Below are 72,089 nucleotides of genomic sequence, written 5' to 3'. Positions count from 1 at the left end.
TTTGGCCATTCCACTACTTGTGAAGGTGAATTATCCAAAGAAAGGATAATTTTGTGAACCTTGGCTTGAAGGTCTTTCTTCTCTTCTTCGGGTATAATTCCACTTGGGTTGTCAAAAGCAAACTCCTCAGGGTTTCATGCCGGTGGGACTTGTTGAAACATCCCAAATTGTCTGACAACTCTCAAGGGACAATAGGCGGCTCCCCCATTCAGCCCGAGTAATGGTATCGCGTTCCCTACTTGGCTTGTAATCCTTGCTTTGTCAATCTTTGGCCATTTAATCCGCCATTAGATTTGATTAGGAGTTAAGGCTCTAATGAAATTGGCCCAATCTAAGAAAGATTATTTGGGTAATTTATGTTGAATACGAAGGTATCGTTCTATGGGATTTATCGTTGGGCAAATCTCACGAATACTCATGGAATGACACCATGGTCGAATATATGAGATGAACCATAGAGATGGGAGACCCATAGAAGCTTGAAAGATTCCTCTCCCATGATTTTGGTATATGTTTAAGGAGATGACGGTTTAGGCAAGAAGCATATTAGAAAAATCCTATTTAAGACATGCTTGTCTTTCGATCACAGCCACTAAAGGGTCTAATCCCGTTCTAGACACGGGGAATAGAATAAAGCCGAAGAAAGCTAGAATGAAAACCAGAGCCGAAGTGTTTCCCATTTCCCTAGGAAGTTTGGAAAAATTGGCTATTAGAAAGGATAATGGAAATCTATCCGTGTTTGACTTGATTAACTTTTCGATTTTGAAAGTTTTGAGGTTAAGGAATTCTGCAAGAATGCTTATGGGATTAAGTCCAACGGGTGGCTCTATGACCCTAGGCTTGGAATCAATTCCAATGGCGGCTTGATATTCTTCCAAAGTCGGTGTCAATTCATACTCTCCAAATTGGAAAGTGGCGGTGGAAACTTCCCAAAAATGCGTCAATGGTTGGATCAAACTGACTTGATGTTCCACATGGATCAAGTCTAGAAGGTATCCCAACCTATCTTGGACATAAACTTGGTTATCTTTTGTCATGTCCTTCCACCAAGCCGCAAGCTCTTTTCGTGGAATGGGAACCACTTGGATGTCTAGTTTTCCTATCGAGCCTAATCATGCAAAAAAGTTCATTATTAATCACCATGGATTTCACATCAATTTTAAATACCCCCATTTTAATTATATGTCCTTTTATGGAAAAAAATGGAGGTAAAGTACATTTGCATACTTATGACGTAATACAAATGCCACTTCTAATCCATTTATGCCTTAAAAGAGCATATACTTGAAAATGTGAATGAAACCAATGTTTAATGCAAATGCCTTTTGTCATGCTCCATTTTGACCATAAAATCCTATCCTATGGTTTACAACTTCGAATACATCAAAAATAGACTTTTGGCAAATGAGATTGTACGTGTCACATCTTGAGCATTCAATCTACTTAAATTACATTGAAAATCGCCATGGACCTATACATTCCATCTAGAAATGAAAAATATGACCAAATGGAGCATGTCACTCTATTCATTCATTCTAGTATAAAAAGGTATTTTGATCAAACATTGATTGTCATTTGGGCATTTTTTTAACAAAATTGTGTCAACTAACTTTGCATAATTAAAAAGATGAGAGAAGTGGAACGACACTTACTTACCGACACATTTTGCTTGGTTTTAGGTATACCAACCACAAAGACAAGCATATGCAACAAGTGAGGTTTTGACACCTAAAAGGGTGGGATATACTAAAGGCTCAAGGTCACCACCTTAATGGACAAGGAATTCCATTCAAATAGGCAATCGACCTAAAGTAATGGAATATTATTCTATCTCGGTGATCGGTATTGTATTTAAACGATCCCATGAGTAATCGGCTTACAGTTTTGCCTAAACACATACCTCCTAAGGGTGATCCTAAATGTAGCCGGGGTTGGGCCACGGGTGGTGTGTGCAAAAAGTGTAGTGCTAAAGCAATTTAAAGGCAAGCACAACAATTTATAACCAAACAGCACTTCTAAAATTTGATGGAATCACATTCAATCTCAACACCATCCTGCAAAACAAAGGTAAGCACAGACTACACCCCTCATACCTCCCACCTGCATCACCATTTAACACGATATTAGTGGAACGTACCTGGGATCCTTGCGAGTACAAACACATACATATCATTCTATCTAGGCCTAAGTCCACTTAGAAACCCAAGTATCCCCAACGGAGTCATCAAGCCTGTCGCGCCACGCTCTCGCGTGCTAGATGGAGGTATTTTTCTACACGGGCCTCTCCCAGACCATACCTCACGTGATAGCAGGGTTTATTTGATCTAAATTTGAACTTGGAGTCGCCACTAGTCATTTACGGTAGGTTGACTAGAAACCTAATTGAGGTACGAGAGAAGTACCACAATCCTACGAACTAGAGATTCTGAATAAGGAACCTGGTTACGTTAACGGCCTCAAATTGAGATCATTAATGCCCTTTCGGTACCTAAGAACGATATAGCATGTCTAACGCGTCACGCGGATTCCTAAGGTCAATTCACTAATCTAATCATGAACAAACAATTAAGCACCCAAGAATTAAACGCACATCCAATGTCAAATCAATCATAGCAACTCTAATTTGGCCACTAAAAATGAAAGTCAAGCAAAACACCTAAACCCTAATGAAGCTCTAATAGCTTGTTCATTTCATGATTTACTTTTTTAGGGTTTAGGGTTTTTTAGGTGTTTTAACCTTTAAATTTGGAATTTTCCAAAAATGCCACTTAGGCACTTCCAAAAATTCAAATTTCACTTTTTATGATTGGCCACGATGATTTTGGACCTTTCTGTGAATTTTCAATTTTTTTTCAATTTTTGATTTTTTTTTGGAAAATTTTTTTTAAAACCGAGAACTGATTTTTTTATGATTTTCTGGAAATTTTATGAATTTTCCAATTTTTCAATTTTTTTTTATTGATTTTCCAAAAAAATTTAAATTTTTTATTTGTATTTTCCGAATTTTTGGATTTTTATGAATTTTCTGAAAATTTTTGGATTTTTCTGAATTTTCTGTAAATTTTTGAATTTTTATGAATTTTCTGCAAATTTTGTAATTTTCTAAAAAAAATCTAATTTTTTTTTATGATTTTTGTGATTTTATTATTATTTTTTTTTAGAATTTTCTGATATTTTTTATTATTATTTTAATTTTTTATTATTTTTTTTACCGGGGAATTGAACCGGACCGGACCGGCTCAGCCCGATTCGGTCTAACCGAACCGGGAGTCGCCGGCGCCGGTCGCCTGTCACTCCTTCCGGCGAGACCAGGGCCAAAACGGCGCCGTTTGGTCTTTTTTCATTTAAGCATTTTCTCGAACAGTTGGTGTGCATGATTCATGTTTTTTTGTTCTCAAGACCGCCGGTTTGAGCTCGTCGGCGACGAGCCTCCGGCGACCTTTTAGCCATTCTGATTGCACCATGGTGATGTCCATACATTCTATTTTCAGTTTAGTCCTATTAGGTCGCCGTCGGATGTTCATCGGCCGGCTAAAACTCAGTCCAAAAACCCTAACTTCCACCGGCTAAACTTTCATTTTTCAGAATTTAAATGGCTATCCTACTCGCCCTGGCCGTCTAAATCGATTCCTATCACTAACAAACATCAAACAAAGGTCAAGGAACACTAACCTGAATGGCCTAAGGCCGTGGCAATGCTCCCGCGGGGTCACCGGAGCTCCGGCGAGGAGGTTTCACTACATGACCGACTCGGTTTATGCCATTTTTTATCCACAAATGCAATCAAATAACATAAAGCAGGATCAAAAACATGTTTTGAACATCAAAATACCGAGATTCGTCAATGAAATCACTCAAACATGCACATTGAGATCAAAATCGAATTCTGGAAAATTTTTTAGAAAACTTAATATGAACGATTTTTACCTGTGTTGTTCGATGGTCAAACGAAATTTTCGAACTGATCTACGCCCCTAGGATTGTTCCCTGACACTTATATTTCCTCCCGGTGGTCTTCGATTCGCTGGAACAGGTATGGGTTGGCCGGACGGAGCTTGTTTTCAGGCCTTCACGGTCAGATTTTCCGACTGGAACAGTGAGGGGAGATCTCGATCAATCGCACGATTCGCCGACGCTCCGCCGTCTAGGGCGGCGCCGGACACTCGTGGGAGGATCTACCACCCTCTCTTTCTCTTTCTTTCGCATTGTTTCTCTCTCTTTCTCTCTCCTCTTCTCTTCGGAATTTCCTCGAATAGTTTCTGTTCATGTTCTTTAGTTTTTCTCGTTTTTTGGTTAATCGATTTCGCGCTCAAAATCGATTAAAACCGACTCATAATCTGTTGGGGATGATTATCTTGTGCCAGCTGGACATTTTCCAGCTGGCACAATCGATTAAAACGTGCTCAAATAACTGGAAATCATCAATGAAGTCGCAGGTTTGAGTCGGTTTTTTCCTGGTTTTATCGCGTGTTGGGCAATCAGGCGAAGAAGATGTACTGTTCGGGTCGGGTCAGGTTGACCCGCCCGACCCGGTAGTTCCAGTTTTGACCAAATACCCAAATTGGACTCAATTTCGATCGATTTTTTTAAATTAAATCCCAAAATTGGATTCCCCATCATATTCTGAACCCAAATATATAATTTTCCCTAATTTTTATTTGAGCCTAAGATTTTCTCATTTTTGTACTCGGGTTAATAGGGTTTTGTTCAATTTAATGTCCTAATGACCTGATTAGGCAAAATTGATACCAAAATTGAATTACCCACACCTGATTAACCCTAGAAATGATGGTCTCATATTTCGAAAATTTCATTTTGGGCACGATTCCCAATTTGGATTCAAAATTCTTAATTTTCAATCAAATTTTGCGGATTTTTTATTTTTATGTCAAATTGTGCAATTGGACCGACCATTATGCAATTCAAGGTCCCAGAATCAATTGTTGTGAAGACACTATGTTTTAAAAATGACTAGAAAAACTTTAATTTCATTTTTGGTTCAATTCGGGTTTAATTTTGCCCAATTTTGGGAAAAACATATACCCGATTGAGATTTTCTAAAATTGACAATGTATTTACGAAATTGGATTTCAAATAAGACTAATGACTATTTTTATGGAATTTTCTGATTCCATTTACTATTTTTCTTGATTTTCTTGCTTATTTTGACTAAAAGAAATTAAGAAAAAATGCTAAAAAAATATTTTTTGGTTTAGAAATAGGTTTCTAGGCTTGGCCAAGATCCCTAGACCTAATTTTGAAATTTTTGAAAATATGACAAAAACGAGCTAAAAATTAGGTGTCAACAGGGGCAATTTGGTAATTTCATCCCATTGACACTATTCACGAGCACTATTCACATAGGCTTAGGCTAAGGCCAACAAACTTGGGCTTGGGCTAAGGCCAACAAACTTGGGCTTGGGCTTGAATGGACCCAAATTTAAGAGAAATGGGCTTGAAAAGGTTAATGGGTTTTCCTTTGGCCCATTGGGCTTTGGCCTTGGGCGTGAGGCCCATCTCAACCCACTTGGGTGGCCCACTTGTGGGCTTCCATTCTTGGCCCAATAATTTTTTTTGTCCAAAGTTTCGGGGCCCAAAACTATTCCCAAGGGTCTATGTTGACTAAACCAAAAAGGAAAACCTCTGAACTATCCTTAATTGTAAACCTATAACCGGACTAAGGCTCATGGCTAAACTTCAATGGAAAGTGCTCCTAATACGGCCTATTCAAGTTAGGCAGCCTCCTAGGTGTCGCTAGTGTGACTTATGGTTGATTTGTCAATCAATCCATATTCGAGTCTCGTCAATCCATAAATCATTCTCGGTTATTATGTAATCGTGCGGAATTGACTTATTTACCCGAGGCACGTGGTCTTGTGAAATTAGCTTAGGATCATTCGAGTTTAGTATAATGATCGAGCGAAATCACTCGCAATCCGACTATGTATACTCTTGTTAAAATAGGGTCCGAATCGAGAATGTCACATTGAACAAAGATCAACTAAGGACCGAAATCAAGTAAGATAGAAAGAACCCGGTGGCTATTTTAGATTGGGCTGACCACCACAGCCTCGGGACAGAGCTGAGGAGAGTAGTCACAAGACTCAAAATGCCATGAAACGGGGCCACCGATTGCCGGAACAATGGCTGGACCGCTGGACCAACAGACTAGCGTGATCGCCGGAACAATGGCTGGACTGCTGGACCAGCAGATCGGTGTGAACGCCGGTAGGAATGCCGAGGGAGAGAAATGGTTGGACCAACGATCTTCGACCTTGGATAGCACCGGCCAAGGCTGTGATTGGCTGGGGGAAGGCTTGAAGGAGGTCGGCGTACCGGTGGCTCGCCAGAAGAAGGTCGGCATGGCGGTGGCTCACCGGAAGAAGGCCGGCGAGTAGCCGGTTTGGGTGGTGGGAGAGAGAGAGAGAGAGAGAGAGAGAGAGAGAGAGAGAGAGAGAGAGAGAGAGAGAGAGAGAGAGAGAGAGAGAATTCAAATCAGAAAATGGCCAACCCCTTTGAAATTTGGAGAGAAAAGTTTATATACCTCTCTCTAGTTTGAATTTTAGCCTTTGGATTGATCTAAGGCTGAAATTGCTTCCTTAATTATTAAGGCTATCCCTTATTGGTTGGTTTTGAATCCCTTGGATAGATGACATGGTATAATAGATGGCTAGGATTTGCTCTTGATGAATGGCCAAGATAATTTGCTTAATTATTAAAGAAATGCTCATATTGGCTTAATTTTGGATGACAAAGGCATTTCAGTATTTTCCAAAGGGGTATTTGTGTAATTTTATAAACAAGAGAAATGGTTAGCCGGCCAAGCCTTGAGGTGGCCAAACCATGGCCGGAAATGGCCATTTTCCGACCACCCTCGCCAGGATAGCAATAAGGGCTGGTTGAACCGGTTGGATCGGTCGGGCTAGATCAAACCGGCTTGGACCGGTTTGGCCAATTCAATTGCGAATCATTTATGCAATTTAGTCCAATTTTTTTCTATTGTGGACCTAATTGCAAATATTTTCTATCCAATTGTCAAAAGTACGGATCAAATTGAAGTGAAACAACTCAAATCCAATCAATTAAAACCAATTGGTTCATTTCCGACATCTCAATTGGATGAATTTGTTCTAATTACATCATGGGTGATGCCAATTTCATCTTAATTGAGTTGTCTCACAAAAATTGGGTTTTTTCAATCAATTGATGCAATTTTTCGCAATTTTTGTCCTCGATTGATAAAATTGATTTCAATTAAACCCAATTAATTTGAAAAGTAATCAATTGATTCAATTAAATGGGTTTAAAACATTCTAATGAGCCTTAATTGACTTCCACATATTGGCTTGAACTAAACCCCAAAAGGAAATTGGAGTTTAATCGTCAAATTGAAGCTCAATTTATCAAATTGAGCCCTAGATAAGAGTGGGTCAAGTTGAATTACCTCAATTGGATCAATCTGGCTTGGTTTTACAAGTCATTGGCTAGCTTAATTAATCAAATTGACTCAAATTCATGTGAATTTTTCAAAATTGATTTTGGATTTGAGTTTCGTATAAGAACTTACACTCATCCGTGGCTTAATTGCGCAAATCATAAAGAACCGATCGGAACCCTGAATAGGGGTCAAATTGGGGATTTTTACCCTTGACTTGGAATTCTTAAATTGATTTGAAAATTGAACGTAATACGACCTTTAGATCAAATGTTATGAAGGAAACTATCCTAAAAAATAACTAGAAATGAAGTAATTTCATTTTTGACCGATTTTAACCAAATTACGAGAATTGGGGAAAAGTTGATTCTAAACCGATTTTTGTAAAATTGTTGATGCCAAAGTGAAATTAAGCTAAAATAGAATTGATTTAGGGGTTTTCAATTTTTTCGATTTTTTTGGACAGAGTGTTGACCAAAAGTCAACATTTTAGTAATTAGTCATTAAAATGTCAATTAATGGGTCAAACTTTGAATTTTTTGAAAATTGATAGTGCAAAAGTGAAATTGACACTATTTTTAGGTGTTCCATGCAAAAAACAAAATTTTGACTTTGGGTTAACTTTTTTGTTAAAGTTTGACCCAAAGTCAACTTAAAAGTCAATGTTTTGACTTTTTGAAATTAAAATGCAAAAAACTAGAAAGTGAATAGCTAATGCTAATTCAAATGCTAAATAACTCTTTTTGATTGAGAATCGGGTTCTATAATGATTAGAAATCCTAATTTCAAGATTTGTCCCTGTATGACGCTTCGGTTAAAAATCAAGTGTCAACAGCTATCCCTATTTGAGGAGGGGTTTAAAGAGGTTCCTCTCAAAGATTAAATGATACCTACAATTTTTAGTTGACTCCACTGGAGATGAAAGAAAAATAACAAAATGAATGACATTTGATCAGAAAACGTATCTTTAAAACTTACCTCAAGCCTTGACATTGGTTGTTATGAATTCTTCCTATTTGATATTCTCATCTCTCTTTCTCTCGTGATGGCTTGAAAAAGCAGGGAATGATGGGAAAGAAAGGAAGAAAAGGAAGTGGAAAAGGATGTTGGGGCTAACAAAACAACCTAGAAGAGGTGTGAATAGATTATTTTAAAGGTTTTTCTTTCTTTTGCGGAAATCAGCATATGCCGAGTAAATGTTGGGTTTAACTAGATATGTGATAGATAGAGACCTGATTGTGTGCTTAAGAAAATTAATAGGAAGATAAACAGTAGCACACAAAGATATATAGTGGTTCGGCTTTGTTTCCAAGCCTACGTCCACTCTCACCACTAACAGCCATAAGTCGAGCTGGAATACACTAGTAATCTGCTGAACAAGTTACACTCAGCATACACCAATCCTATTATATGATAGATCACACTATCAGGAATTAAGTGCTGCTATCACTTGATCTTTCAACACAATTACAATGCAGTAAGTATTACAGACAAACAAGAGCTTTTTGCTAAGTATACAGCAAGTAGCAGATTTTTGGACTTTGTGAGCGTGTGTATATAATTCTCCTTGTTCCCTAACTCTTTGGCTTCAAAGATCTTCTCTTTTATAGGCATCTTCAATATAGTCATTGAGGATGTCTTGGAGAAGCAAGATAGCCGTTAGAGGCCGTTGGTTCTGCTGTTCGCGGAACTAGCTACCCATATAGCCTTTTCCCGAACATTTGTAAACTTCCCAAAATAGCTTCTGCTGCTATTCTGTGGCTGCGGCTCTGACATACTGTCAGATAGCCTGTTCTCTTATCTACAGCAAACATTGTCTTGTAGCCGATCTTTAGAGATTCATTGGTGCTGTTATTACAGATAGATCATATACATGATCTTATGACTTCAGTTCTATAAACATTATCACGAGCATATGTAATCATTAATGTAAAACATTATACAAATGATAGTTTTGGGATCATCAAAATTTCCTTGGGATGTTTCTCCAATACATTTTCAATGACTTCCCACATTTGTAGATCAGTTGCCTGGAAATAAGTTTGCTTGCGCTGCTTCCAATAGCTGTAGTTAGTTCCATCAAAGTACGGAGGCTTTTTTGGTGCATGAAAATCAAGAGCAAAGAAGTTGTCAAGGTTAGCCATTTAAATATATCTTTATGCTCAAAAGTATAGCACTTCAATACTAGGCTTGTTTGCTACACTATCCTTAAGTAGAAAAACTATCGGCACTTTTCTGATTTCTTTCCCAGTTTTCAAGCAACGTAGTCCAGTCCTGTAACGGCTATTTTCTGTACTATCAACGATCATCTCCCAGTGGAGATCTTACCATCATCAGAGCTAGTACATCACCATCACGATCAACACACTATTACTGATGCAGATTATGAGTAATCTGGTTGATGATCTTAAGTGATGATACCGATTGAATGACACGTGACAATAAGATTAATGATCTTTCTATGTTCATCAGTACCAAGAACCTCCAAGGACACTAGCTTGGCCGGTTCTTCCAAGTTAGCATGAGATACCACTCACTCGGATCTTGTTCTCCTAAATGTCATAATCTAGTTTCTCGTCCTTGCTGATGTAAGAGGATCGTTGATGGTATTCTCAAACTTAACCATCTGCACTCATCATACAAAATGTTAGTACCAAAGATAGTTTTGAGACCATAAAAATCTGTAGGGATGTTTTCCCAATAACGTGTAGACAGAACTTTCGCCTAAAATTAAAGCTTAGAAAAACATAATAGGAGAGGCAAATAGGCGTTTGAAAAGATTTGAATTTGAGACTTTTTGCTCTAGCATGGTTTAGTATTTAAATACTTTAACATCCTGATTTTAATGGATATAATAAAGGTAGATTATAGAATTTATGTATTTATACATCAATTGAGTACTTACATAATAGATATATTTTCAAGCGAGTAGATGTATAGTTCTGCTAGAATATATGAGGTAAACTAGAATAGAAACATCACTAATGAATAGGCTTTTTTCCCTTAAATTTATTACTTAATGATTGTAGAAATCAAGGATTAAGAAATGGTTGTTACGATGCGAAAGAGATCACACACTGAAATTATCATTCTATTTTATCAAATCGCAAAATTAAAAAATTCAATCCAAAAACTTAAGATAATTAGTAGAGAGAGATCACATGTATATAATGAGCATATAAGCTCCATAGTCAAGCGATGTGTGATATTTGAACACCCCTTGTAGGTGCAAATCGGATGAGAATGACGCATGAGAGGTGGAAACACGTGCAAAATAAATTGAGGCTGGCTTATGACATTAATAATAATCAATTAAGAATATACACAATCAAGGGAAATATATATTCACAATCCTGAAAAATGAAGCATCAAGGTAAAATCTTAATTATCTTTAACAACCTCTCAAACTCAAGGTGACGCAAAGGAAGTCAGATGGAGTTGGGAGAAAAGAACCAAAGAGGTGATTTCATTTGTTGAAGATAGAATCGACTGACATGTTTAGGTTACGTAACAATATGCTGACATTTATGCATACGTGACGAAAATGCTAAGAATCGACATTGAGAAAGGGATATTAATAATTATAAAAATATAAATAACACAACATGAGATGTGAGGTGTGCTCTGCGAGTGCACTCGGTGTGTCGCACTCAACCAACTCAAAATTTGCTCAAGATCATCTAGCTCTAATACTAAGATAAGAAATATGCAGAAGAGAGAATGTTTTAATATCTGTATATTTATGTACATATAAAGAAGAGGATAAAAACTGGCTTTACATGATAACTATACAAGGTAACATGACAAAAATATATTACAATTAATTAATAATATGTACAACAAGGAAGATATATGCCCAGTCCTAAAAAGATATGGAGAATAAAGAAATATCATAACTATCTCGAGCTGCATTTCCATTATATAAAAGAGAAATCAATTGAAGGCAAGTTGATGATACTTGGTCACCTAGGCAAAACATCTGAAACGCTTACACCATTAATAGTGAAGACTTCTTGACTGGGTTTGATACAATAAAGTTTTTTTACATCTCTCCCAACTGAGAATGCTGGCTGCGATGGTGGGTTGAGTGTGATAGTATCGCCTCCTAGAATATGAACCACAAGTGACATAGCCGGTCGATCTGACGGGTCTTCTTGAACGCATAATAGACCGATGTGTATGCATTTTAGCACTTCAACTTCATCACATGACTCTTTGATTAACGGATCAATAAGTTCCAACCCTCGACCTTCGGACCACAACTCCCATGCCTGTTATTTAGCAAGGAAAATAAGGACAGCCGCACGAAATTTTTGAATTTCATATTAAAATGGGATGGTGACTAGGAACATACAAAAGTGAGAAGGCTTTCACAATGCTCTCGGAGATGAAAACCGTTGTTCTTTTGCCCGCTTATTATCTCTAGCAAGAGAACTCCAAAACTGAAGACATCTGATTTTACAGAAAAGAGTCCTACCATTGCATACTCCGGTGCCATGTATCCACTAACCATAGTTATGTGATGAAGAGCAATTAGTTGGAAGTAAGAAACAAAGAAAAGTAATTTTCTATATGAAACTTTTGAAATATGAATGTGCTCATTCTGGTGTTGTTGAGCTGATCATCAGAGTCCTATATTGGCCTAGTGAATCATTCGAACATATAACAGACATAGAATGATATTAAAGCACTTACTAGGTTCCAACAACCCTATTTGTGTTGGCCTTGTCTTGGTTTACACCGAAGATCCTTGCCATTCCGAAATCCGATATCTTTGGATTCATCTCTCCATCTAGCAAAATATTGCTAGCTTTTAGATCCCTATGGATAATTCTCAGGCGAGAATCCTCATGCAGATATAGAAGTCCCCGAGCTATTCCACAGGCGATGTTCACGCGCATCTTCCAATCTAGAGATTGCCCCTTATTTGAATCTGTCAATGATGAGAAACTCAGATGAAACTCAACTTTATGAAACTAAAATTAACTATGCCCCATATTCGAATCTGTTGACAACGAGAGACTCAGTTGAAATTCAACTTCATAAAACTAAAATTAACTAGCTAAAAAATTCATAGCATCGACTAAAGCTCAAACCAAAAAGGAAGACATCCAGGCTTTTGTTGGGCATGTATTCATATATCAAGAGTTTTTCTTGTTCTTCCAAGCAGCATCCCAATAATCGAACGAGGTTCCTGTGTTGTAGTCTGGCAATCAAGATGACTTCGTTCTTCAACTCGATAAGTCCTTGGCCAGAGGTTCTTGAAAGCCTCTTAACTGCAATTTCTTTTCCATCTGCCAATGTGCCCTAAAACGGCGTAAAGTCGGTTGTCAAATCCCTAAGTGAGAATTACTAATGATAACCAAATTCGATTCAGTTCATGTTATGGATAACGATTCTGCCAGTTTGCTACCATTAGAAGATTTTCCCAATTTCCCCATAAATTGGTGTTGAGTCACTAGAATGCTTACCTTGTACACTGGGCCAAACCCGCCTTCCCCAAGTTTACATTCATTGGAGAAGTTTCCTGTGGCCGCCCGTATGATGTCTAATCGTATCAAAGATAGTTCTTGAGAAGCCACCGGCTTTCCTCCTTGAGAGTTTTCCTTTGAAAATTCTTCTCCAATCTCTTGTCTCAGATGAAGTAACTGAACCTCTTGGCTTTTTTGCTTCTCTGAGATCCAAGAGCTTACTCTCGTAAGGTAAAGGTTAGAAGATGGTCATTCCAATGGCAAGCAAGATGAATTTACTTATACCTTTCTTCAATCTCTTTCTCCTCTTCAAAAAAATGCACAAACCCACCATACTTATTAGTAAACACGATCCAATTACTGAGCTAACAATTGCAACCCATGGAGCTCGTTTGACCCCTGTCAAGACAGAGAAATTCCTTACATCTAAACATACCACAAATCTGCAGATTTATTTTCACCAATTGTAAATAGTACCAAGAACTCGGTGAAAGCAAGAGAGTATGATCATAGTTCAGATCGTAAAAGCAAGTCAAGTGCAATATCATACACAAAACGGCTTATATTGAGAATGAGAAGCAATGGAATGATACCATTTACACTTACCATGACAAATTGAGTGCACATTTTTTAGTATTATATAACTCATACCTTTAGTGCCAGACTCGGTGCTGGTTTTGTTAGTTTGAGGTTCCCCATGAAAACGATGCAGTTCGTACCGCATATTACAACTTGGCTGAAGAATTCTCGCACCTCCCCTTTTATAATTAAGAACGGTAGGATACTGTTCAATAGCAGTAAGCAAGCAACTCTTGCAATCTGACTTTGATATGTCGGGGGTGCACTGTGCAAGCTCATGCAGGGTCACTGAACTTGAGACATTAATGTTTATGGTCGCGTATAAGCTTTCTGTGGAGATCGCCAGGTCCGTGACATTCCTCGCGATATCCGTCACTTTTGTCTCAAAGTCCTCATTATCAAAAGTTTGCTCCACGTCCGCAGGGTTGACAATGAAAATAATTGGCAATGTCTCCATGATAGAGAAGAAAGATCTGTTAGCGTAGCGCACAAAACACTCATCGTACCATATGGTGGCCTCTTTCTGTCCTGGACATCTTTCTACGATGAGGTTGGTAGCTGAATCGATGCAAGACTGACAGAGATTGGTGGCAACATCCGTTCTAAAGAGGAATAGTAAAGTTGCATTAGTAGTCACTTAAATCTGGATCGCAATTTTTGGGTTGGCATTGGATCACCGTACTTTGTAGAGGATTTCAATTAAGACCAATATATCAGCTCCATTATAAATCCTAGTGCCGAGTGAGCCGACTCCAAAGATTATAATGATTGAATTGAAAGGTAATACTCAAAAGTTGAAATTTCTGGTATCTTTTGCGTGTGATTTACCTGCAGAGAAAGAGACCATAAACTTTGTCCGGATCTTCACCTTCCGTCGTGTTGTAGAAACCGTAAATGGGTCCTTTGTTGTCAAACCCCCCGGAGAGGAGGCGGCCGAGGTTGTCCTGGTACTTGCTATGAGGAGCGTAGTTGCCACTATCTGCGCACCTCTCTTGAAGATATGTCTGTGCACTGACAGGAGTGCCTGGGATGAAGAGGATCAGGCATGAAATCGAGAAAGCGATGGAAACGTTTCTCGGTGCATCGATAACCATCTTTTCTTGAACTTGGAAAGAACTCAAGTACAATAAGAGTAATTCAAAGATGGCCACGGACTTTCTTTCCACTCGAGAGGAGTAAGATTATAAGCAACTTCTGGAGGGCGAGGTAAAGAAATTGATCAAGAGCCGAAGTTTTGCAGCTGCTCTTCCTAATGGCGGGGTTAGCAAAGACGAATTAGTCCAATTTCCACGTTTCGTATTCAACAGAGACGATCCAATTGGCTTCTTTTTCCCAGAAGAAGGACGAACTTTCGTGGCGTGCCCTGCCTAACCCAAAAGGCCCGACAATGACTCGACAATGGTTATAAAATGTGGAAATGGTGGGTGATGGCTATGAAACTTTTGACCGCCATCAAGAAACGCCGTAAAATCATCAGCTCATGAATCGTCTTCATCAAGCACCAGCAAGAAACGCCGTAAAATCTTTCCTTCTCAGATCATTCGTCGTTTCTGTCGTCTCGATCTCATTGAAGGCGACGAGGGGTCCCTGTCAGGGTGTGAATACTGAGAACTAATAGAAGTCAAGGCGATAGCAGCAGCGAACTTGACTCCCAGAAAACCGAGCAGCTCCTTTTAAATTCGCCGTCTGGTTTCGCATCGTGGGATCCAATTGGAATGAATTATCGTGCTATAAAGTCCTCAATTATTTTATCCAATCGTTTCCTTTTTTTTATCTTTTTTTTCTACCTTTGAGTTCTTGACTTACTCTTTCGGTTTTCATGGGCCTAACCCCTTGTAAGTCATGAATTCTCATCATGTCAAATGTGATAAGCCCAAATAAAGTCAAGCCCCATTGAAAGATTTACATACATGTACTTCTATGATGAAGGGACTTTCTCATCGTGTTACACGTGGTAAGCCCAAATAAAGTTCGGAGCCTTCACCATTAGATCGAAAGGGAAAAAGTCACAACCAGATTTGTTAAATGACCGAGATTTATTGCATTTCAATTCAATAGTGAAAGTTTATACAAACACCATACCTCCTAGGAACCATTATATCACCTCATATAAATTATGTTTTGCACAATTGATTTTAATTTTAAAAATTGTAACTATATCTATATCAATGACAAGAGAGATGACTTGTGTAATCAACAAATTACATAGCATGTACAGCAAAAATAAATACTAAAATAATGATCATTTACAAGCTAGACAATCAGTTGATAGCTACATAACCTTTATATTACACGAGTCATGTTTGTCACTATTCATTTGGTTGTTGGTTGATTTCTAAAATGGTAAACTTTTTGACTACTTATAATTTCTATTTAATAGTTCCAACCACGATACACCTACACAAGACATTTATTATTTAATTACTAAGGGTTCGAACTATTGTTGTAATTACTTCGAACGATGCACATTACTTGCACAATGTCACGTAGACATCATTCCTTAAACGAGGAGCATGGCTCCCAATTAAAATTTTTATTGGACCAATTAGCAAGCTTTCGTTTTCAAAATTATTGTGCATATTGCATGGGCAACAAAATCACCATCTACCACCATATAAAGCTTAAGAACACCGTAAATACCACAACTTTTTCAAATTTTTGACCGCCATCTGACGATAGAGTCAACGGAGAATTCAAACTCATCCACTCACGAATCGTCTTCATCACGTGCCGGCAAGAAACGCCGTCAAATCTGTCCTTTTCAGATCATTCGTCGTTTCTATCGTCACGATCTCATTGAAGTAAAGCACTCGTAAGCACGTGACGAGGTGTCCCTGTCACGTGTAACATTGGTTTTGCATTGTGGGAATTGATTCGACAACAGAAATTTTCTTTTGCCCCAGTTTCCTCGAAAATCTCTTTTTGCTGTGCTTCTCTCTTTTCTTTTTGGGAAAAGCTTAGATGACGGCTCTGTCAGTCTTACAATATTGACGGAGCCTCATCCACCTTTTGTTTTATGCTTGAAATTTGGAAACTTCTTCATCCGGTATGCAATGAATTTGTCCTTTTTGCTTGAGTGATTGTATCTGTAAATTACAGCTACCTCTCGAACTGGTGGCCCGCCGTCCACGAAATGAAACGTGCGGCCATGGTTGCACCGTTACCAATAAAAAGTAATGGCACGGTTATCTCAGCAATGTACTTTCTTTTTCCGATCGATGTCATAGTCATGTGGACCGCCATGATGCTGCCATGCTGATGAAGTCCTTGACTTTTATACCTCCTTCTGAATTCCACCTTTTAAATAGTCTAATTAGGTAATTGTTAGCGCATAGCTATTCAATTTAATAATCTGATTGAACTCAATTATTAAAGTAGTGACAATCAGGGATCCAATTAGAATGAATTATGGTGCTATAAGGGCCTCAATTAGTTTGACATGTCGTTTCCTTTTTTCTTTTTTCAAACAACGTGGTCTTGACTTACTCTTTTGATTTTCATGGGCCTAGCTCTTCATGAGTGATGAATTCTCATCATGTTACATGTGATGAGTCCGAATAAAGTCCAACCCTACTTGAAGATTTACATACGCGAACTTTTATGCTGTAGGGACTTTCCCATCACGTTACACGTGATGGGCTCATATAAAGTCCGGAGCCTTCAAAATTAGATCGAAAGGTAAAATGTCACAACCAGATTTGTTGAATGACTGATATTTATTGCATTTCAATACGACGGTGAAAGATTATACGAACTCGATACCTCCTAGAAACCATTATATCACTTCATATAAATTATGTTTTGCACAATTGATTTTGATTTTAAAACTTGTAACTATACCTATATCAAGGCCAAGAGAGATGACTTGTGTAATCAACAAAACGTATAGCAAAAATAGATACTAAAATAATGAACTTTTACAACCTAGACAATGCTAATAGCTACAGATCCTTTTGATTGTAGGTCACATTTGTCACTGCTCATTGGGTTGTTGGTTGATCTCTAAAATGGTAAACCTTTTGACGACTTGTAATTTCTATTCAACAGTTTCAACTACGATACTCCCACACAGGACTTTTTTTATTTATTTTCTAAGGGTTCGAACTATTGTTGTAATTACTTGAAATGATGCACGTTACTTGCACCATGTCACGTAGACATCATTCCTTAAACGAGGAGCTAGGATCCCAATTAAAGTTATTATTGGGCCAATTAGCAAGCTTTCGTTTTCAAAACTCTTGTGAATATTGCATGGACAACAAAATCACCATCTACCACCACATTAAGGCTTTCGATATATGTTTATAGGGATTAGAACACCACAAGTGACATAACTTTTCCACAGTACTCATTTGAGTACTATAACTTTTTTCTTGATCATTTGAGTGCCATGACTTTTAAGAAACGGTCACTTGGTGCCATAACTTTCAATTGATCACTTGAGTGCCATTACTTTTTAAAACGTTTTCCATGAGCAATGGAAATCTAAGGTTGCGTGTCACTTGTGGTGAACATTGTTTAAAAGAGGATGGATTGGTAGTAACTCACTCATTCTACTTTTCCTATTTGTTAAGGAAAACTGAAAAAAGATTAAGGCAACACCAGCATAATTTCACACTCATGGGTTTGATATATTTTGCGTAGAAGGAAAAGCAAAGTTGTTATTAAGATAGTTCAATTTCATCATATTTTTCCTTATTCTTTTCTTTATGCTTTTAATAGATGCTTTGGATGGATGGTTCTTTCATAGATTTTCAAATGCTTGCACTATTATGTTAATTCTTACCCAGACGAATTCGGATTTGTTGCTTTACATTTAATACTACTAGGAACTCATAATCTTGCTTAGTTTTTTTCTTTTTTACTAGGGATCCTTTTGTCACAAATGCCTATTGTAAAGCATGAGGCATTTCAATAAGAAGTATTTTTAGTCCTTTAAGCTATGCATTATGCATAAACGATATCAATGAAGGAAGAATTGGATGACGTAGCCCCTGTACGTTGTGGAAAAGTTGAATAAACGTTTTGGGCTTCTTGATTGCCACAGTTCCCGTTTGAGTTTGACCTCCTATTCAATGCTTGTTAGCATAGCATTCAGCATGGACAATTTGCATTGTTTAGACAAGTATTTCCTAGGAACAAGATTACATTCGTTTGATGTACTGTCTGTCATCGCTCATCAAGAATTTACTGCATGTTAATTTTATCTTTTGATTTAGAGCTGGCTTAATGAGAATCTATTCTATTCATATTTCTATATGCAGATATAAAATGCCGTTGCTGTTGCTAAAATTTTGAATGCTACTCTTATTTTACCAGTATTAAAGCAGGATCAGATCTGGAAAGATCAAACGTAAGGTGTCTGGACTTTAATGCCTAGGACAGGGAGTCCATCATTTAGGGGAACACCTTTGCTGCACAACGAGGTTTGCTTCAGGCTTTTCTGATGCCTAGGACTGGGAGTTCATCATTTAGGGGAACTCATTGAATTATTCTATGCATTTTCTCTTACCAACCCTTGAAATTGTATTTACACGAGAACTTTTCTCCAGTCATCGAGTTAGTCTAAGTTACTGTATGTTAGACATCTCAATGGCTTCGCACCGGGCTTCAGCTCTATTAGGAAAATTTTCCACATAAAACTTCAAATAGTTGATCAGTGGACATGGCTCGACTCCCCCAGCATAGAATTATCTATGTATTTTCTTAGTCATGCATCATTGACCAGTTACGTCACTAACCAATTGCATATTCTTAGATAGGATGACATCTTGTGAAGAAATTTGGATGACAACAAAGAAGATGGAGTTATGGACAACTTTTATCTGCTTTAATGGGTATCATGGAACTTCTTGCGTGCTTTTCAATAGATCATTTCATATCCATATAGGAAATTTGAGGATATTTTTGATGTGGATCATTTTAATGATTATCTGAAAGACGATGTTCGGATTGTGCGCGATATCCCCGAGTGGTTTACTGATAAGTCAGAGCTGTTTACAAGCATCAGGTCTGATGAGGATTGTTTTGCTGCTTCCAAATCATTACTGCCAGTTAAACATGTTGGTCACTAATTCAAAGAAGTATTGCATATAGGGGATAAAAATTGTTTGTGAAGGTGCATGTTGGTCTCTTTTTTGTCTACGTGTATCGGACATGCACGCACAGACGTGCACATTGCTCACATGGAGACTGCTATAATGGTTGCTTCTAAGTTTTGTTGTAAAAGAGGTTGCTTTTGTTGCAAAGTTGGCAGACGACAGATCATGAATACTGGAAACTATGGCTTTGTTTTTTTCAGTTTACTAAGGAAGTCGATAAAAATGTGGCCGCGCAATATTCCTATACTGCTACGAATGCATGTGCTGACTCTTTTTATTTAGTCTTACAGTTGTTAAGTACTTGATTAGCGTGGCTTATGATGTGAATAGGGTGATGGTCCATCAGCATGTCCTTGATTTGGATAAGCAGTTTATGAGGAAAAAGTATCATTTGAATTTCCTCTGTTGAAACCCTCTTAACTGCAATTTCTTTTCCATCCGTCAACATGCCCTGAAACACCATAAAGTTAGTAGTGAAATTCCTGTTTGAGGATTACTAATGATAGCCTAATTCAATTCAGTTCATGTTACGGAAAATGACTCTGCCAGTTTGCTACCATTAGAAGATTTTCCTAATATTCACATAAGTAGGAGTTATAGTCACTAAATTGCTTACCTTGTACTTAGGGCCAAACCCACCTTCCCCAAGTTTGCAATCATTGGAGAAGTTTCCTGTGGCACATACGACATCCAATCGTATCAGAGAGCATTCAAGAAAATCCACCGGTTTTTCTCCTCGGCAGTCTTCCTTTGGTAACTCTTCTCCAATTTCTTGTCTCAAATAAGGTAAAGTTTGAAAAGATGGTAATTCCAGTGGCAAGATGAACTCATTTATACCTTTCTTCAATCTCTTTGTCCTCTTTAAATAAACGCACGAATCCACGATGAATATTAGTAAAGATGACCTAATGACTTTATGGTGATCCGTGGAGCTTTTCTTCGTTGGACCCCTGTTCAAGACAAAGTAATTCCCTGCATCTGATCATACCACATATCTGCAGATCTTTTTTCACAGGGTGTAAATCATACCAGGAACTCGGTGGAAGCAAGGGAGAATTATCATAGTTTAGATCACAAAAGCAAGTCAAGAGCATTAAGATACACAAAACAGCTTCTGATGAGAATGAGAAGCAACGGAATGATACCATTATACAAATACTATGACAAAGTGAGTGCACATTTTGAGTATTATATAAGTTATACCTTCAGTGCCGGAATCAGTGCTGGTTTTGTTAGTTGGAGAAGGTGTTGGTGCTTGTCCTCTAGGTTCCCCATAAAAAGGATACAGTTTGTACATACATTACAACTCGGCTGAAATACTCTCGCACCTTGCCTTCTGTCGCTAATAAAGGTAGGAAAATGATTGATTGCAGAAACCTAGCAACTCTTGCAATCTAACTTTGATAAGATTGGTGCGCTCCGCAAGCTCATGCAGTGTCACTGAACTCGAGACATTGACCTTGATGGTCGCATATAAGCTTTCTGAAGAGTTTGCCAAGTCCATCACGTTCCTGAAGGTTTCCACCACAATCTGGAGGAACTTGTTGGGATCTGGTACATTCATAAGGTTGTACAGTTCGAAGTATGGTGTTGACTCCATGACAGAGAAGAACGATCTGTTGGAGTAGAGCACGAGACAATCCTTGTACCATATGATCGCCTTCTTTCTCTCTTGGACATCTTTCTAAGATGTTGCCGGTGGCAGAATCAATGCAAGATTGACAGCCACTGGCGGCAACATTGCCTCTACAGAGGCATAGGAAAGTTGCATTAGGAGTCACATAAATCTGGATACTAATCCTCCGGTTGGTGTTGGATTGTCGTGCTTTTTAGAGGATTTCAACTAAGGCCAATGTATCAGGTCCATCATAAATCCTAGTATCAAGTGAGCCGATTCCAAAGATCATAACGATTGAATCAAAAGACATTACTCAAAAGTTGAAATTTTGGATATCTTTTCCAAGTGATTTACCTGCAGAGGAAGAGATCGTAAACTCTGTCCAGATATTCACCTTCCGTCGTGTTGTAGAATCCGTAAATGGGTCCTTGGTTGTAAAGCCGCCTCTAGAGGAGGCAGTTGACGTTGTACTGGAACTTACTATAATCATGCAGTTGCTCCTACCTGAGTACCACGGGTAAAAATATGACTCTGCACTGACATGTGTTCGGGATGAAGAGGATCAGACATGAGATGCAGAAAGCTAAGGGAATTTTTTCCGGGGTGTCTGGCGTTGACATTCATTTTGATCTTTCAAATTTGGAGAGAACTCAAGTACAATAAGAGTAGTTCAAAGACGGCCATGGACTTTCAACTCGATAGGAGTAAGATGGTAAGCAATTTCTGGGGTGCGAGGTAAACAATTCTGTTTAATATCAATTTCTGGTATTCTCCAGAACAAGTTTTCCAGATGCTCCCCCTGATGCCGGGGTCAGCAATGACGGATTAGTCCAATTTTCAAGTTCTGTAATCATGAGAGACTACCCAATTGCCTTCTTTTTCCCAGAAGAAATGAGGATGAACCTTGCTGGCTTGCGCTACCCAACAAAAAAGCGGGTTGACTGGAAGGCTGACAAAGACTTGGCGGTGGTTATCAGTTAGAATCTGGAGGGCTTGCGCCCGTTCGTCTCCTTCGTTTAAGGCCATGATTTGAAACAACGTACTTAGGTATTTCTCTTGGGGTCATCCAAGTGCATAGAACGCACGTCTCCGTTAAATTATCCGGTTTGTGTGGGACGGATAACCGCCACATCTGATGTGATTCGCTTGAGCAGAGTAAGAGTGGGCATGTCTTTGTCCCAAAAAAAAAAAAAGGCAAAAAGAAACGATAGTACATGTTGACGAAGATGACAGGACTAAGAAGATTGATCCCATAAGACTCCGCTGCTTCTCATGTCTTGAAGCTCGGAGATATTGATTCTTGCTCTTTGAAAGTTCACGGTCGAGAGCTCTCAATGTCTTTTCGATGTTCTTCTAAGTGTGTGTCATTCGCTTCGAATATCCATCAAGCTCCGTAACTTTTGCTCAAGTTCAATGAGCATATTACAGGTCTGTCATTATCCTAAGGATTATATGTTGGCAAATGATAGTAGAAAACCAGTCTCTTCCATATTGTTTTGATGGATACTGAAAGAGAACATATAGAGTAGGATGCTGACTACTTTGACCCTGATATTGTTGCTCCGAAATAGTAACTACTTTGTATGGACGCTACTGAGCAATGGACTTGATTAATGGGTGGGCTTGGCTGGATTTGGTAAGCCCGTTGGGCAGGCTTGGACAGGTCTGGTCAGCAAGTGGGCCTCAGCTGCACAAGGGCATTGAGGCCCAGCCCATTCCGCCCTTATATTTATTCAGAGATATTTACAAAATGTGTTTCATTGAGGGAAACAACCAAATGCATACCACACTATTGAACCAATGACCACTGCTGACACCTAAATTTTGTCTAACCATCTAGAAATTAATTGCATAAAAAAATTAAGGATTAATCTTTAACCCCTAAGCAAAAATATTAAAATTAAATCGCATGCATTTTAATCGGACCGGCGGTAGTGAATGGACTCAAACCAATCACATGGACTGGGCTCGCATAGCAAAGAAATTCGGCTAGTGTCGCAACCTACCCTCGGGGTCCTAGGTTCGGCTAATGAATTATTAAGCCTAGAATTAACTCGAACTCTTCTAAACCAATACTAATTCACAATTTATGGTTCAAGTTCTTAACATGCAAATGATTTTCAATTAAGAGTCGCCACTAATTAATTTATAGTGAGTCGATTAGAAACCAAAATAAAGTATTGGGAGATATACTTTTTTCCTATAAACTAGAGATTATGAGTACGGGGACTTGATTACGCTAGATTATTCTAACGCCCTTTGAGTACTTTTTTTTCATGAAAATATTTTAGCAAGCAGCTAGGATTAATTTTATTATCTCCTAATGTGTGAGGTGCTAATGCGGATATGCAAACCACCAAATGAACACCCAATAATCAAAGTATTAAATAAATTGCAAGATAGGGAGAATGTACTTACTTTGAAGCAACGTAAGCATCTGCAATATTAGTTACACTTTTACATCATCATCCCTAATATAATTTCTAATTAACAAGCAATTCCACTCAATGTATTTTTTGGGTTTTCTCTTGATTATATGAAAACTAACCTATATGCAATGACGTACAAAATATGACATGTGATTAAATAAACATAACATGCAAGCTATATGACATGCGATTAAATGACCAAACTCTAACGATGGGCATATGATGTTTTTTTTTTGTATTTTTCTATTAAAATTCGTAATTAAAAATGACTATTATCTAAACACGCCATTTTAAACTAAAGAAAGTAGATTAACCTATTCTAGGGTATTGTTTTTCGTATTTTCTTATTGAAATTTGGAATAAATAAATAACGTAAATTAAACATGCAATCTATCCTACAAAAGATAATTTAACTTATAATAAAATGAGTTCATTTTGGTATTTTTCATGAAAATTTGGAATTAAAAATTACCCTAAATAAACTACCAAGATTAGGATAATATCTAAATTAAACTAGGAAAATGTTGGAGAAACATCTTCAAATGAATTTTGATGATACCCAAACTATCCTTAGTATAATATCTATATTGTCTAAGTGCATATATATTTAAAGGACTGAGTGATACTTATAATGTTAGTCATTGAAAAAAAGATCACAAGACTGTCCTTGAAGGATCATGTAAACAACATCATTGATCTCAAAGATCAGCTAAATGACGATCTCTTAATTCAAGTTGAAGAGATCTAGTAATTGGTAATGTTTGGGTAACAGTTCATTTAATATGACCGTTGTGGTCACTATTGTAGCTGTAACATCCTCAATTTCAGTCCCTGAGAAATGACTATGGTTTAAGTTTGGTGGTTTTCCAATTGGAACCAATTTTTACTCTTGTTCTGGAAAATCCAGTTTCGGATCCCTTGTACCCCTTTGTTTTGTTATTTTTGTGGAGACTTTTGTGATCCGAATTTCCAAACACTTCCTTCTTAAAAGTTTCTCCAAACATCTTGAAGTTTTACATACTTTAATTTCAGAATTTTTGGACTTGATATGAGTAGTACGATGGCCTGATTTTCGGACCGTGTAAAACTGCCCAGAATGGGTATTTCGGTGATGTTTACGCTTTATTTATTTTCTACAAGATTTTCTGGGCCGATTTTGGAAAATTTTTCTTCACAAAATTTGTTGAGAATTTATTTTTCTATAACATATATATACTTGGGAAATTTTCGAGATGATATGGATGCTGGACAGAGCTTACTTTGAGAAACAAGAATTCTGTTCCAGCTAACTATTTTTAGTCTGTCTTTGAGCTACTAAAAATGGTGTTTACAGAAAGATTCCGGTTTTGTGTTCTTCATGAGAAATGTTTTTTTAAGGTATTGTTTATGATATATTCAAATTTGAGAATTTTTGGAGTCCATTTACTATGTTTTCAAGTCCGATTTCGTGAACAGTGCAAAGCCGTCCGGTTTTGTCAGATTTCAAAGATTCAGCATTTTCTATCCGAGAACGTTGGAATTTCGACTTGATGTCTTCTGGTGATTTAATTTACACGTTATGATATTTCAAATGAGATATGTTACACTTTTATTGGAGGTCATATGAAGGGGAAAATGAGGCTTTACATATAGTAGCAGAAGCTGAAATGTTTTCTTATAGAATGATTCTATAATGGAATCTTGATAACCAAGGCCACTCGGCCAAGGGGAGAGAGAGAGAGAGAGAGAGAGAGAGAGAGAGAGAGAGAGAGAGAGAGAGAGAGAGAGAGAGAGAGAGAGAGAGAGAGAGAGAGAGAGAGAGAGCTAATGAGGTGAAGATAAGCTTGGCCTCTTCATCATTTTAGTTCATTAAGAGCATTTAATGGCATTAAATGCAAGCCATCATGAAATTTGACTTAGAAGCCTTCTCTTATTGGCTTAGTCTAGGGTTTCTAGGATGTTCCAAGAGTTCTTTAAATAGCAAGACAATTTCCCCTCTCCCCCTTCTTCCTCTTCTCACGCCAACTTCACCATCATCTTCTTCTCCCTTTTGTTTCTTGTTTTCTCAACCTTTTGGCCCGAGAAGCTCACGCCCAAATAAATCCCGAACCGGCCCGTGTTTCTTCTCGTTCCTACCCAAGAGCCCACGGTTTGGCCTTCGTAGGCCTAGGTTTGCTCGGCAAGCAAGAAGGAAGCAAGGAGAAAGCCCGAAATTTCCCGAGCTCACCCGTCTCGAACCCCGTTCTCTAGTTTTGTTTGTCCTTGTGTAAGTGAATTACCTAATATCGGAAAAGGAAGTTACGATACGTTTGTAACATGGGTTGGTTGGCCCGTTTCTTGGTTTCATGATTGTTCGTTCTTTCTCATCTAATGATGTTCACATGTGATACTCACGTTTGATGTTTGTTTTGCTGATTTCGTAGCATGACTTTGCTATTTGAATTGCCATCGATGCTGGTACGGTAAGAATCGACTTGTGTGAACGACGATTGTCTCGTCCTCGCTTGATATTAGAGTTTTTTACTTGCTGAGTCTCCCCGACTCATCCCCCGTTGTTTCCCTTTTTCAGGTCCGTAGGATGGCATCTCCCCCAGCCCGCGTTGGCAATCCCGTGGAGCAGAGAGTCGAAGTGCTCACCGTGATAGATGTCAGAGAAGACCGCGCCTATCGCCGAATCACGACGCTTGTGATGTTCGATGAGGGCCTAACGGACTTGGTGCCTCATCCGTACGTGGCGTGGTATCGCTATGCAAAAGGAGAATGGGTTGGATCCCTATGTGGGTTCAACGGTGCTTTGGTGGTGCGGGCGGGCTGGCTCCGGGATAAAGCCACGTGTGGAATGTGAGATGACCAGGCGGACGGGACCGGAGTGGAGGTGAAGAAGCGAGGAGTGAGGAGCCGTAGTGGGTATAGGATAACCCAAGTCAAGTTTTGCTAATTATAGTCGGCTATGAAAATATGTGTTGTTTGCCATGGCCCGAAGGGCTTGTTAAAATATGTTTGCATGCACTGTAAACATAAGGTTTGCTCATGATGCTTATTGTCTTATTTTCGCTGTGTGTATTGATTGTGATTGTCCCAAGATATGCTTCCGCTTGTGTGTAACGAAAGATAATAATGAACGGGACGTCACATGAATGATCCCGAGGTGGGGGCATTACAGTCTAATTTGGTATCAGAGCAGGTTCCCCTCCGGTAAGTGCAAGTTCGATGTTGAGCCAAGAAGAGGCTGTGAAATCCTGAAAGGACTCGATCCGATGAGGGCGGGGAGTGGTCGCCGAGGTAGAACCTAATCAAAGAACGACTCTTGGCTATGAAGTGGACGTCGGGACATGAGGCCTAATCAAGGTGCGGCTTCTAGCAAGAGTGGTTGCCGGGGTTGAAGACCTGAATAAGGTGCGGCTCCTGGCAGGCTTCTAGGATGATAGGTAAGAGAGGAAGAAACCGAACTATACACTGAATGGGGGAGAATGATTCTGAAATCCAAGCGGAAATAAAGACCTGGAGTGATAAGGTGCGCTGAAGTTGGGGTAGTTAGTTAGGAAACACCCCTGCGCATGTGAATGATTGATTGTGGTTGAATAGGTTGTGTGCTAATATTTGTTTGTGACCACTGACCTATTCTTGTGTTGTAGAAAGATCCCTTAGAATACCAATATGAGTGCTCGGAACTCGGTTGCGACCTCAACCTCGAAGGGAAAGTCAAATCAAGACCCCCGAATAGATGGAATTCTGCAGGCTCTAGCGATCGTGGGAGAACTGTTGGGATAGCAGGCCCAACAACAAATGCCTAATGCTGAGAATGTGGCAGCAAATGGAAATGGAAATGAAAATGGTGGCCATACGATGCACGGATTGGTTGAGCAATTCCTGAAGCTCCAACCCCCGAAGTTTATCGAAACTGGAGATCCCGAAGAAGCAGAATCCTGGATCGATGAACTCCAGAAGGCATTTGAGCTTTTGAGATGTTCTGAGGAGAGAAAGTTACCTTAGCAGCCTATCAACTGCAAGGTAATGCCAGCTATTGGTGGAAAGCGACCAAGGAAATCGTGTTCCCATAAAAAGGTTCTGTCAACTGGAATACTTTCGTTGAAGCATTCAACGGAAAGTATTTTTCCGAATGTGCTCATGACCGAAAGATGAAGGAATTCTTGCAACTTCAGCAGAACAACATGACAGTCGACCAGTACGAAGCAAGGTTCGCTCAATTATCGAGGTACGCCCTTAAATTTATTGAAGATCCAGTGGAAAGGGCAAAAAGATTCCGAGATGATTTGAGCCCAGACATCCAGAGACAGTTGGTGCCGCTGAACCTCAAGAATTACAACGAGCTGTATGAACAAGCCCAGCTGGTGGAAAAAGAGTCCCTGGAACGAGTTGCCACTGCGACTAACCAAGGAAAGCCCTATCATCCGGCTTCTCAATCCAACCAGTATCATGACAAGAGACCGATGTCGGGAGAAAACCGTTTTTCCACTCCCAACAAGAAGATAAAAAATCAGAAGCCAATTTCCACTGCAGGCGATGCATGCCATACTTGTGGAAGGTTTCATGGAAATGTTCTGTGTCCAAAACAGACAGGAGCATGTTTCGGCTGTGGTCAACAAGGCCACCGCATAAAGGATTGCCCGTAACGATAGCAAGTGAAGCAGTCACATCAACCACAAGTGATGCAACAAAATAGAGTTCCACCACATGATAATCGTCCTCCAGCTCAATGAAGGATTTATGCCATTACTCAAGAGGAAGCGGAAAACTCCAAGAATGTTATTACAGAGACTTGATAAATCGGGTGACTGGAACTGTACTTGTACTATTTTATCATAGTATTTATGTACGACGTTTCAATGTACCGAAAAATCCAAGCAAGCAAGCATAAGAAATATTTAAGGATGGTAAAAGATAAATCAGAGTGGCGCAGCGGAAGCGTGGGAAGCCAAAGCTAGAAGATTTTCCATAAAGAAAATTTTCGATGTTTTTCGAAAAAAAAGCTAAGCAGGCTACCTTCAGAAAGGAAGGTAGAATCCAACTGTAATAACGGTTATCAGCAAAGCATCAAGATGGCACCATTCGAGGCATTATACGGTTGAGCTTGCAGAACTCCAGTATGTTGGAACGAGGTCGGGAAAAGAGGGTCACGGGTCCAGAGCTAGTCCAACTCACCATAGATGCTGTCCAGATAAGTGGAGAAAGACTTAGGACGTCACAAGTGGGTAAAAGAATTAGGCTGACAAGCGCCAGAAACTGCTTAAGTTGTAGGTAGGCGACCATGTCTTTCTAAAGGTGTCACTAATGAGGGGTGTGTCACACTTCAGAAAGGAAAGGTAAGTTAAATCCCAGGTACGTTTTAAATTTTGAGGACGAAATTCTTTTAGAGGGGGAGAATTGTAACATCCTCAATTTCAGTCTCTAGGAAATGGCTATGGTTTAAGTTTGGTGATTTTCCAATTGGAACCAATTTTTACTCTTGTTCTGGAAAACCCAGTTTCGGATCCCTTGTACCCCTTCGTTTTGTTATTTTTGTGGAGACTTTTCTGATCCGAATTTCCAAACACTTCCTTCTTGAAAGTTTCTCCAAACATCTTGAAGTTTTACATACTTTAATTTCAGAATTTTTGGACTTGATATGAGTAGTACGATGGCCTGATTTTCGGACCGTGTAAAACTGCCCAGAATGGGTATTTCGGTGATGTTCACGCTTTATTTATTTTCTACAAGCTTTTCTGGGACGATTTTGGAAAAGTTTCCTTCACAAAAGTTGTTTAGAATTTCTTTTTATATAACATATATAAATTTGGGAATTTTTCAAGATGATTTGGATTCTCGACAGAGCTTACTTTGAGAAACAAGAATTTTGTTCCAGCGAACTATTTTTAGTCTGTCTTTGAGCTACTAAAAATGGTGTTTACAGAAAGATTCCGATTTTGTGTTATCATGAGAAATGTTTGTTAAGGTCTTTTTTATGATATATTCAAATTTGAGAATTTTTGGAGTCCATTTACTATGTTTTCAAGTCCGATTTCGTGAACAGTGCAAAGCCGTCCGGTTTTGTCAGATTTCAAAGATTCAGCATTTTCTATCCGAGAACGTTGGAATTTCGACTTGATGTCTTCTGGTGATTTAATTTACACATTATGATATTTCAAATGAGATATGTTACACTTTTATTGGAGGTCATATGAAGGGGAAAATGAGGCTTTACATATAGTAGCAGAAGCTGAAATGTTTTCTTCTAGAATGATTCTATAATGGAATCTTGATAACCAAGGCCATTTGGCCAAGGAGAGAGAGAGAGAGAGAGAGAGAGAGAGAGAGAGAGAGAGAGAGAGAGAGAGAGAGAGAGAGAGAGAGAGAGAGAGAGAGCCAATGAGGTGAAGATAAGCTTGGCCTCTTCATCATTTTAGTTCATTAAGAGCATTTAATGGCATTAAATGCAAGCCATCATGAAATTTGACTTAGAAGCCTTCTCTTATTGGCTTAGTCTAGGGTTTCTAGGATGTTCCAAGAGTTCTTTAAATAGCAAGACAATTCCCCCCGCCCCCCCCTTCTCCCTCTTCTCACGCGAACTTCACCATCATCTTCTTCTCCCTTTTGTTTCTTGTTTTCTCACCCTTTTGGCCCGAGAAGCTCACGCCCAAATAAATCCCAAACCGGCCTGTGTTTCTTCTCGTTCCTACCCAAGAGCCCACGGTTTGGCCTTCGTAGGCCTAGGTTTGCTCGGCCAAGCAAGAAGGAAGCAAGGAGAAAGCCCAAAATTTCCCGAGCTCACCCGTCTCGAACCCCGTTTTCTAGTTTTGTTTGTCCTTGTGTAAGTGAATTACTTAATATCGGGAAATGAAGTTACGATACGTTGTAACATGGGTTGGTTGGCCCGTTTCTTGGTTTCATGGTTGTTCTTTCTTTTTCATCTAATGATGTTCACGTGTGATACTCATGTTTGATGTTTGTTTTGTTGGTTTCGTAGCATGACTTTGCTATTTGAATTGCCATCGATGTCGGTACGGTAAGAATCGACTTGTGTGAACGACGATTGTCTCGTCCTCGCTTGATATTAGAGTTTTTTACTTGCTGAGTCTCCCCGACTCATCTCCCGTTGTTTCCCTTTTTCAGGTCCGTAGGATGGCATCTCCCCCAGCCCGCGTTGGTAATCCCGTGGAGCAGAGAGCCGAAATGCTCACCGTGATAGATGTCAGAGAAGACCGCGCCTATCGTCGAATCACAACGCTTGTGATGTTCGATGAGGGCCTAACGGCCTTGGTGCCTCATCCGTACGTGGCGTGGTATCACTATGCGAAAGGAGAATGGATTGGATCCCTATGTGGGTTCAACGGTGCTTTGGCGGTGCGGGCGGGCGGGCCGACTCCGGGATAAAGCCACGGGTGGGATGTGAGATGGCCAGGCGGACAAGACCGGGGTGGAGGTGAATTCAGCTTCTGTAGCATCCACACATCTTAATAGGGTTGAATCAAATGATTTCTTGTAGAGGATTTGACCACTGAGGAAGAATTTGTTGGCTATCTTCCTTATAAACTTCCTGTCACCTGGTTGACTTTTTTCAGGAAATTCTCCCAATTGAAGATATTTTTTGATGTCATGATACCATGGTTCGTTGTCAAATTCTGCCTGAACCATCATGCAATGAGCTGGTTGTTCAAGAATATTGATTCTCAATGGTTTTATATCCATACCATCTTCAGCTTATAGTAAGGATGACAAAGTTGCAAGAGCATTTGCAAAATGATTCTGAGTTCTTGGGAGATAATCGAATGTTACTTCTTCGAAACTTTCTACCATCTCTTCTAAGTATCTGTGATAAGGAATTAGCTTGGCATCTCGAGTTTGCCATTCACTAGTTGTTTGCAATATAATGAGCATAGAATCTCCATATACTTGCAACCTTTTTACCTTCATTGAAAGGGCTAATTGTAAGCCGAGAATGCGTGCTTCGTATTCAGTGACGTTATTGGTGCATGGAAATACCAATTTCGCAGATACCGGATAGTGTTGGCCTTCTGGGGAGATCAGTACTGTCCCAGTTCCTGATCCAGATAAGTTGGTTGCACCATCAAAATACATGGTCCATTTATCGTCGACCAGTGTCAATATATGATCATCAAGTTGTTCTTCAGGACTGGCAATATTCTGCGAATTTTCTGCCAACATGTCTGCTATTGCTCGTCCTTTAACTAACTTTTGGGATGAACTTCTGATGTCGAATTCTGATAACAAAACTTGCCACTTTGCTAATTTCCCGACCAAGGAGGATTTCTCAAGAAGGTACTTGATCGGATCATTCTCAGTTACTAGCAAAATTTGATGATGGATGGTGTACTGTCTTAATCTGTGTAATACCCAAATCAATGCAACGCATGTCTTCTCGACTGCTGGGTAGTTCATTTCTGATGTTGTAAACTTCTTGCTCAAGTAATAAATGGCTTGTTCTTTACCATCATTTGATCTTCTTTGTACAAGCACCGCTCCTAATGACTTATAGTGAATCGTCAAATATAAGATCAGCAGAACTCTTGGGATTGGTGGTACCAGCACTGGTGGGCATACCAAATATTCTTTGATCTTGTCAAAGGCTTGTTGACATTCCGCATCCCACTTTACTTTGGCATTTTTCTTCAATAGTTTGAAGAATGGTTTAGCAGTTTCAGAAAGCTGATAGATGAAACGGGCAATATAGTTTAATCGCCCCAACAAGCTTCTCACTTCTTTTACCGTAGAAGGAGTCTTTAAGTCGTATATTGCCTTGATCTTGGAAGGATCTATTTCGATGCCCCTGTTACTGACCACAAATCCTAGCAGTTTGCCAGATTTTGCCCCAAATACACACTTGTTGGGGTTCAATCGCAACTTGTACTTTCTAAGTCTTTCGAACAATTTGTGAAACACCTCAACATGATCTTCTCCTTGTTTAGATTTTGCAATCATGTCATCCACATATACCTCGATTTTTTTGTGCATCATGTCATGGAACAAAGTTACCATTGCCCTTTGATATGTGGCACCAACATTTTTCAAACCGAAAGGCATCACCTTATAACAAAATGTGCCCTATGGTATTATGAAGGATGTCTTCGCCTTATCCTCTTTCTTCATGAGGATTTGATTATATACTAAGAAACCATCCATGAATGAAAATGTTCTGAACCCAGCAGTGCTATCCACTAATATATCAATATATGGAAGCGGGAAATCATCCTTAGGGCTTGCTTTATTTAGGTCGCAATAATCAACGCACACCCATACTCGACCATCTTTCTTCATTACGGGTACTATGTTGGCAACCCATTCTGGACATGGTACTACTTCGATGAAACCGACTTTGAGTAATTTCATCACTTCTTCTTCTATTTTCTTTGCCAATTCCGGCTTTGTTCGCCTCAGTTTTTGCTTCTTTGGTGGGATACTTGGATCAATTGGCAAAGCATGCTCAACTATGCTCGGATTGAGGCCTGGCATGTCAGTATAAGACCATGCAAATATATCTTAATATTCCTTGACCAAATCTATGATCCTTTCTGCCTCTGCTGAGGGAAAACTTTCTGCAATCTTAACTTCTTTGGGATTCTCTTTATCGCCCAGATTAACAGTGATCGTTTTCTCTAACGTGAGTGGCTTTGATTCTTCATGACGGATCCATTCTCTTCTGATCCATTCCTCATCTTTATTATCCACTTCAATATGACAAGTGATCTCTTCGGAAAGATTTGGGTCACATATGAACCTATTATGGATATGCGCATGCTCATGCTTGACATGTAACAAACATGATTAGTAATTGCGTACGAAGTAAATAACGTACATGGTCCTATGAAAACCCTTCATAAATTCATTTTGAAATTTGTTTTGAAAGAACATAAAGACAGAGCTAGTTCTCATATCATCAGACTTCCTTGCTCTTAAAATCATTTTCGCAATGAGGAGCAATATAGAAACCCAAAGCCTCAAGCCTCATGAGTAAGGATAATGTTCATCATAGATTTGATTTTGTTTCTACATATCCTTAACAAAACATTTTATCACTTTTATTGAATTGAAAAATGTAATTACATCTATATCAAAAGGAATGTAAATTGTAACTGAACTGAAATTGCGAATGAAATCACAAGAAACTTGAAATTTCAATCAACAAAATGCAATGGAAAAAGCTAGCAGCAAAAGTTCAAGAGAATCTTCCTACTACAGTGCGTAAGTAACTTCCGCCTCAGTTATGATAACGTTGATAGTGTTCTCTTCAAATAAATTTGGCAGAACAGATTCTTCTTCTACATGTAAGTCCTCTTCTTGAAGCAGTTTGAAAGGTCCAGGAAAAGTTTCTTTGATGTGGATATGATGATAGGGAAGCTTTTTAGCTTTGCCATTCCATATGGATGGATTAATGAGGCGATCACCTCGGCCTCTACAGCCTCCATGGTTCTTTTGACCTCGGCCTTGGTCTTCATGGTGATTATTAGAATTATCTCGAATATAACCTACTCCATGCTTCATTCTTGTAGCGAGAGGAGTAATAGGTTCTTTGATTCCTTGGGATTTTGATCCAAGACCATTACCGGGAGTAAATCCATACTGGCATAACATCCTTCCAGACATAATGGATGGTGTTGAGAACTCCGGGGATTTTATGATGCAATCGACAGGAATTTGCACCATTGAGATCATTTCGAAGGAATGATAACTTGGTTCTTCTTTCACTTCGGGTTCGATATACGGTATTGCACTCTTTTTGTAGGTGGTGAAATCTATCTCCCCGTGTACACATCTTGCCATTAATGACAAACCTGACCTTCTGATGGAGACTTGAAGGAATGGCGCCAGCCATATGAATCCAAGGTCTTCTGAGTAACAAGTTGAAAGTCCTCGGGATATCCACTACTTGGAAGTCAATCAGGAAAGGCACAGGACCTATGTTCACCTCGAGCTCGATATCGCCAATAACGTCTTTCTTCATTCCATCAAACGAGCGTACTGTTACCTTGGAAGGTTTGATGAGCTCTTCACTAATCCCCAAGCGATGCAGTGTGCTTAGTGGACACAAATTAAGTGCGGAACCATTATCGATTAGCACCCGTGACACCTCCTTGCCCCGGCATCTGATGGAAATATACAGAGCCTTATTATGGGAACGCCCGTCAATTGGGAAATCTTCATCGGAGAAGGCAATTTGTTCCTTTAAAAAAATAGTGCCAACAAAGTCTTCCAATTGTACTTCATTAATCGTCTCCGGGACGTGCACCTCATTGAGAAGCTTTATAAGCACAATTTTGTGGCTTTCTGAAGTCTTAAAGAGATTCAACAGAGAAATCTGTGCCGGCATCTTTCTTAGCTGTTCAATTACCTCAAATTCACTCGTCTTCATGACCGAAAGCAACTGTTTAACATCTTCTTCGGTTACTCCTTTCTTTACGTGTTCACTGTCCTTCGGGGCATTGCATCTCTCCGATCGGGTTATGGTATCGACTTCTTTGGGAGAGTAATCCCAAGGTACACACTTAGTGTCAAACTTTTCTTTTGGAGGGAGAGTGATGATCACAGGCTGTGTTTCTTCTTCTTCGATCCTTAGCTAATCAATGGGAAGTTGGATAGTGATTGGTATGACGGGACCTTCCTCCTCTTTATATTTATCTACCTCATCAAGCTTGATTAGAAATGGTGTAATCATGGATACTATGCTTCTATTGACTTCGTCAGCATCCATTCCACCGCAACCATCAGGTGTGATTGTTTCGTTCTTGAATGCCCATGAAGGAGGTGTATATTTGACACGATAATTATACCGGCCACTATCTTGACCCGGAAAATCAACAATTTCCCCTTGTCTTCGTGCTTTTTGAACAAATCGCCTATCACCTCGGCGAGTCTTTTTCTTCTTTTTCTCTTCCTGATCTTCATTCTCCTTGAGATTCAATTGGCTAATCGGGACCTCATCCATGCCACCCCATCCGTCCGGTACAATGTCTTCATTTTTGAATGCCCATGGTGATGGTGTATATTTGACACGATAATTGTATTTACCACTGTCTTAACCGAGTAAGTCTACAGTTTCGCCTTCAACAGATGATTTCTGGGTGAAACACCTTTCACCCTGACGGACCTTTTCTTTCAACTTTTCATCCTGATTTGTTTCTTCCTGAAGCATTTCTTTCTTGGGTAGAACTTTCTTCTCAGGACTGGTTTCATCGTCCATACCACCCCAGCCATCAGGCACGATTAATTCATTTTTGAATGCCCATGGCGGTGGGGTATATTTCACTTGGAAGTTATATTTTCCGGAGTCTTCTCCCAAGTTGTCTACAATCTCGCCTTTTAGGAGTGCTTCTTGACGAAAGCGAGCATCCCCTAATCGAGAAGCTTTAATCTTGACTTCATATTCATCTTCATCGTCAGACCTGATCACTATTTCTTCATCCTTGATCATGTTTACTGTATTGTGCTTAGGAAGAAGATTCTGATGTACATTTGGCTCGGGCTCTTGGAAGTTCAATATCTTCTTGTCAATGAGTTGTTGAACCTTGTACTTTAGAGTGGGATAATTATCTACATCATGCCCCCTTTCTCCCATGTGATAGGCGCAAGTCTTTGACTCATCGTACCAAGAAAATCTCGCAGGATTGTCTCTCGGTACTTCCTTGGCCACCAAATGCCTTTCCAGAAGCATTGGTAATAGCTTTGACAGGGATCGAGGCAACGGTGTATATTGCCTCACGGGCCTTTTATTTGGCTCGAATTGCCTTGGATTTTTCCAAGCGACATTTGATTGCTTCGGAAATGATGCTTGATGAGTACTTGGCCTTGACACCATAGCCACTTCTTGGATGGGTTCTTTGTCTTTTTTCCCGGGGTAAGGCCTCCGTACTGCTGTTTCTTGAGCCTTCTTTTCTTTCAAACCCCATTCAATTCTCTCACCCACCTTTACCAACATGGTGAATGTCTGACAGCCTGATACATGAAGTTTGTCATAATACTCAATTGGCAATGACTTTAGAAAGAGTTCAATGAGCTCGTCTTCACTTATGGCGGGCTATACTTGTGAAGCAATAGCTTTCCATATCTGAGCATAAGCTCTGAACCCTTCATTCTTCCGTTTCTCGGTTCTGACGAGATCCTCTCTAGTTGGGAGTACTTCAACATTAAACTTGTACTGGCGAAGAAATTCTCCCGCCAAATGATCCTATTCAGTGAAGTCTTTTATGTCGAGGGTTGTGTACCATGCAAGGGCCGCCCCTCTCAAACTATCTTGAAATGTGCTAATAAGAAGTGGCGTGTTATCTAAATATCTTGCCATCTTACGAAGATAATACTTCAAATGGCTTTTGGGACAACCAGTGCCATCATACTTGCTCACGAACTCTGGCTGCTTGTAGTTTTCCGGAACAACCACCTTTGCATATGGTGAGAACTTGTCGAACCTTTGAAGCTCATAACCTTGACTTGCTAAGCATTCTTCAATTTTGGCTAATCTCTTGGCCTCTTCTTCATCTTTTGTTTTGGACGTCTTCTTGATTTGATCACCCTCTTCCAAATTTACTACCTCAGGCGTAGTCTTTGGAGGATTCTCTTGAACTGGTTCTTTGTTTCTGACTGGGTCTTCAATTGGTGTTTCAGTAGCGTTTGAAGCTCTCACATTTGGAGTAGTAGGATAAGATCCTCGAGATGCGAGAATAAAAGCCTTCATTTCTGCCATCATTACAACTATTTGGGTCATTTGATTCTCGACTTCAACTAGTCGAGCACGGGTTTCTTCTTCCGCCATTCTAACTTGTAGGCGAGTCCGAGGTCTTTTACCTTCCATTGCTAAATAACCTGTTTTGCCAAAAAGACCTGATATCGGCATAGTAAAATGATCATGAAACCCTACATTCTTTTAATTGTATGGTCTCATGAGATTGTCAAGGATAAGAAATTCATACAAGCCTTAGCTTTGTATAAAATTCTTCATCAATGTCTTTCTCAAGGAATCATACAATTCAAAGAATTGTAATCCATGGTGATTCTACAAAAATATTTTGAAACTTCATTAAGCAATTGTTCATTAAGCAATTGTTTCAATTTTGAAAATTTTTATTACAATGCTATTCATCAAAATAGGGGAACACTAGTTTAAACAAGTCTAGGCTTCTTGCTAGCTAAGGTAGCTTCAGCTTCTTCATACTCCTTGATTCGTGTCTCCCATTCTTCAACATCGATCACCACCTCCTCGGGAACATACGGCTCTACACCTGGCGTGTTTGGCACAATGTACTCTGGGATATATGGCTCATCAGAATAAGTTGTAACACTCAAAGGTACATAAGGTTCGACGTCAATTGGTCGCTTAGCCTTCAACCACCTTATATACTCATTAGATGCCAAAAAGAGTTTCATTTCTCCGTCCAAATCTTTCGGCCATTGTACTATTTGCTTGGTTGATCTCTTCAAAGAATTCACGATCCCATCGACCCTTGTTCGCAGCTCTTTACTTTTCTTTTCCGGTATAGGTCCTTGCAGTATCTCAAATGTGAATTCCTCAGGATGCCAAATAGGTGGAATTTGTTGAACCATTCCGAATTGTCGCATGACTCTTAGTGGGCAATAAGCAGTTCCGCCACTCAATCCTAGTAAAGGCACAAAATTACCGTCTTGGGTAGTAATTTGAGCTTTGGTTATCTTCGGCTATTGAATTCTCCATTGAAGCTGATCAGGAGTTAATGCTCTAATGAAGTTTGCCCACTTATGAAAAGAGTGCTTTGGCATTTTGTCTTGGAGTTTCAAATACTTCTCAATAGGGTTGGTAGATGAGTCGATCTCTTGAATGCGCATATAATGTTCCCAAGGCCAAATATGGGAGATAAACCATACAGAAAGTAACCCAGCTGAAGCTTGCAGTACACCTTTTTGTTGATTTTGGTATTTATTCAATGAAATGATGGTCTCTGCCAAAAGCATACTGGAGAAGTCCCATTTTAGGCAAGCTTGCCTAGCAATTACCGCAACGAGAGGAATTAATCCCGTCCTTGACACGGGAAATAAAACGAATCCGAAGAAGGCAAGAATAAAAACTCTCGCAGAAGTGTTTCCCGTTTCTTTCGGCAATTTGGAGTAATTGTCCACCAAGTAAGATAGAGGAAATCTCCCGGTGTTTGATTTGATCAACTTTTCCACTTGAGGGGTCTTCAAGTTTAAAAATTCAGTTATAACACTTGTGGGTTTCAATCCAACAGGGGGCTCAACGGTTCTTGACCCGAAATCAATTCCAATGGTTGCCTTATATTCTTCTAGTGTAAGTACCATCTCGTGCTCGCCCAATTGAAATGTAGTAGTGGTAACTTCCCAGAAATGGGATAATGCTTGAATTAGACTCACTTGGTACTCCAGGTTGATGAGCTTGAATAAATACCCGAGCCTTTCCCTTACGTATGCTTTGTTGTCCTTTGTCATATTTACCCACCATGCCAAAAGCTCCTTCTTGGAATAGGAATGACTTGTATGTCTAGTTTCCCCATTTTGATCTAAAGCATGTAAAAGAAAGTGATTATTATTCACCATGGATTACCAATTGATTTTAATGCCCCCATTTCACCTATATGTCCTTTTAAGGTAAGACGGGGGTTAAAGACACTTGCATGCCTCAAAAGTAATGCAAGTGTCATTTTGAATCCGTTTAAACCTTAAAAGAACATATAGTTGAGATCATGGACAAATTCAATGTGTGATGTAAATGCCCATTTTGTCATACTCCATTTAGATCATAAAGTCCTAAACTATGGTTTACAACTTCAAATACATTGAAGTGAACGAACAAGAATTTGAATTTCATGAGAAATCCGCCATGGACCTATACAATTTATCTAAAAATGAAAGAATGATCAAATGGAGTATGACGCCCTAATCATGCATTCTAAAATGAAAGGGCATTTAGACCAAGCATTGAATGTCATTTAGGCATTTTTTTTTAAGAATGTGCCAACTAACATGCATAATTGTAAAAGAATGGAATGGAACGATACTTGCTTACCATGATATTTTTGTTTGGTTTTAGGTATATCAACCACAAAGACAATCGAATGCAACCAGTAAAGTTTTGACGCCTAAAAGGGTAAGATATGCTAAAGGCTCAAGGTCATCACCTTAATGGATAAGGGATTCCATTCCAATAGGCAATCGACCTAAAGTAATGAAATATTATTCCACCTCGGTAACCAGTATTGTATTTAAACGATCCCATGAGCAATCGACTATTGACACCTAATTTTTAGCTCATTTTTTTTCATATTTTCAAAAATCTCAAAATTAGGACTAGTAATCTTGGCCAAGTCTAGAAACCTATTTCTAAACAAAAAATTTTTTTTAAACATTTTTCTGCATTTTTCCTTAATTTCTTTTAGTCAAATAAGTGAGAAAATCAAGAAAAATAGCAAATGGAATCAGAAAATTCCATAAAAATAGTCATTAGTCTTATTTTAAATCCAATTTCATTAATGTATCATCAATTTTAAAAAATCTCAATCGGGTATATGTTTTTCCCAAAATTGGGCCAAATTAAATCCGAATTGAACCAAAAATGCAATTAAATATTTTCTAGTCATTTTTAAGTCATAGTGTCTTCACAACAAATGAATTTGTGACCTTGAATTTCATAATGGTCGGTCCAATTGCACAATTTGACATAAAAATAAAAAATCCCCAAAATTCAATTGAAATTTAAGAATTTTGAACCCAAATTGGGAATCGTGCCCAATATGAAATTGTCGAACCATGAGGCTATCATTTCTAGGGTTAATCAGATGTGGGTAATCCAATTTTGGCATCAATTTTGCCTAATCAGGTCATTAGGACATCAAATTGAACAAAACCCTATTAACCCGAATACAAAAATGAGAAAATCTTGGACACAATTATAATAAAAATTGGGGAAAATTATATATTTGGGTTCGGAATATGATGGGGAGTTCAATTTTGGGATTAAATTTGAAAAAATCAGTTGAAATTGAGCTCAATTTGAGTTTTTAATCAAAACCGGGCCTGTCGGGTTGACCGGGTCAACCCGACCCGACCCGACGACCGGTCTTCTTCACCCGGCTTGCTCAAAACGCAATGAACCCAGAAAAAATCAGTTCGCGCCCAAGACTTCGCACACTTCGTGTGGACAATTTAACACGTTTTAATCGAGTTGGCCAGCTGATTCTCCAGCTGGCACCAGGTAACCGATCGAACCGATCGGAGGTCGGTTCCAGCAAACTTTGGGCGGGAATTTTTTATGAACAAAAACGGAAAAAAACTGAAACATCGGGAGGAACCTATTTGACGAAATGCCAGAGAGGGAGAGGAGAGAGAAATAGAGGGAAATAGTGCGAAGTTTAGAGAGAGAATAGGGAGTTGAGATCCCCTAATCGAGTGTCCGGCGCTGACAAATAGGACGGCGCCGGCGAATCGATCATTCAAGGTGGACTTCCTCCTATGTTGATCGGTGCCGGAGCTGATCGTGAAGCCCTGAAACTCGGGTTCGTCCGACGTTCCCCGACGAAGCCGAGGTAGCCAGATTGAAGTCCAAGTACTGAAGAAAAGCTCCACGAACGCCATTTGATTCAGAAAGTTCTTCTGATCCTCCAACTAAGCAGGTAAAGTTCAGTCTTCAACATTGTTTTTCTAGAATTCCAGAAAGTGACTTTGAACTAAACCTTGCTGATCATGCGTTTTCTTTGCGAATCTGGGTTTGTTAATGCTTGTAAAGAGTTCCTACTCATTTTTTGTGTTACATGATTGCATTTTGGACATAAAAAACGCATAAAACCGAGTCGGCCATTTACAAACCATCTCGCCGGAGTTCATTTACCCTCACCGGAGCACCGCCGTGGCTGTAAGGCCATTCAAGTTAGTCTCTTTGACTTTGTTTGATGTTTTGATTAGTCAATAGAAACGGTTTAGACGGCTAGGGCGAGTATGGTAATGGTTCAAGTTCTGGAAATTCAAGTTTTAGCTAGAAATAGTTTAGGTTCTTTGGACTTGAATCTCGCCAGCCATTAGAGGTCCGACGAAGTGCTAAATGGATCGGACTGAAAATAGAACATAGGAACATCACAATGGTGCAATCGGAATGGTGGAATAGTCGCTGGAAGGTCATCGGCGATGAGCCTGAACCGGTGACCTCGAAAACATTGGATACAAAATAATGCCAACCAACTGTTTGAGGAAATGCCTAAATGAAAAAAGGGTAAAAACGGCGCTGTTTTGGCTTTGGTCTCGCCGGAGAAGACGACCGGTGATCGGCGCCGGCGACGCCCGGTTCGACCAAGCCAAATCGGGTCGAACCGGGCCGGTCCGGTTCATTTTCTCGACGGGAGTTTTAAAAAAATAATAAATAATAAATAAAAATCTAAAATCAGAAAAATATAAAAAAATTTGGAAAATAAGAAAAATTCAGAAAAAACAGAAAATTCACAAAAAAATTAGAAAATTCATAAAAATTCAAAAATTTTCAGAAAATTCATAAAAATTCGGAAAATTCAGAAAATACAAATAAAAAATGTAATTTTTTTTTTGAAAAATCAATAAAAATTTGAAAAATTGGAAAATTCATAAAAATTTTCGGAAAACCATAAAAAATCAATTCTCGGTTAATAAAATTTTCCGAAATTTTTTTTTTTTTGAAAATTCACAAAATGGTCCAAAAACACCATGGTCAACCATAAAAAGTGAAATTTGAATTTTTGAAAGTGCCCAAGTGGCATTTTTAGAAAATTCTAAATTTAGGGGTTATAACCCCTAAAAAAACCCTAAAACTCTAAAAAATGTATATCATGAAATGAATAAGCTTCTAGAGCTTCATTAGGGTTTGGATATTTTGATTGATTTTCATTTTTAGAGACCACTTAGGATTGATTGATTTGATTGACTTCGATTGTGTGTTTAATACTTGTTTGGTCTTTCCTGTGATTAGAACAGATAAAATTAGTGGGTAAGCCTCGGAAACTCCCATGACACGTTAGACATCGTATCATTCTTAGGTACCAAAAGAGCATTAGGGATCTCGATTCGGGATCAATAACGTAACCAAGTCCCCATACTCAGAATCTCTGGTTCGTAGAATCGTTGTATTTCTCCCGTACTTCGATTAGGTTTCTAGTCTACCTACTAATAATGACTAGTGGCGACTCCGAAATCACAAACCTAGACTAAATAGGAAATTACCTTCCACTGTCACGTGAGGTATGGTCTGGGATAGACCCTTACACGGAAATACCTCCTTAGTGCGCAAATCCCGAAAGCCCAAAAAAAAAAAAGCGCGGTGCGACATTAGCCCATAGTTCCGCCTAAACACGTACCTCCTAAGGGTAATCCTAAATGTAGCCGGGGTTGGGCCACGAGTGATATGTGCTAATGGTGTAGTGCTAAAGCAATTTAAAGACATGCATAGCAATTAATGACCAAACAGCACTTCTAAAATTCATCCAAAACACATTCAATCACAACACCATCCTGCAAAACAAGGGTTAGCAAAGACAACACCCCTTATACCACCCGCCTGCAAAACCATTTAACACTATCGTTAGCGGGACGTACCTGGGATCCTTGCAAGCACAAAACACAAGCATATCATTCTATCTAGCCCTAAGTCCACTTAGAAAAGGTTCATTGTCCCCAGTGGAGTCGCCAAGCCTGTCGCGCCGCGTTTTTTTTTTTTTTTGGGCTTTCGGGATTTGCGCGCTAAGGAGGTATTTCCGTGTAAGGGTCTCTCCCAGACTATACCTCACGTGACAGTGGAAGGTAATTTCCTATTTAGTCTAGGTTTGTGATTTTGGAGTCGTCACTAGTCATTATTGGTAGGTAGACTAGAAACCTAATCGATGTACGGGATAAATACCACGATTCTACAAACCAGAGATTCTGAGTATGGGGACTTGATTACGTTATTGATCCCGAAATTGAGATCCCTAACGCCCTTTCGGTACCTAAGAACGATACGATGTCTAACGTGTCATGCGAATTTCCGAGGCTTACCCACTAATTTTATCCAGTCTAATCGCAGGAAAAACCAAACAAGTATTAAATGCACAATCGAAGTCTATCAAATCAATCAATCCTAAGTGGTCTCTAAAAATGAAAATCAATCAAAACATCCAAACCCTAATGAAGCTCTAGAAGCTTATTCATTTTATGATTCACATTTTTTAGGGTTTTAGGGTTTTTTAGGGGTTATAACCCCTGAATTTGGGATTTTCTAAAAATGCCATTTGGGCACTTCCAAAAATTCAAATCTCACTTTTTATGGTTAGCCATGGTGTTTTTGGACCATTTTGTGAATCTTTAAAATTTTTGAAATTTTTTTTTTCGGAAATTTTATTAACCGAGAATTAATTTTTTATGATTTTCTGAAATTTTTTTTATGAATTTTCCAATTTTTCAATTTTTTATTGATTTTCTAATTTTTTTACATTTCTTATTTATCATTTTCTGAGTTTTTTGAATTTTTGTGAATTTTTTGAAATTTTTTTGAATTTTTGTGAATTTTTTGAAATTTTTTTGAATTTTTATAAAATTTTCTATTATTTTTTTTTTGAATTTTCCAAATTTCTAAAATTTTTATGTATTTTTGTATTTTTCTGATTTTTTATTATTTTTATTATTTTTTATTATTTTTATTGATTATTATTATTTTTTTTTAATTTTCCCGCCAGTTAGTAAATCGGCTTGGTCCGATTCGACCAAGTTCGACTTGACTGAACCGGGCCTCGCCGGCGCCGGCGCTGATCGTCCCTTCCGGCGAGCACGGTGCCCAAAACGGCACCGTTTTGGCTCAATTTCTTTAGGGCATTTCCCCAAACACTTGGTATGCATAATCCGTGTGTTAGAGTCTTCGAGGCTGCCGGTTTGAGACTTTTTCCGACGACCTTCCGGCGACTATTTTGCCATTTCTTTTGATCCATCATCAAGTTCATATGTTCCTGTACCGATCTAGCCTAATCAGAGTGCCGCCGGATGTTCGCCGGCCGGCGAAAAATCGGTCCAAAAACCCTAACTTGTAAACTGTTTCAACATGGATTTTCCAGAATACAAACCTTAATCCCAATCGCCCTAGCCGTCTAAATCGATCCCAATCAACATAAAATCAACAAACAAGGTCAAAGAAGTCTAACTTGGATGGCCTATGGCCGAAATGAAGCTCCGGCGAGGACCTCCGAGCTCCGGCGAGATGGTTCATAGGGGTGGCCGACTCGGTTTGTGTGTTTCTAATACCAAAAACGCAATCAAACAACACCAAAAATGATTAGAAACATGTTTTAGGCATCAAAGAACTCAGATTTGCAAAAGAGAACGCACGTTCAGCAAGATTGAACTCAAGTTTAATATTTCTCAAATCTGGAAAATCGTGACTATGAGCAATGTTTACCTTCTTCGTTCGATGATCAGGAGGAATCGCCGAGCTGATCCGCACCTACGGATGTCGCGACCTAAAATTTCTCTCAGGCTAATGGATTATTAGGACTAAACCTAACTCGGGCCCTCCCAAGCCCTACCAATTCGCAACTTAGGGTTTAAGTTTTTAATATGCAAAAATTTTCATGCTCGGAGTCGCCACTAATCTATTTACGGTAAGTCGATTAGAAACCTAAATAAAACATAGGGAGATATGTTTTATTCCTACGAACCAGAGATTCTAAGCTCGGGGACTTGGTTACGCTAGATCTAGTCTAACGCCCTTTCGATACCTTTTCTTTTCAAAAATATTTATGCAGGCAGTCTGGATCCATTTTAACTTAGTCACTAGCATGTGAGGCGATCATGCGGGTGCGCAAACCACCAAAGTAACACCCAATAATCAAAACATTAAATAAATTGCAAGATTGGGAGAATTACTTACCTCGAAGCAACGTAAGCATCTGCATTGTTAATAGAAAATCACACAGACAATCCTAATATGATTTCTACTTAACAAAACAAGGCACTCGAGGTGTTCTTTAGGGTTTGCGCTTTATTAAAATGTAAACTAACCTATATGCAATGACGTGCAAAAAATGACATGCGATTAATGTAACCTAGCATGTGAACTATATGTCATGCGACGACGTGACCTAATTCTAATGACGGACAAATGATTTATTTTTGAATGAATTTCGGAATTAAATTAACATGCAATCTATTCTAAAAAAGGATAATTTAATCTATTCTAAAGTGACTTCTTTTTGGTATTTTTATGAAAATTCGAAATCAAGAATTACCCTAAAATGAACCATCGAGATTAGGATAATATCTAAATTAAACTAGGAAATAAATTACTCTAATTCCTAATTTAAATTAAAAAGTCATCCTATCGACTTATTCAAATAAAGTTATTCTAAACCTATCCTAAACATGCAAAAACTTCTAATTTAAATCCTAACTAACATATTTTTGGATTTTCTTTATTAAAAAAGAGTGATCAAACAAATATAACAACCGCACTCAAACAGTCCACGCAATCCGCAAGATTCTTCTTATCAAATTTGGATTAGGAAAATAAATCAAACTAACGGTCATATCTATAGAGTTATAGATATAGACGGAAAGCTGATTGTTCGAATTTGGAAAGCAAATAAAATCTATTATCGTATCCAAGTGATTATGGATAAGATAACGATTTGCCGTATCGCCGCGTATCGTACCTTAGGGATAAGGTCGGATAGTCGTCCAGATACGTTGCCAAATTGGGAATAATTCCTAATTTTGGGTATTTTCGAATGTTGCGGATATCACAAAATTATCCTAAAATATCTAGCTATCCACAGAATATGCACCAAAATATTTGAAATATCGAGAAAACTAGGAAACCAAATATTCCGAAAGTATCGGATAACGTTCTTACCTAATTTCGGGATATTTCCAAATTTGACCTCACGGATCGGGATTGCGGATCGGGATGACCGACGGCGGGTGGACCGGCGGCGATGGCAGTGACGACGATGTCGCTCGCGGATCGTTAGGAATTTCAGCCCGTCACCTGCAAAAGAGAATCACGAGCGGGACGACGGACTGAATCGCGACCACGGGGTCGGCCGCGAGGGTGACGTGACAGTAGGAGCGCCGGCCAGGGGGCTCGGTAAGGCGGGAACGGGTCCGCGGGTGGCAGTAGCAAGGCGTCGATGACAGAATAGCGGCGGCGGCAAGAACAGGAACAACAAGTGCTTCGTCGTCGGCCAGGAAGGAAACACGTCGATGCTAGACAAGGTCACGTGGCTGCAGTGCAACAGGGAACTGCTTCGTTGTTGTTCGATGTGAAGGTGAGCTCTTGGTGAAGAATCGGCACGAAGGTCCTCTTGGCTGCAAGCTTCTTTCAATTGTAGGCTCTATATTTTTTACTCACCCACGAATCCACTACCCAGCAAACCCCCTGAAGCTTCCTCAGAGGACTCCCTTTATATGCACGCCCTTCTCTTCTCTGACTCCTCAAGAACGTGTATTCTCCTTAATGGTGAACGTCTCGCTTTCCCCTCAATTTTGTGGCCGTGTACTCTATTATGTGTGGCCTCTTGTTCTCCGAAAATTATGAGAGTCCCCCCTCTTGAGTGGGGGTATAATCACATATTTATATCGCAACCCTAGGTTAATTGGCCAGGCTTCCTAGTCCTAATGGGCTTTGGCTTAGGCTTTATCCTTTAATTTTTATTTAATTCCAAATTGACTGAATTGATTTGGGCTTTTCTTTAATTAAGCTTAATGGGCTGATTTAAGCTTAAATTAAGACAACCAAGGCCTTTTAGACTTGTGATTTTCGGCCCCCGTCTTCCGAGTGAGCCGAGTTTCGTTCAGTGCTCGAGCTCGATTTGCGCGATGGATTTTCAGTTCACTTGCCACCGCCGGTTCGATGCGGAATGCAACTAACCTATATGAACTTAAACTATATGCTATGCAATTTTAATATTTTTGTTTAGGGGTTAAAATTTAATCCCTAATTTTTCTATGCAATATTTAAATAACGGGATCTCCAAAATTTAGGTGTCAACAGCTGCCCCTCTTTGAAGGTGAGCTCGAAGAGGTTGCATTCAAAGACTAAATGATGCCTAAATTTTGGCCATGAAAATGCAATGAATGTTATTTTTGGTGGGAGTATGAGTCCCATTTTGAAATGCAATAAGAAATGATGCATGCTGACGTGAATAAAACATACCTGGAGTTACTTACCTGACAAGAGTGGTAGCGTAATTCGAGGCATGACTCCGACTTTGTAGGTTGACAATCACTTGGGCATTGTCCCAAAGATGTTGCCTGATAAACTGTTGGGGGGGGGGGGGCTCCGGTGACCTTTACAAACTACCTATACATCGCCATAGATATTCGTAAAGATTTGGCCGCTGCACCTAATTATCATCGTAGGTGCGACACGGGGGAACTTTCCGAGATCGAGAGGATATTCCGACCTTTACGAGATACCTATACATCACCATAGGTATTCGTAAAGATTTGGCCGTTTCACCTATACCTTCCTCATAGGTGAGCCGCGGGGGAACATCTGGGATTGGGAGAACATTCCGACCTTTACGAGATACCTATACATCGCCATAGGCACTTGTAAAGATTTGGCCGCTGTGCCTATACCTTTCTTCATAGGCATGTCACGGGGGAATCTTCTGAGATTGGGAGAATATTCCGACCTTTACGAGATACCTATACATCGCCATAGGCACTCATAAAGATTTGGCCGCTGCGCCTATACCTTTCCTCATAGGCGTGTCACGGGGGAACATCTTTCCTCATAGGCATGTTACGGGGAACATCTTCTAAGATTGGGAGAATATTCCGACCTTTACGAGATACCTATACATCGCCATAGGCACTTGTAAAGATTTGGCCGCTGCGCCTATACCTTTCCTCATAGGCATGTCACGGGGGAACATCTGGATATCGTCGCAGGTACTTAACGATTAGCTGAACCAGGGGCTAGCCCGAATGTTCAGGGGTTCCTTGCCAAAGTACCTGGATATCATCAGAGGTACCTGAAAAGGCTTGATCAATAGATGCCTAGATATCGTCAGAGGCGTCTAGAGATCGCAACAAAATGATCAAATATGGGACCTGACAATTGCTCGAACAGGTTAGGGATACCTGGATAGTCACAGACATCCAAGAGATAGAGATATACTTACCTGGTGAAATCTCCGACTCTTGAGGGCGTGTCTCCTGCTGGACACGGTTTTAGGCAACATGTAATATGCATTCATGGACAATCAAGGACGCATATGCTCATGTACTATAAATTCAACTGGTTTTCATGCATGACGGTTTTATCAAATTAGCATTACTAAATTTCACTGGGGAAAATCATGATAAGACAATCCGAACTCACAAGTAGGTGTCTTGAAAATGTCAAATGAGGGACTTTCGGTCCGAAAGGGCTTTCACTCACTCTCATCGAAAAATGGCTAATTTATGAAAATCACTCTATCTCACCATCATCATGTCGACAAGGGTCCGAGTATTCTCGCAAGCGGTACAACCTTACCAATCCGAGAGGTCTTTGCTAGGACCGTAACGTGGGCTTGGTCAATGGCTTAGCAAAAGGGGACTCATTGAGTCAAGGCTATTGAAAGAAAATACTCCGCAATCGTCTCCGGGTTTACAAGTCAAGAACCCTGCAAAATGAGATAGAAATGGACTTGCTCGCACTTCTTCGAGCTAAGCTTATAAACATCTGAATCCTACATTAGTTCAAGTGCCCTAATCTGAAGAGACTTTACAAGGGACGTAACGTAGGCTAGGCTCATGAATTGAGAAATGAATGGATCATTAGGCTCAAAATGTGTATAATTGGGGTGAGAGTTGGTGATCATCTCGGCATTATCACCGGTCCTCTTTTCCGCCAGGGATTGTCTTCTCGGTAGATGCTCCATTGGCCTCGAGAGCTTATCACTTGACTCCTTAAGACTGTAGATGACTTTGACACATCTTAACATTTTCTACTCCGAAGTTCTCTCCTTTTCCTTCATTTTTTTTCTCTTCTTCTTCTTTTTTTTTTTCATGGGCATTGGCCTTGCTTTTACCAGGCACACTGCTTTTTCATGCCCCCTAGTTTTTTTTTTTTTTTTATTTTTGACTTTTGACACACACTGTCTACAATGCATATATTGGCTAACCACACTTTGGCTTGTTTTTACCAAATTACTTGACATTTGAACTCTCAGGGGTCTTCATCTTTTATCGGCGCTCCGGATATGCTGCGTGGACAGTGATGACTTTTGCCTTGCCCCAGTGTGGGGGATGATCACCAACTGGGTTTTTATGAAATGAAATTGCAAGCTCAAGTGGGCTTATCAAAGGATAAAGTGTATGTAGGATAAAGAAAGAAATGCTCTTCATCATCTTAAGGCACTTAAATTTCGTATGAGTTCATCTGAAATAGCAATACTTGAAGATTGATGTAAGTGTGAGCAAGAAAATTTCTATCCATTTTTCTCACCTCATGATGTTGACTTACCTCCAATTAGCCCCAATGTGGGGTGGTTCTTGACAGGGGTAATTTGAAAGAATTTCTCCAAGTGTCGAGGCTCAAAGTGGCGAAATAATGGACAACCTGTAGTGTTTAAGATAAAGAAATAAAATGCCTCTCATCATTTCGGTTGCCGTACCTTTTGCGAGATAACCCTTTACCTTGCAGATATGGAATTTTTCCACTCAACTCACTGGGGATTAGTGCATGGGACTATGTATAGAATAGGGCTTGCCTTTCATCATCTCGGTGTACCTCATTCAACACATTCAATTCATTCCACATGAGTTATCAGATTGTCCAAATAAATCCCCCTTTTGAAGTCGATGATGCAGACCGACAAAATAACCATGCAGAATTTAAAGCCAATGCACACATCTTAACTGAAACCATTTATTCATCAGTGAAATGTTTGCAATTCAGAATATAAAACCAAATACTTGAAAACTTTTGCCGTAAAATGTTAGATTTTATCAGGGGTAATACATCTTCACAGCATCCGAATTAACAGGAGTGGAGAACTCACGACCATCCATTTCTGCGAGAATCAAAGCACCTCCGGGAAGCACCTTTTTAACTACATATGGACCAATGTAGTTTGGGGCAAATTTACCCCCAGGAACAGGAAAGACTGGCAGTACCTTCCTTAGGACTAGATCATTTACCTCAAAGTGTCTTGGACGCACCTTTTGGTTGAAGGATCTAGCTATCCTCTGCTGATAGGTTTGACCATGGCAAATGGCTTTCAATCTTTTCTCATCAATTAAGTTCAACTGCTCATGCCTTTGTCGCATCCATTCTGCCTCAGACAACTCCACATGAGACAAGACTCGCAGGGAAGGGATCTCTACTTCGACGGGCAGGACTGCTTCCATGCCATACACCAAAGAAAAAGGGGTTGCCCCGACAAAGGTTCGGATCGAAGTTCGATACGCCATTAGTGCAAATGGCAACCTTTCATGCCAGTCACGATAGTTTTCAGCCGTTTTGGCCAGGATCTTCTTGATGTTCTTGTTAGCGGCTTCAACTGCTCCATTCATCTGTGGACGATAGGGAGATGAATTTAGGTGCTGGATTTTGAACTCGTTGAACAACTGATCTATGAACTTGTTGTTCAAATTTGTCCCATTGTCGGTGACAATAGCCTCGGGGACACCATAACGAGCGACTATGTCTCGCCTGATGAATCTTACAACATTCCTTGCAGTGACATTTGCATAAGATGCCGCCTCAATCCACTTGGAGAAATAATCAATCGCGACCAAGATAAATCGGTGTCCATTTGATGCCTTGGGATTAATTGGGCCAATCACATCGATGCCCCACATTGAAAAGGGCCATGGCTCAGACAACTGATGTAATTCCGTCGGGGGAACATTTATTTTGTCCCCATGAACCTGACAACGATGACATCTTCGAACATGTTGGATGCAGTCACTTTCAAGACTGAGCCAATAATAACCCAACCTCATGATCTTCTTAGCTAACATGTGGCCATTCATGTGTGGACCACATATCCCCTCATGTAGTTCTTGCATGATTCTAGTAGCTTCAGCCGCGTCCACACATCTCAGCAGGATCGAATTATAGGATCTTTTGTACAGCTTTTCACCATTGACAAAAAATTTTGAAGCCATTTTCATTATGTACTTCCTGTCAGCCGGGGTGCTTCCCTCAGGAAATTCTTGTCTCTGGATGTAACTCATGATATCGTAATACCATGGCTTTTCGTCAGGTTCTTCGGTCACAACCATACAGTAGGCCGGTTTTGTCAGGACTTCGATCTTCAAGGGTTCTACCTCTAATCCACCCATCACTTGCAGCATGGATGATAACGTAGCTAGTGCGTCAGCGAACTGATTATGGGACCTCGACAAGTACTCAAAAGAGATATCCTCGAATTCCTCTATAATTTCTTCAAGGTATTCATGGTACGGCACTAGTTTGGTGTCTCTCGTCTGCCATTCTCCTACAGTTTGAAGAATAATCAGAGCAGAATCACCAAACACTTTCAACTTGGTTATCCCCATTTCCACTGCGGCTTGGAGTCCGAGGATGCAAGCTTCGTACTCGGCTATGTTGTTGGTACAGGGGAATACCAACTTTGCTGCTACTGGATAATGTTGCCCATCTGGGGATATTAAAACTGCCCCAGTGCCGGAACCAACCAAGTTTACAGCTCCATCGAAAAACATGGTCCATGCGTCTTTTTTTATTACCAGAATGCGATCTTCTGGAGAATATCTATCATCATCAGGGATTCCAGGATTTTCGGCTAACACATCAGCAATTACTCAGCCTTTAACTGACTTCTGTGGCATCGTCTGGACATCAAACTCTGAAATTAAAATCTGCCATTTGGCTAACTTCCCTACCAAAGCCGGTTGATCAAGTAAATACTTGATGGGATTGTTCTCAGTCACAAGCAAAGTCTGATGATGCAGTGTATATTGTCGCAGCCTATGGAGCACCCATACTAGTGCAACGCAAGTCTTCTCGGCTTCAGGATAATTCAACTCCGAAACGGTGAACTTCTTACTTAGGTAATAAATGGCTCGCTCTTTTCCATCTTCAGGATTTTTCTGGGCTAGCATCGCACCTAGAGACTTGCTATGAATCGTGAGGTAAAGGATCAAAGGCTGGCCCGACATTGGTGGGACTAGCACTGGTGGTTTCATCAGGTACTGCTTTAGTTCGTTAAACGCTTCCCGACAATCATCGTCCCATTCCACTTGAGCATTCTTCCTTAGAAGTTTGAAGAATGGCTTAGCAGTTTCGGAGAGCTGAGAAATAAAACGGGCTATGTAGTTCAATCTACCCAGGAGGCTTCGCACTTCTTTCATGGTCGATGGAGGTTGTAACTCACATATAGCCTTCACTTTGGAGGGGTCAACTTCAATGCCTTTACTGCTTACTATGAACCCGAGTAATTTGCCCGAGGTTGCTCCAAACATGCACTTCGTTGGGTTGAGACGAAGCTTAAACTCACGAAGTCTCTCGAATAATTTCTTCAAGGTATCGACGTGACTCTTCCTAGACTGAGACTTGGCGATCATGTCATCGACATAGACCTCGATTTCCTTATGCATCATATCATGGAAAAGCGTCACCATTGCCCGTTGATATGTTGCCCCGGCATTTTTAAGGCCGAAGGGCATGACCTTATAGTGGAATGTCCCGCATAGAGTGATGAACGCCGTTTTCTCCTTATCATCGTCCTTCATCTTTATCTGATTATAACCCGAGAAACCATCCATGAAGGAAAACAGCTCGAACCCAGCAGTACTGTCCACCAAAACGTCTATATGTGGCAATGGGAAATCGTCTTTAGGGCTGGCCTTGTTTAGATCGCGATAGTCGATGCAAACCCGAACTCGGCCATCTTTCTTCATGACTGGCACGATGTTGGCCACCCAACTGGGGTATCGGGTGACTTCAATAAACCCTACTTTCAAAAGTTTCATGACCTCCTCCTCTATCTTCTTCGAAAGTTCAGGTTTGGTTCTTCGCAGCTTCTGTTTCTTGGGCGGCATGTCCGGATTAGTAGGTAGACTATGCTCCACAATAGAAGGGTCTAAACCCGGCATATCGATATACGACCAGGCAAAGATATCCCGGTAATCCTTCAGCAGTTGGACCAAACGTTTCGCTTCACCTTCAGGAAGGGTTGCCCCTATCTTCACCTCTTTGGGTTCTCCGGAATCACTCAAGTTGACAGTGATAGTTTGGTCTACCGTTAGGACTTTAGGTCTTTCATGATGCTCTAGATCACGCTGAAGGTCCGAGGAATCTTCGAGTTCATTGGTGTCATCGAGATCAGGCTCGATGGCATATAATTCATCAGATTGGACCGTTTCCATACCCTCACGTGTCACAAGATTGCCCCTAAAACATAAAGTAGGGGGTTCAGAAGGACAAACAGGGCTAAACAGTGTATTTTCATTTCTTTTGATTTTTTTTTGTGACTTGTTTTCGAAATCCTTTTCAAAAAAGTTCTAACACGAGGAAGCATGAAGAAGCTCAGGCCTCAGAATTCTCCTTGGACTATATTTTTCTTTTATCGGTTGGATATCATCACCGGGCTGGTTTGATATACCTCAACATGCCCTCAAAAACGAAAATAACTTGTAATTTCATTGATTATCACCAAATGAATTACATTTATTGGAATGGAAATTGCAACAATCAAATCCTAGAAATGAAAAGTCTTAAAAGGTAGCTCCCGAGACAAGGCAAGTCCTAAAAAGCAGTAAAAATTCCCACGCAGGGGAGTGTGCGAAAAAAGTAAAGGTGTTACTCTTGCGGGCCAGTGCCCATTCCCTCCAATGGTCCTTCCTCGATCGCTCCGATGAAGAAATCATCGAACAGGGTAGTGATTCCCTCCATTGCATCATCAGGATCTTCTGTCACTAGAGGTGTTGGATCATCCATACCTCCCCATCCATCCGGGACAATGTCACAGGGGTCAACATAGAAGCTCGGGGGCGCCGAGTATTTCACATAATAATCGAACTTGCCGCTCGGTTGCCCCAAAGTGTCGATCACCTCTTTCTCTTCATGCATCATTTTTGCAGGGCCTGGGAATGTGGCACGGATGTGTGAAAGCAACCTACCACGCCCACGTTCTTCACCATTCGGTTCTTCTTCAGATTGCTGTCTATTCTGCCCATCTCCTCGACCTCGACCACGACCACGTCCACGTCCACGTCCCCCATTATTTGTCTCGCTTGACCTCTGGTACCCTAACCCAGTAGTGTGGGGCCTCCAAGAGACTTCCACCGGTTGGCTGATACCTTGACCAGTCCTACCAAGGCCTTCACCTGGAGTAAAGCCATGGGACACCATTACTCTTCCAACCATGACTGCAGCATTTGACATCTCAGGAATGGACGGTGATGATCCTCTAGACGCATGTATGGTAGATACGGGCTCGAGCGACTGATAGCTCGATTCTATTTTGCAATCCGGCTCAACATAGGGGATAGCAGTCGCTTGGTAAATTGGGTGCTCTTCTTCACCGTGGACTGTGACTAACTTTCTCTCCACAACGAACTTCACCTTCTGATGTAGACTGGATGGCACAGCTCCGGCAGTATGAATCCATGGACGACCCAACAGAAAATTGAATGCAGTGGGAATATCCATGACTTGAAATAGGATGTTGAACATTGTTGGTCCTATCTGTATGTCAAGGTGGATTTCTCCCATTACTTCTTTCTTCGTTCCGTCAAAGGCTCGCACGGAGGTCTTCGCAGAATTTATCCTAGAAGGATCTATCTCGAGGCGGTGTAAAGTCGCCAAAGGACAGATGTTCAAGGCTGATCCGTTGTCAATGAGTACCCGGGCTATATGCGAGGCCTTATATTTGACAGAAATGTAAAGTGCCTTGGTATGCCCCCTCCCTTCCAGAGGGAACTCTTCATCTGAAAAGGCTATGAGGTCCTTGAGGAGTATAGAACCCACAAATTCCTCCAATTTGTCATGATCGATCGTCTCGGGCACGTGGACTTCACTTAACACCTTCATCAGGGCCTTTTGATGTTTGACAGACGTTTGGAAGAGTTCAAGCAGAGAGATTTGCGCGGGCATCTTGCGCAATTGTTCAACTATGTTGTATTCGCTAGCCTTAATCACAGCTAGAAACTCCTTGGCTTCTTCATCAGTAACAAGTTTTGCAGGTTGGGCATTAGCTTGGCCATAGGTACGCCCAGATCTGGTAACCAAGTCGACATCGAGACTGTAAGACCAAGGGACTGCCTTATCATCACCGTACTCATACGGTTGAGGTATCTCGATCACTATTCCTTCATCAGCTGTAGGCGTGCTTACTACGATCTCTTCATTATCAGATGCGTCTTCGAGCGGAGGCATGTCTTCAAGTAAAGGGTCGAGCTTGTCCTTCCCAGTGTTCAATGTAGCAAACTCCTCCTCCCAATTAATAACCACTTCGGAGATAGTAGAAACGATGCCAGTGTGGTCAGCATAAACGATCATCCCAGCTTCTACCATTCTTGAGATTCTTTCTCTCATGATAGCCAGGGGAAGGACCTCGTTACTTGGGTAATAATCGGCTTTCACTAACTCACCGTAGACGTCGGTGGTATACACCTTGACATTCTTGATTCGACCAGCATCGAAACTAAATATGCCATTCACATTGCCCGTGTGATCAGGGAGCGGGTTGTTTAGAACATTCGGCCTGGCAGGTTGGAATGAGAAAGCCTTTGTGTCCAGGAGATCCTGGATTCGATGCTTGAGGGTAAAGCAGTTGTCAGTTGAATGCCCCACTTCGCCCATATGATAATCACATTTCTTAGATGGGTCATAGTTATAGAATTGCTCAGGATTGGGCCGCTTTGGCTCAGTGGTAAGCAAGCCTTTCTTTCGGAGGACCGCCAATACTTGAGACAACGACCCGGGGAGGGGGGTGAATTGCCTCTTGTTGTTCTTCTTCTGAAAGGGTTGACGACCCATATTTTGTTGTCGAGCTTCTGCTACTTGGATTGCTGGGACATGGTTAGCATTCCGCCGGCCCGGTTGGGTATAAGTCACATTCACTTCAGCTGCCGGCTCTTTCTCCTTTCTTGCACCAAATCTTTTGGTCGAGGAAGACGGCTCCACAAACCACCCATCTTTCAAATTTCTATCTCAATCATTCGCCTATAGGGATGAGTTGATTGAAGTTGTCAGCCGGAGTAGCTACCATCCGATTACGGTATTCGAACGGTAGAGTTTTAATAAACATCCTCTTCAATTCACTATCTATGGGTTCTGGGATAATCTGTGCGGCTATGTTTCTCCATCTGATAGCATAATCCTTGAATGACTCATTCTTCTTCATCTGAGCACGCTCGAGGTCATCACGGGTGGGAATGATGTCCGTTATGAACCTGTACTGCTTTAGGAATGCTTCGCTAACTTCCTTCCAGGTTTTGAGGCCATTTATCTTCTTCATGAGATACCAGTTCAAGGCAGGACCCGTCAGACTTGCCTGAAATGCATGAATCATCAGGAGTTCATTATCAACGTACGGTGTCATTTGTACGTGATATAGCTGCAGGTGGGCTTTTGGGCAGGAGGTGCCATTATACTTGTCAAAGTCTGGCATCTTGAACTTCTTCGGGATTTTGATCTGTGAGTACAAAGACAAGTCAATTGAGGGTGAATCATGTGAGCCTTCCAGCTGCTTCACTCTCTCTTCAAGTTTGTTAACTCGTTCATCAGGTTTGTCCTTGTTGACGATAATCTGGACGGGGTCATCTACTAAATCGGGAAGGTCATCATCTTCCTCACTATCGACATTTTTTTCACCTTTATGCTTTAGGGCTGATGCCTCAGGGGATGCAGGAATGGGAGTCAGCCGAAGGGCTTTGATCTCAGCAGACATCTGTTGCATTGCGGCGAGGACTTGCTTCATCTTGTCCTCAATGCCAACGACACGATCTCGTAAGTCAGTTTGATCGGCCATTCTAGTTCTCGACCGCGTACGAATAGGCGATCGTGATCGGTCCGTAATTACTTTACCCGGTAGGACCATGGCAATCACATAGACATGCGCATGAAATGTGAGGTTCGATTTCTATCTAGACTCTGGCTTGCAAAGTGGAGGCGAGAGGATTACCGTGCTAAACCAGTCATGGTGGTGGTTAGGCCGGGGTTCCCTTGACTCCGGCTTAGTCAAGGAGCCGACTCGGGTTGCAAAGGGTGCAACCGTGGTGGGAACTCAATGACACTGTGAAAGAACTTTCGGGACTGAGGAGGGCGACCCGTACCACACGGGTGTGGTCGGGGTGTCCGTTGTCTCAGTACCATCCTAAACCTATGCCGCCCAGGTCCGGCAGCGGGTAGTGTGTGCGGTGTAGTGTAAATGCAAGGCATGCACAACAGGTTATATCATACAGCGCTTCGTGCATAAAATAAACCATACATCCAAACACCTCCCTGCAAAACAAGGGTTAACAATCACGCCTCCTTTTATACCTCCCATTCTGCAAAAACATTTAACACCTAAAATGTTAGGGACATACCTCGGATCCTCGCTGCCAAACAAAAATATTTTTTGAAAAGAAAAACTGGCCTAAGTCCACTAAGAGATTTAACTCAAGTCCCCAGCGGAGTCGCCAAGCTGTCGCGACCTAACATTTCTCTCAGGCTAATGGATTATTAGGACTAAACCTAACTCGGGCCCTTCCAAGCCCTACCAATTCGCAACTTAGGGTTTAAGTTTTTAATATGCAAAAATTTTCATGCTTGGAGTCGCCACTAATCTATTTACGGTAAATCGATTAGAAACCTAAATAAAACATAGGGAGATATGTTTTATTCCTACGAACCAGAGATTCTAAGCTCGGGGACTTGGTTACGCTAGATCTAGTCTAACGCCCTTTCGATACCTTTTCTTTTCAAAAATATTTATGCAGGCAGTCTGGATCCATTTTAACTTAGTCACTAGCATGTGAGGCGATCATGCGGGTGCGCAAACCACCAAAGTAACACCCAATAATCAAAACATTAAATAAATTGCAAGATTGGGAGAATTACTTACCTCGAAGCAACGTAAGCATCTGCATTGTTAATAGAAAATCACACAGACAATCCTAATATGATTTCTACTTAACAAAACAAGGCACTCGAGGTGTTCTTTAGGGTTTGCGCTTTATTAAAATGCAAACTAACCTATATGCAATGACGTGCAAAAAATGACATGCGATTAATGTAACCTAGCATGCGAACTATATGTCATGCGACGACGTGACCTAATTCTAATGACGGACAAATGATTTATTTTTGAATGAATTTCGGAATTAAATTAACATGCAATCTATTCTAAAAAAGGATAATTTAATCTATTCTAAAGTGACTTCTTTTTGGTATTTTTATGAAAATTCGAAATCAAGAATTACCCTAAAATGAACCATCGAGATTAGGATAATATCTAAATTAAACTAGGAAATAAATTACTCTAATTCCTAATTTAAATTAAAAAGTCATCCTATCGACTTATTCAAATAAAGTTATTCTAAACCTATCCTAAACATGCAAAAACTTCTAATTTAAATCCTAACTAACATATTTTTGGATTTTCTTTATTAAAAAAGAGTGATCAAACAAATATAACAACCGCACTCAAACAGTCCACGCAATCCGCAAGATTCTTCTTATCAAATTTGGATTAGGAAAAGAAATCAAACTAACGGTCATATCTATAGAGTTATAGATATCGACGGAAAGCTGATTGTTCGAATTTGGAAAGCAAATAAAATCTATTATCGTATCCAAGTAATTATGGATAAGATAACGATTTGCCGTATCGCCGCGTATCGTACCTTAGGGATAAGGTCGGATAGTCGTCCAGATACGTTGCCAAATTGGGAATAATTCCTAATTTTGGGTATTTTCGAATGTTGCGGATATCACAAAATTATCCTATTATATCTAGCTATCCACAGAATATGCACCAAAATATTTGAAATATCGAGAAAACTAGGAAACCAAATATTCCGAAAGTATCGGATAACGTTCTTACCTAATTTCGGGATATTTCCAAATTTGACCTCGTGGATCGGGATTGCGGATCGGGATGACCGACGGCGGGTGGACCGGCGGCGATGGCAGTGACGACGATGTCGCTCGCGGATCGTTAGGAATTTCAGCCCGTCACCTGCAAAAGAGAATCACGAGCGGGACGACGGACTGACTCGCGACCACGGGGTCGACCGCGAGGGTGACGTGACAGTAGGAGCGCCGGCCAGGGGGCTCGGTAAGGCGGGAACGGGTCCGCGGGTGGCAGCAGCAAGGCGTCGATGACAGAATAGCGGCGGCGGCAAGAACAGGAACAACAAGTGCTTCGTCGTCGGCCAGGAAGGAAACACGTCGATGCTAGACAAGGTCACGTGGCTGCAGTGCAACAGGGAACTGCTTCGTTGTTGTTCGATGTGAAGGTGAGCTCTTGGTGAAGAATCGGCACGAAGGTCCTCTTGGCTGCAAGCTTCTTTCAATTGTAGGCTCTATATTTTTTACTCACCCACGAATCCACTACCCAGCAAACCCCCTGAAGCTTCCTCAGAGGACTCCCTCTATATGCACGCCCATCTCTTCTCTGACTCCTCAAGAACGTGTATTCTCCTTAATGGTGAACGTCTCGCTCTCCCCTCAATTTTGTGGCCGTGTACTCTATTATGTGTGGCATCTTGTTCTCCGAAATTGTGTTCTCCGAAAATTATGAGAGTCCCCCCTCTTGAGTGGGGGTATAATCACATATTTATATCGCAACCCTAGGTTAATTGGCCGGGCTTCCTAGTCCTAATGGGCTTTGGCTTAGGCTTTATCTTTTAATTTTTATTTAATTCCAAATTGACTGAATTAATTTGGGCTTTTCTTTAATTAAGCTTAATGGGCTGATTTAAGCTCAAATTAAGACAACCAAGGCCTTTTAGACTTGTGATTTTCGGCCCCCGTCTTCCGAGTGAGCCGAGTTTCGTTCAGTGCTCGAGCTCGGTTTGCGCGATGGATTTTCAGTTCACTTGCCACCGCCGGTTCGATGCGAAATGCAACTAACCTATATGAACTTAAACTATATGCTATGCAATTTTAATATTTTTGTTTAGGGGTTAAAATTTAATCCCTAATTTTTCTATGCAATATTTAAATAACGGGATCTCCAAAATTTAGGTGTCAACAACGGAGTCGTTCCTTGATACTTGACCTTCAACCTGGTGGTCTTGGATTCGCAGAACGAGCTCTGGATTGGCCGGAAAAGGCTCGGTTTCAGGCCTTCAGGACCAGCCGAGTCAACTGGAACAACTAGGGAAGAGTCACGGCCAAATCACGATTCGCCGGTGCTCCGCCGTCCACGGCGGCACCGAGCACTCGTGAGGGGACTCTCGACCCTCTCTCTCTCTAGATCCTTCTCGTTGGTTTCGCTTATTTCTCTCTCCTCTCCCTCTCTGGCATTTCGTCGAGCATCGTCTTTGCAATGTTCCAGTTTTTTTCGTTTTTCATTGATAAAAAATCCCGCCCAAATTCGGTTAGTACCGACTTATAATCGGTTAGATTGATTCCCTGGTGCCAGTTGGATATTTTTCAGCTGGCCAAATCGAATAAAACGTGCTAATTTGATCGGGGGAAGTCGGTAAAGTTCTGGGCACGGGAGTTATTTTATGGGTTTTGAACGTTCTGAGGTGATCCGGGTGAAGAAGACGGGTCACTGGGTCAGGTCGGGTTGACCTGGTCAACCCGACAGGCTCGATTTTAATTAAAAACTCAAATTGGACTCAATTTCAACCGATTTTTCAAATTAAACGCCAAAATTGAATTCCCCATCATATTCCGAACCCAAATATATGATTTTCCCCAATTTTCGCTATAATTGTGTCCGAGATTTTCACATTTTTGTATTCGGGTTAATAGGATTTTATTCAATTTGACGTCCTAATGACCTGATTAGTCAAAATTGACGCCATAATTGAATTACCCACATCTGATTAACCCTAGAATTGATGGTCTCATATTTCGAAAATTTCATATTGGGCACTATTCCCAATTTGGGTTCCAAATTCTTAATTTTCAATCGAATTTTGGGGATTTTTTATTTTTATATCGAATTGTGCAATTGGACCAACCATTATGCAATTCAAGGTCCCAGAATCATTTGTTGTTAAGACACTATGACTTAAAAATGACTAGAAAAAAATTAATTGCTTTTTTGGTTCAATTCGAGTTTAATTTTGCCCAATTTTGAGAAAAACATATACCCAATTGAGATTTTCCAAAATTGATGATGTATTCATGAAATTGGATTTAAAATAAGACTAATGACTATTTTTATGGAATTTTCTGATTCCATTTGCTATTTTTCTTGATTTTCTCGTTTATTTTGATTAAAAGAAATTAAGGAAAAATGCAGAAAAATGCTAAAAAAATTATATTTTGGTTTAGAAATAGGTTTCTAGGCTTGGCCAATATTCCTAGTTCTAATTTTGAGATTTTTGAAAATATGAAAAAAAATGAGCTAAAAATTAGGTGTCAACAAGAACCGACCTAGAATCAGTTAGATCGAATCTCTGGTGCCAGCTGGCCAAGTCAATTTACACGTGCTAGTTTGACCGAGGGAAGTTCATGAAGTCCTAGGTTTAATTCGGTTTTTGTGGGTTTTATTGTGGTTTGAGTGAGTCAAGCGAAGAAGGTGACCGACTTGGGTCGGGTCGGGTTGACCCGATCGACCCGGCAGACCCGGGTTAGTCTAAATTCACCAATTAAGCTCAATTTTGACCCAATTTTCAAAATTAAACCCCAAAATTGAATTCCCCATCACATTTTGAACCCAAACATGTGATTTTCCCCAACTTTTGTGATAATCATGTTCAAGATTTTCACATTTTTGTATTCGGGTTAATAGGATTTTGTTCAATTTGATATCCTAATGACCTGATTAGGAAAAATTGATGCCAAAATTGAATTACCCACATCTGATTAACCCTAGAAATGATAGTCTCATGGTTCGATAATTTCATATTGGACACGATTCTCAATTTGGGCTCAAAACTTTTAATTTTCAATTGAATTTTGCGATTTTCTGATTTTTTTGACAAATTGTGCAATTGGACTAACCATTATGTAATTCAAGGTCCCAGAATCATTTGTTGTGAAGATACTATGACTTAAAAATGACTAGAAAAGATTTAATTGCATTTTTTGTTCGATTTGGGTTTGATTTTGCCCAATTTTGGGAAAAACACATACCTGATTGAAATTTTCAAAAATTGATGATGTGTTAATGAAATTGGATTTAAAAGAAGACTAATGACTATTTTTATGGAATTTTCTGATTCCATTTTGCTATTTTTCTTGATTTTCTCACTTATTTTGACTAAAAGAAAATGCAGGAAAATGCTAAAAAATTATTTTTTGGTTTAGAAGTAGGTTTCTAGGCTTGGCCAAGATTCCTAGTCCTAATTTTGAGATTTTTGAAAATATAAAAAAAATAAGCTAAAAATCAGGTGTCAACAGCTGCCCTTATTTAGGATTGAGCTCGTTAGAGGTTGATCTCAAAGACAATGTGACACTTGAATTTTTAGTCGACTCACTGAACAAGATAAGATGAAAATTTCACAACAATTGATTAGGGATCTTGCTTTTGAAATTCGTAATCTAATCCAAAGGTTTTCTTTTCAGAACATATTTTGAAAGGTTCTTAATGATTGAGGGAGAGAAACTTACCTGTTTGTGAGCGTCTCTTTGCTACTTATCCAAGGGCATGAATTGATGGTAGTGATGATTATGATTGTTATTCTGATTTCGAGGTTTAAGGACGAACCCACGAACCATGAAGACCTGAGGCTCTTCGCCAGAGGATTTGGAAATTTGCCTAGTGGTTCCTCACCAGTAGGACTTTGAGTTTGCCTAGGGGCTCATCACCTGTAGAACTTGAATTTCCCTAGGGCCTCCTCGCCTGTAGGACTTGAATTTGCCTAGGGGCTCCTTGCCTGTGGGACTTGAATTTGTGTAGTGGTTCCTCATCAGTAGGACTTGAATTTGCCTAGGGGCTCCTCGCATGTAGGACTTGAATTTGTCTAGGGGCTCCTCCCCAGTAGGACTTGGATTTGCCTAGGGGCTCCTCGCCTGTAGGACTTGGATTTGCCTAGGGGCTCCTCGCCTGTAGGACTTTGAATTTGCCTAGGGGCTCCTCCCCAGTAGGACTTGGATTTGACTAGGGGCTCCTCGCCTGTAGGACTTGAATTTGCTTAGGGGCTCCTCGCCTGTAAGACTTTGGGAAGACTTCAAACAATGAATGCCTTGATCATGAATTATGTGATTTTTGAGGTTTAACTAACCTTTGTATGGTTTTTAGTTGACCAAAAACTATTTTGAAAAGTGGTTTTGAAATTAATCAAAAACTGTTTGAAGTGTGGTTTTTTTAGTTTACCACAAACTGTTTGAAAACTTGGTTTTAAGTTGACCAAAACCTTTTGAAACATGGTATGGAAATATGCCTTCTTTGCATTAATGCATTTCAGACAAACAAATTTCCTTTTCAAGGACTTATTTGAACAAAGTGCTTGCAATCTTTCAAGAAATGCTTGAAATGATTGTTTGGAAGACCTTCATTAGAAAGGATTTGTCTTAATCTATGAATTTGGTCTTTTCTTTATCTGATTGAAATGGGAATTTGTCGGATATCCCTCAATTTTATCTCTCTTAACCAATCCTCAGGTGTTCGGAGATGTTCGCAATGTATACAATCCAATTGATCCGATAAGGTCTTTCGGAGGACTATAATATTGGCTTGGTCAATGGCTATTCAAAGGATAGGCATTCTGAGGCCAAGAAAAAGGATTTCATCATATTTGACTTCGGGTCTATAAGTTAAGAACCTTGAGAACAAGACAAAATATTATTGCATACACCTCTTTAAGTGATGACTTCTTGTCATAAAGTCATGTTTCTACTCTCAACATCCCAATCTGAAGAGTCTTTGGGGAGAGGTTGTATTATTGGTATTGGGTAGGCTCAAAAGGCTCATTTGTTTGAATTCATGATTTTTTATGAAATTGGTGATCTTCTTGGCATCACCACCCTTTTTCTGTTGTCTACTAGGGATCTTTCTTTTATGAACATCAGAGTCCCCTAAACATTCATTACAATCTCTTTTCTTTTGCTCATTCTCATTTGTTGTGATCCATGATCTCTCATGGTCTTGACTTTACTTTGTCATGACTTTTTTGTCATTTCGAACTCTCTTTTTGAACTCTCTTTTTCTTTCTCATTTTCCTCGGGCATTTGACCTTGCTTTTACCAGGCACACTGCTTTTTCATACCCCAGATTCTTTTGTTTTTGGCCTTCTTGAATTCTAAGGACTTTATGTCATGCCCTTTTGTTTCTTATCTATTAAAGTGGATCATATGCTCATGCTCCAGTGTGAAGAGATGATCACCAATTTAGGGTTCTGAAATGAATATTCAGGCTCAATTGGGCTTTGCCAAAGATAATGTGTTTGGGTCTAAGAAATGAAGTGCTCTTCTTCCTCTTGGGATGTCTTGAGCTTTCATATGACTTCATCTGAAGTTATCACAGAAAGATTGATGCGAGAGTATGCAATAAAATCTTTCTTGATCCTATTCTCCATAGCTGTCAATCACAAACTTCCTGATTTGCCCCAATGTGGGGAGGTTCTTAACAGGGTTGTTTTTGGAAAAACTTCTCCACTGTTTCGGCTCAAATTTGGTTTGCAAGGGATAAACATATGTTTGGGATAGTGAAATGACTGTCTTTCATCATTTCAATCTATGTAATCATTGCGAACATCCCATATTTCATTCGGATGATTTTTCTCACTCACTTCTACATTTTGACTTTAAGGTAGCGAATGATAATCATTCTATTCTGGAATGAGTTCCTGAAACAGAAATAGATTTTCCTATTTCTGGTTCCAAGATGAGTTTTTGAAAAAAGAAACCCGTTTGATAACGACCAAAAATTTCTATTTCTGGAACAGAAATCCGTTTGATAACAGCACAAAATTTCTATTTCCTAAAACAAAAACCCGTTTGATAAACAACACAAAATTCTATTTCCAGGAACAAAAATCCATTTTTTTAGAAATGGAATAAAAATAATTAAAAAATCCAAAAAATTCCTAAAAATCTCAAAAAAATTAAAAAAAATCCAAAAAAATTTGAAAAATTCTAGAAAAATTCATCACAATTTCCAAAAATAAAAAAATTCAGATTTCGGGAAAATAGGAAATTTGTTGAATTTTTTCAAAAAAAAAATCAAAAAATCAAAAATTTCAAAACTTCATAGAATGGCTTAAAATACATGTGGCCACCCACATTTAGTGAAATTTAAATTTTTTAGGTGCCCAAAAAAAAACAAAAAATCAAAAAATTCAAAACTTCACAGAATAATTTAGAATACATGTGGCCACCCACTTTGAGTGAAATTTAAATTTTTTAAGGTGCCCAAAAAAATTCAAAAACTCAAAAATTTCAAAACTTCACATAATAGCTTAGAATACATGTGGCCACCCACTTTGAGTGATTTTAATTTTTTGAGGTGAACAAAAAGCAAAAAATCAAAAATTTCAAAACTTCACAAAATGACTTAGAATATCTGGGGCCACCCACTTTGAGTGAAATTTAAATTTTTTTAGGTGCCGAAAAAAAAATAAAAACATAAAAAAATAAAAAATTTTAAAACTTCACAAAATGACTTAGAATGCCTCTAGCCATCCACTTTGAGTGAAATTTAATTTTTTTAGGTGCCCAAATTGTATTTTTGATTTTTTAATTTTTTTCGGCACCTAAAAAAAATTAAATTTCTCTCAAAGTGGATGGCCACATGTATTCTAAGTCATTCTGTGAAGTTTTGAAATTTTTAATTTTTTGCTTTTTTTTATTTTTTTCGGCACCTAAAAAAATAAAATTTCATTCAAAGTTGGTGGCCACAGGTATTTTAAGCCATTCTGTGAATTTTTGAAATTTTTGCTTTTTTGCTTATTTTTTTTTTTCAGCATCTAAAAAAAATTAAATTTCCCTCAAAGTGGGTGGCCACATGTATTCTAAGGAATTCTGTGAAGTTTTGAAGTTTTTATTTTTTTATTTTTTTCGACACCTAAAAAAATTTAAATTTTGCTCAAAGTGGATGGCCACAGGTATTCTAAGCCATTCTGTGAAATTTTAAAATTTTTGATTTTTTGATTTTTTTTTATTTTTTTAGGCACCTAAAAAAAATAAAATTTCGCTCAAAGTGGGTGACCATAGGTATTTTAAGTCATTATGTGAAGTTTTGAAATATTTACTTTTTTGTTTATTTTTATTTTTTTTTGGCATCTAAAAAAAATATATTTCGCTCAAAGTGGGTGGCCACAAGTATTCCAAGTCATTCTGTGAAGTTTTGAAATTTTTTATTTTTTTATTTTTTTCGGCACCTAAAAAAATTTAAATTTCGCTCAAAGTGGATGGCCACAGGTATTCTAAGCCATTCTGTGAAATTTCGAAATTTTTTATTTTTTTCGCTCAAATTGGGTGGCCACAGGTATTCTAAGACATTCTGTGAAGTTTTTAAAATTTAGATTTTTTATTATTTTTTATTATTTTTGGCATCTAAAAAAAATTAAATTTCGCTCAAAGTGGATGGTCATAGGTATTCTAAGCCATTTTGTGAAATTTTGAAATTTCTGATTTTTTTTATTTTTTTATTTTTTTCGGCACCTAAAAAAATTTAAATTTCGCTCAAAGTGGGTAGCCACAGATTCTAAACCATTCTGTGAAGTTTTGAAATTTTTGATTTTTTGCTTTTTTTTCCCACCTCAAAGATCGTGACTTCCAGATGAACATGTGTTTTGAAGAAAGAGTTTTCTCAGAAATGATTCTCATTTTTGGTTTATAAATAGAAAACCTACTTTTTTTTTTTTGTTCTGATTTCTGGTTCAGAATCGGTTGTGGAACAAAAAGTTGTTCCAGAAATAGAAAAATGGAATTGCGTTACCAAACGGGTTTCTGGTCCAAAACTATTTCTGGGAACAGAAAACCAGTTCTGGACAGAACCAGAATGGTTATCATGCGCTACCTAAGTGTATAGGGGACATGTTTGGATATAGCACTTAAGTGATCGTTTTTCAAAAATTTTAGCACTTAAGTGATCCAAAAAAAACTTTTGGCACTTAAGTGATCGTTTTTCCTAGGATTTGACACTTAAGTGAGTCGGCGAAAACTTTGGCACTAAAGTGAGCGCCGTACACAAGTTATGGCACTTATAGTGTCCTTTTGCCATTTTCTTTGAAATTTTTCAAAGTCTTTTGTCAAATTATCCATTTTTAGGGAATTTTGATACTTAATGCATTCTCAAAGAAAGCGAGTTTCAAAACTTTTGATTGAAACATTTCTGAGGTATATTCTTTTCAAAACAATGTGTTTTGTTTTGCTCAATCTTAATGTCATTCTGCTTGGGGAAAAAGAAGTTCGTTTTTCTCTTGAAAAGGCAACTTCTTCAACACATGCATTCACGATTTAGGGGTACCTGTTTGATCAACTTACCAAGATCCCTCTTGTTTTCATGTTTTTTTTGCTTTGATTTCACTAGGTTTCTTCTTTTTGTTGCTCCCTTTTCTTTGTCCCCCTGGGGATGATAAAAAGAAAAGTACATTTAGGGAATATTAACGGAAAATTGAATTGGAAATAATACTTCCCTCTACTATTTGATAACTCCATCGGGGATTCTGAAGTCATCAACTGGTTTGGACTCCTTTTACTTTCTTCTGCAAAACAGATAAACATATTCATGAAATGCATGGTATGCATGATATGCATGATATTGCACATGTTCTAAAATAACCCAAATCTCTTCTTGAATATTCGTTTTCATTTCACGGGTAGAAAATCTTGATAGCATCTGCATTTACAGGATAGACCAATTCTGTTCCTGTCATATCTACAAGAATCAATGCTCCTCCAGGAAGAACTTTCTTGACAATGTATGAACTCTCATAATTCGGAGTGAATTTACCACGAGGATCTGAATTGTTGAAGATGACTTTCTTCAATACCAAATCTTCTGTTTTGAAATGCCTTGGTTTCACTTTTTTGTTAAAGGATTTAGCCACTCATTTTTGATAGGCTTGTCCATGGCATATAGCTTTTAATCTTTTTTCATCGATCATGTTGAGTTGTTCATATTTTTGTTGAATCCGCTCAGCTTCTGAAAGCTTCAATTGAGATAGTATCCTTAATGAAGGAATTTCTGCTTCAAGAGGTAATACTGCTTCCATTCTATAAACCAAGGAAAACGGGATTGCTCCAGTTGATGTTCGAATTGAAGTTCGATATGCCATCAGAGCATACGATAACCTTTCGTGCCAATCACGATAATTTTCAACTGTCTTGGCCAGTATCTTTTTGATATTCTTATTTGCCGCTTCAACTGCTCCATTCATTTGTGGACGATATGGAGATGAGTTCAGATGTCGGATGTGGAAGTGTTCGATTAAGTCATCCACAATCTTGTTGTTTAGATTTGAGCCGTTGTCCGTAATTATTGCTTCTGGAACTCCATACCTAGCAATGATGTCCCGCCTAATGAATCTTGCAACATTCTTGGCAATAACATTCGTGTAGGAGTTTGCTTCAATCCATTTAGTAAAATAGTCAATAGCAACCAGGATAAACCGGTACCCATTTGAGGCCTTTGGGTTGATTGGATCAATCATATCAATGCCCCATATTGAAAATGGCCATGGCTCAGATATTTGATGTAGCTTATTTGGCGGTGCATTAATTTTTTTTTCCATGAACTTGACATTGATGGCAACATCTCACATGTTGGATGCAATCTGTTTCCATTGTCATCCAATAATATCCCAACCTCATAATCTTTCGGGTTAGAAGATGTCCATTCATGTGCGGTCCACATTCACTCTCATGAATTTCTTTCATGATCTATTCAGCTTCTGTAGAATCCACACATCTTAGTAGGGTTGAATCAAATGATTTCTTATAGAGGGTTTGACCACTGAGGAAGAATTTATTGGCTATCTTCCTTATAAATTTCCTGTCACCTGGTTAGCTTCCTTCATGAAATTCTTCTATTTGAAGATACCTTTTGATGTCATGATACCATGGTTCGTTGTCAAACTCCGCCTGGACCATCATGCAATGAGCTGGTTGTTCAAGAATATTAATTCTCAACAGTTTTATATTCATACCATCTTCAGCTTGTACTAAGGATGACAAAGTTGCAAGAGCATCTGCAAAATAATTCTAAGCTCTTGGGAGATAATCAAATGTTACTTTTTTCGAAGTTTTCTATCATCTCCTCTAACTATCTGTGATAAGGAATTAACTTGGCATCTCGAGTTTGCCATTCACTAGTTGTTTGCAATATGATGAGCATAGAATCTCCATATACTTGCAATCTCTTTACTTTCATTAAGAGGGCTAATTGCAAGCCGAGAATGCATGCTTCGTATTCAGCGACGTTATTGGTGCATGGAAATACCAATTTCGCAGATACCGGATAGTGTTGACCTTCTGGAGAAATCAGTATTGCCCCAGTTCCTGATCCAGATAAGTTGGTGCACCATCAAAATACATGGTCCATTTATCGTCGACCAATGTTAATATACGATCATCAAGTTGTTCTTCAGGACTGGCAATATTCTGCGAATTTTCTGCCAACATGTCTGCTATTGCTCGTCCTTTGACTAACTTTTGGGATGAACTTCTGATGTCAAATTCAGATAATAAGACTTGCCATTTTGCTAATTTCCCGACCAAGGAGGATTTCTCAAGAAGATACTTGATCGGATCATTCTCAGTTGTTAGCAAAATTTGATGATGAAGGATATATTGCCTTAATCTGTGTAATACCCAAATCAATGCAACGCATGTCTTCTTGACTGCCAAGTAAATCATTTCTGATGTTGTGAACTTCTTGCTCAAGTAATAAATGGCTTGTTTTTTACCATCAGATGGTCTTCTTTGTACAAGCACCACTCCCAACGATTCATAGTAAATTGTCAAATATAAGATCAGTGGAACCCCAGGGATTGGTGGTATCAGCACTGGTGGGCATACCATATATTCTTTGATCTCGTCAAAGGCTTGTTGACATTCCGCATCCCACTTCACTTTGGCATTTTTCTTTAACAATTTGAAAAATGGTTTAGCAGTCTTAGAAAGCTGATAGATGAAACGGGCAATATAATTTAATCGCCTCAATAAGCTTCTCACTTCTTTTACCGTAGAATGAGTCTTTAAGTCATATATTGCCTTGATCTTGGAGAGATCTATTTCGATGCCCTTGCTACTGACCACAAATCCTAGCAGTTTGCCAGATTTTGCCCCAAATACACACTTGTTAGGGTTCAGTCGCAACTTGTACTTTCTAAGTCTTTTGAACAACTTGCGAAGCACTTCAACATAATCTTCTCCTTGTTTAGATTTTGCGATCATGTCGTCTACATATACCTCGATTTCTTTGTGCATCATGTCATGAAACAAAGTTACCAGCATTTTTCAAATCGAAAGGCATCACCTTGTAACAAAATGTTCCCCATGGTATTATGAAGGACGTTTTTGCCTTATCCTCTTTCTTCATGAGAATTTGATTATATCCTGAGAACCCATCCATGAATGAAAATGTTTCGAATCCAGCGGTACTATCCACTAATACATCGATATGTGGAAGCGGGAAATCATCCTTAGGGCTTGCTTTATTTAGGTCACGATAATCAACGCACATCCGTACTCGACCATCTTTCTTCATTACGGGTACTATATTGGCAACCCATTCTGGATATGGTACTACTTCAATGAAACCGACTTTGAGCAATTTCATCACTTCTTCTTCTATTTTCTTTGCCAAGTCCGGCTTCGTTCGCCTCAGTTTTTGCTTCTTTGGTGGAATGCTTGGATCAATTGGCAAAACATGTTCAACTATGCTCGGATCAAGGCCCGGCATGTCAGCATAAGACCATGCGAATATATCTTGATATTCTCTGAGCAAATCTGTGATTCTTTCTGCTTCTGCTGAGGGAAGACTTTCTCCAATCTTAACTTCCCTGGGATTCTCTTTATCGCCCAGATGAATAGTGATCGTTTTCTCTAATGTGAGTGGTTTTGATTCTTCATGACGAATCCATTCCTTTCTGATCCATTCCTCATCCTCGTTATTCTCTTCAATATCGCAAGTGATTTCCTCGAAAAGATTTGGGCTATATATGAACATATTATGGATATGCGAATGCTCATGCCTGACATGTAACAAACATGATTAGTAATTGCATACGAAGTAAGTAACGTACCTAGTCCTATAAAAAACCTTCTGGAAATTCATTTTTGAAATTTATTTTGAAAGAATATAAAGACAGAGCTAGTCCTCATATCATCAGACTTCCTTGCTCTTAAAATCATTTTCGCAACTAGGAGCAATATAGAAACCCAAAGCCTCAAGCCTCACGAATGAGGATAATGTTCATCATAGGTTTGGTTTTGTTTCTACATGTCCTTAACAAACTATTTGATCACTTTTATTGAAT

At 39.5% G+C, this 72,089-nt stretch overlaps 3 protein-coding genes and 2 pseudogenes across 3 annotated transcripts; 1 reads left to right on the top strand and 4 right to left on the bottom strand.

Moving 5' to 3' along the window:
* Positions 1-11,236: 11,236 nt before the first annotated feature.
* On the bottom strand, positions 11,237-14,908 carry LOC130134856 (cysteine-rich receptor-like protein kinase 10). Its single transcript, XM_056302604.1, has 8 exons — positions 14,314-14,908; positions 13,558-14,087; positions 13,192-13,305; positions 12,907-13,109; positions 12,532-12,742; positions 12,131-12,368; positions 11,790-11,940; positions 11,237-11,706 (listed from the first exon to the last, which is right to left on the bottom strand). Exons 1-8 carry the CDS (start codon positions 14,577-14,579, stop codon positions 11,398-11,400), a joined length of 2,022 nt encoding a protein of 673 aa, XP_056158579.1. The 5' UTR covers positions 14,580-14,908; the 3' UTR covers positions 11,237-11,397.
* A 5,309-nt stretch (positions 14,909-20,217) lies between these two features.
* Positions 20,218-21,747, bottom strand: LOC130134847 (cysteine-rich receptor-like protein kinase 25; annotated as a pseudogene).
* Positions 21,748-27,398: 5,651 nt separating this feature from the next.
* On the top strand, positions 27,399-28,246 carry LOC115667979 (uncharacterized). The gene is made up of 2 exons (XM_030589498.1): positions 27,399-27,579; positions 27,708-28,246. Exons 1-2 carry the CDS (start codon positions 27,399-27,401, stop codon positions 28,244-28,246), a joined length of 720 nt encoding a protein of 239 aa, XP_030445358.1.
* A 22,294-nt stretch (positions 28,247-50,540) lies between these two features.
* LOC115665806 (uncharacterized) lies at positions 50,541-53,915 on the bottom strand (annotated as a pseudogene).
* An 882-nt stretch (positions 53,916-54,797) lies between these two features.
* Positions 54,798-57,523, bottom strand: LOC130134846 (uncharacterized). Its single transcript, XM_056302588.1, has 3 exons — positions 56,799-57,523; positions 55,885-56,698; positions 54,798-54,875 (listed from the first exon to the last, which is right to left on the bottom strand). Exons 1-3 carry the CDS (start codon positions 57,521-57,523, stop codon positions 54,798-54,800), a joined length of 1,617 nt encoding a protein of 538 aa, XP_056158563.1.
* Positions 57,524-72,089: the final 14,566 nt, after the last annotated feature.

The sequence above is a fragment of the Syzygium oleosum genome, unplaced genomic scaffold, assembly GCF_021117445.2.
Source record: "Syzygium oleosum isolate NSW1041296 unplaced genomic scaffold, Sole_v2.1 Sole_v2.24, whole genome shotgun sequence".
Lineage (NCBI taxonomy): Eukaryota > Viridiplantae > Streptophyta > Magnoliopsida > Myrtales > Myrtaceae > Syzygium > Syzygium oleosum.
The sequence above is the reverse complement of the archived record's forward strand: the minus strand, read 5'-3'. Positions and strand labels throughout refer to the sequence as shown.

What these genes read in the sequence shown, in the direction of transcription:
- LOC130134856 (XM_056302604.1), bottom strand. Translation starts at nt 14,579, where the DNA reads ATGGTTATCGATGCACCGAGAAACGTTTCCATCGCTTTCTCGATTTCA. An exon ending in CACCGAGTCTGGCACTAAAG is followed by an intron (nt 13,306 to 13,557) that starts GTATGAGTTATA and finishes CTGTCTTGACAG; the next exon opens with GGGTCAAACGAGCTCCATGG. An exon ending in GGTTTGGCCCAGTGTACAAG is followed by an intron (nt 12,743 to 12,906) that starts GTAAGCATTCTA and finishes ACGCCGTTTTAG; the next exon opens with GGCACATTGGCAGATGGAAA.
- LOC130134846 (XM_056302588.1), bottom strand. Translation starts at nt 57,523, where the DNA reads ATGGCCGATCAAACTGACTTACGAGATCGTGTCGTTGGCATTGAGGAC. An exon ending in GATAGTGAATTGAAGAGGAT is followed by an intron (nt 56,699 to 56,798) that starts GTTTATTAAAAC and finishes TGATTGAGATAG; the next exon opens with AAATTTGAAAGATGGGTGGT. An exon ending in CTGATAATGAAGAGATCGTA is followed by an intron (nt 54,876 to 55,884) that starts GTAAGCACGCCT and finishes GCTTTACTCCAG; the next exon opens with GTGAAGGCCTTGGTAGGACT.
- LOC115667979 (XM_030589498.1), top strand. Translation starts at nt 27,399, where the DNA reads ATGCCTAATGCTGAGAATGTGGCAGCAAATGGAAATGGAAATGAAAAT. An exon ending in GGCATTTGAGCTTTTGAGAT is followed by an intron (nt 27,580 to 27,707) that starts GTTCTGAGGAGA and finishes CTTTCGTTGAAG; the next exon opens with CATTCAACGGAAAGTATTTT.